The following is a 72,089-nucleotide window of genomic DNA, read 5'->3' on the forward strand; positions in this document are numbered from 1 at the left end:
ACCACTAAGGGAGACGTATGCTGCGTGCGTGGGTGTTAGCGGTACTGGCGCTAATCTGACGCTGCCTGGGGCGACGCATATCACCGCCGGGCGATCAGGGGGCTAAATCTTTATTCGGTAATAAACGGCGGGTGCCCTGACACTATAAAAAATAAACAAACTAACCAGCGTCACCCGTAACGGTTATACAGTGATCAGTGGTGAAAGGGTTAACTAGGGGGCAATCAAGGGGTTAAAACATTTATTAGGTAGTATATGGGGGTCCCTGTCGCTATAAAACGCTGACGGCGAACCTAAATATTTACGTCCCTAACTAGCGTCACCAGCGACACTAATACAGCGATCAGAAAAATGATCGCTTAGCGACACTGGTGACAGGGGGTGATCAAGGGGTTAAAACTTTATTGGGGGGGTTAGGGGGGTACCCTAGACCTACAGGGGGCCTAACACTCACTGCCCTGACACTGTAACTGTCACAAACTGACACCAATACAGTAATCAGAAAAAAAAAAAAAAAAAAAAAAACCTGCTTGGTGTCAGTTTGTGACAGGGGGGGGTGATTGGGGGGGGATCGGGGGGCGATCGGGGGGGGGATCGGGGTGTTTAGTGTGCCTGGCATGTTCTACTGTGTGTAGTGTGTTGGTGCACTTACATTGCAGTCTTCTCTCCTCGGCCCGGAACGGAAAATACCGAGCCGAGGAGAGATGACATCATTTCCTCTGCCTCTGTGTACAATACAGAGGCAGGGAAATGATCCCATTGGCTGAGAGCGATCGCGAGGGGGGGGCCACGAATGGATGGCCTCCCCCTCACCTCCGATCGCCGGGGGAGATTTGCCGACCGCCGCAGGCACCGGGGGGGGTCCGATCGGACCCCCCACCCGCGGGCAGGCAAGGACGTACATATACGTCCTTTTGCCTGCCAATGCCATTCTGCCGACGTATATAGTCGTGCGGCGGTCGGCAAGTGGTTAAAGTGAAATCATAAAATTGAAAAATAACAATAGAAATGAAAAATTCCTTTCAATTTAGTGCCTGGGGATCCCCTAAGCCTGTCTGCAAAGTGGTGCATCTGTACCGTGTATAGAACCTGCTGCAGCAATAATGACATTTATAAAGCCAACAAAATGACATTTTCCCTGCAAGCTTTCATTATTTTATAAACAATGGCTTGGGGAGCCAGTCTGTATGTTGAGGCCACAATTCAGTGCATTAGGAATTTTTTTTTAGATTTTTTGGTTGAATTCTGGTGTCTGTTTCAAAGTAACAGGTGCGGAGAAATGGACTATGGGTATTGGTGGTGCCTTCACACCATAACCCTATAGAGCAGGGGTCTCAAACTGTTGGCCCTCCAGCTGTTGTGAAACTACAAGTCCCACGAGACATTGCAAGGCTGACAGTTACAAGCATGAATCCCACAGGGAGAGGCATGATGGGACTTGTTGTTTCACAACAGCTGGAGGGCAACCAGTTTAAGACCCCTGCTATAGAGGTACTGTTGATGAATCAAGTAATGGCTGTGCATCATCAAGGCGCAAGTGGCTGATACTGTGTTCAAATAACTCAGCTGACACCTCCATGCCTGATGCTGGGACTATGGCAGTAGTAGCTGTGAACAAGGAGACAGATTAAGCCACTCTGGCAGCTGCCCTCATCTCTGCTTGAGTGACAGAGCATGAGGAGGATGATGATGGCTTAGTAAGCCAGTTCACCACCTCCTCTGCATGCTGTGGCTGAATCACCAAACAGAGGAAATTATGTCCTGCCTGAGAACTGACCATGTCCACCTTTGCCTATGGACATATACGCTGGTGGCCCACTCACAGTGCCATAGGAACGTCTGCCTTTCCTTATTGGCCTCCCAGACATGAAGGAGGGGCTTATTAACAAAATGTAACAAAGTCGGGGAAATGTGTACGTGGATGCACTTTAATTAATGGAAAGTGGTGTTTGGTGCACTTTAAGTTCTGTACTCACTACGCAGACACACTCCACTGACACACTACAATATACTGCAGTAAAACAGCACTGATGCAATGGAATATACTGCATTAAATGTTTAGTAATGCACAGTAATATACTGCACTGAAATATAATGCGTTAAACATGCACTAACGCACTGAAATACACTACATTAAACGTTCACTAATGAACTACAATATACTGCAGTATAGGTGCACCAACACACTGCAATATACTGCAGTAAATGTGCACCAACGCACTGAAGTATAATGTGTTAACCACTTACCCACTGGGCACTTAAACCCCCTTCCTAACTAGACCAATTTTCAGCTTTCGGTGCTCTCACATTTTGAATGACAATTACTCAGTCATGCAACGCTGTACATATATGAAATTTTTGTCATTTTTTTCACATAAATAGAGCTTTCTTTTGGTGGTATTTAATCACCGCTGAGTTTTATATTTTTTGCGCTATAAAAGAAAAAAGACCGAAAATTCTGTAAAAAAATGCCCTTTTCTTCGTTTCTGTTATAAACATTTGCAAATTAGTCATTTTTCTTCATATATTTTGGCCAAAATTTATACTGCTACATATCTTTGGTAAAAATAACCCAAATTTGTGTATATTATTTGGTCTTTGTGAAAGTTATAGAGTCCACAAGGTATGGTGCCAATCTCTGAAAATTGATCACACCTGATGCACTGATGGCCTCTCATTTCTTAAGACCCTAACAAGCCAGGGAAGTACAAATACCCCCCAAATGACCCCTTTTTGCAAAGTAGACACTCCAAAGTATTTAATTAGCGGCATGGTGAGTTTTTTGAAGTTGTAATTTTTTTCGATCAATTCTTTGCAAAATCAAGATTTTTTTCTTTTTTTTCCCACAAAATTGTTATATTAGCATATGCATAGCAAAAATACACCTCAAAACACATTCTACTATTCCTCCTGAGTATGGCGATACCACATGTGTGAGACTTTTACACAGCGTGGCCACATACAGAGGCCCAACATGCAGGGAGCACCGTAAGGCGTTCTTGGAGCATAAATTACACATATAATTTCTTGACTACCTCTTGCACTTTTGAAGGCCCTGGAGAACCAGGACAATGGAAACGCCCCAAAAATGACCCAATTTTGGAAAGAAAACACCCCAATGTATAATCTATGAGGCATTTTGAACATGTCATTTTTTTCTACAAGTTTTTGGAAAAAGTGGAAAGAAAATGAAAACATTTCTTACACAATGTTACACAATGTTGTCCATTTACACAATGTTTCTAATACATAGCATGTACATACCAAAAATTACACCCAAAAATAGATTCTCCTACTCCTCCTGTGTACGAAAATACTACATGTGGGAGACTTTTCCACAGCGTGGCCACATAGAAAGGCCCAACATGCAGGGAGCACCGTCAGGTGTTCTAGGGGCATAAGTTTCAAATCTAATTTGACTACCTATTACACTTTTGTGAGGCACTGTAGTGGCATGAATGTGGCATGGATGAGAACTGATGTGGCATGAATGAGCATGAATGGGGATGGATGAGCCGTGGATGGGGATGGCTGAGTATGGATGGGATGACTGAGCATGAATGAGTATGGCTGAGTATGGCTGGGTATGGCTGAGTATGGATGGGTACAGCTAAGTATGGCTGGGTATAGTAGATGGGATGGCTGGGTATGGCTGAGTATGACTGGGTATGACTGAGTATGGCAGGGTATGGCTGAGTACAGCTGAGTAAGGCTGGGTACAGCTGGGTACAGCTGGATATGGCTGAGCATGGCTGAGTATGGATGAGTATGGCTGGGTACGGCTGGGTATGGCTGAGTATGACTGGGTATGGCTGAGTATGACTGAGTATGACTGAGTATGGCAGGGTATGGCTGAGTACAGCTGAGTAAGGCTGGGTACAGCTGGGTACAGCTGGATATGGCTGAGCATGGCTGAGTATGGATGAGTATGGCTGGGTATGGCTGGGTATGCCTGAGTATGGCTTGGGTATGGCTGAGTACGGCTGGGTACGGCTGGGTAAGGCTGAGTATGGCTGGGTACGGCTGGGTATGGCTGAGTACGGCTGGGTATGGCTGGGTATGGCTGAATATGGCTGAGTATGGCTGGGTACGCTGAGTATGGCTCGGTACGCCTGGGTATGGCTGAGTACGGCTGGGTATGGCTGGGTAAGGCTGAGTATTGCTGGGTATTGCTGGGTATGGCTGCGTACGGCTGGGTATGGCTAAGTATGGATAGGTATGGCTAATTATGGATGGGGTGGATGGGATGACTGAGCATGGATGGATGAGTATTTCTGAGGATGGATGGATGATTGAGCATGGATGGATGGATGAGTATGCTGAGTATGGATGGCTGAGTATGCTGAGTATGCATGGCTGAGCATGGATGGATGGATGAGTATGTTAAGTATGGATGAGTATGGATGGGTGAGCATGGATGGATGCAAGTATGCTGAGTATGGATGAGTATGGATGGGTGAGCATGGATGGATGGATGAGTATGCTGAGTATGGATGGGTATGCATGGATGGCTGATTATGGATGAATGGATGGATGGCTGGAATGGGCACATATCAGCGCTGTGGGCACTACACATTCAGCTCACAGCGCTGCTGCCACCGATCTCTCCCCTCTCTGCTCACACTGTACAGATTGGTACAGAGAAGGGAGAGAGGAACCGAATGTGACATCAGTTTGTTTACAAGTGATCGCTCCCTCATTTGATGGAGCGATCATTTGGTAAATGGCCGCTATCAGTGGCCGTTTAAGTGATCCATGATGCACTGGGTCCTCTGGACCCGGCAGTCATGGATATTCCCGGGTGCGTGCCCTAGGGATTCTGGGAGGACGTCAATATACGCCCTCCCAGAGTTATCGAGCCGCGGTGTAGCCGTCATTTGGCTATAGCATGGTCGGCAAGTGGTTAAATATGCACTAATGCACTGAGATATACTGCATTGAAATATACTGTGGTAAATGTGCACCAACGCAATGAAATATACTGCGTTAAACATGCACTAACGCATTAAAATATACTGCGGTAACTGTGTACCAACACACTGAAATATATTGCAATAACACACTGCAATATACTGCAGTATACATGCCCTGACAAAATAAAATGAGACTAAAGTAAAAATGAATGGTCGCACTACACTCACATTGCACTATCACTATATTCACACTAAACTCTGATACTAAAGTAAAAATGAATGGTCACCCTACACGTATTCTGCACTATCATTAGATTCTCACTATACTATACTTTGCACTCACAATAGAACCACAATAGTCCACTTTAGCACACTAACTCTCTAGGGAAGAATATTTTTATAGTGTGGGGCAGGACTAAGAGCAATGAGCCATGATTGGATAAAGTCATCGTGACAGTGTCCAATCATGAATCCGACGTGCTCTGTGCCCTGATTGGTAAAATCTTTCATTGCTTCAGCCAATCAGGGCTTGCAATGCACTGTGTGGCGGCACAGTGCATTGTGGTCATTCGGTGGGCCGAACAAATGGTCGAACGCCCTGACAATTCAGATGTTTGTCGAATGGGCGAATGTTCGCCCCAAACTCATGCTCAGCCTGAACCGTTCACCTAATGCCGCATACACACGAGCAAATTTCTCGTCGGAAAAAGATATGATGGCTTTTACAACGGGATTTCGCTTTGGCTTGCATACACACGGTCCCGCAAAAGTTGAAATTACGACCGTCAAGAATGCGTTGACGTACAACACTATGATGAACCAAGAAAATTAAGTTCAATGCTTCCGAGCATGTGTCGAATTGTTTCCGAGCATGCGTAGGGATGTTGCACGTCGGAATTGCCACAGACGAATGTATTTTCGTTTCCCTACCGAAAAATTGAGAGCATGTTCTCAATCTTTTGCTGGCTGGAATTTCGCCAGCAAAAGACCAATAGAGCATACACACGGTCGCATTTTCCACCAAAAAACTCTCATCGTTTTTTTGTGGGCCAAAATTCCGATCGTATGTACACAGCATAACACTATCCAGCACCCAAGCCCAGCCAAAAGTCAGCCCCCTGGCCCAGACTAGGGGGCACCCTCAAGGGCTACGACAGCCTCCTGTCTCCGTCTTCCACCCCACTGCCCCTGCTGGCATGACTCATACCTATTTATGAGGTGGCCTGCTCCCTGTCAGCCCTTTACTGGGGATTGGCTGAGGTCCTCATAAATATTCCAAGCAGCTCCTCCTAGCCTCCACCCACTATGTCTATAACATTCTCCAATATTTCAGAAAACAGGGTGAGGCACCAGAGAAGCTGCTAGGATGATTTTACACTGGTAAAACAGATCTCCTAAATTGGGTACAAATGGATCAAAATGTTGGCAAGTTCAGCAGGAACCAGCTGAATTTCGCTCTGTGTGTAGCCCTTTCTGTTCAACAGAAGCAGATCATTAGATCAGCTTCTGTCCAATGGTCCTGCTGGAAAAAAACAGCATTCAATCAGCTGCTGCAGCCAATGGATCTGCAGTGCTGATCAGTGTATTTTGACAGGGGAGGAGTCCCCAGACTGTCAGAATACAATAGCATATAGGGGAGTATGCAGGAATCTGTACGTTTTTTTTTTGTTTTTTTTCGTTCAGCCCACTGCTTGAATGAAAAAAAAAAGCACAGTTTATACCAGCTTTATCCCTTTGTTAAATGCTCCTAGAGCTTAGGTGCATTTAGACGCATTTATACGCATCAACCATTTTTTACTGCTCCTCTCCAATGCTCCTCTCCTGAACACGCTGGGCCTTGGTTTTTTTCTGCCTCTAAATGCTCCAAAAAAAAAAGTCAAAGGCCCCTAAAAAGGGGCATTTTTGATGCCTAGTGTGCATGAGGCCCTAAAGAAAAACATCTGGGAATTGACTGGTTAACACAGAGACACAAAAGGCTCCGAAACTTGGTTTCTCCATGCAACTCGACATCACACAGAATGGGGGGGGGGGGGAAATTACAGTTCATTCTGTCGCAAATGAAAAGAAGAAAGAAACTGGAAAACAATATTTTAATTGCAGATTATATTACATTGTACTCCCCCCCATCTTCCTCCAAATTACCACCATCTGTACAATTCTTTCCTTAACCCATTCTGTTCTCACCCCCGTACAATCCTCTATAGAGCAGAGCAATTTTTACATTTCTGCTGTTTGATCGGCAATATCCTTATCATTACAATAAAACAGGCAGTGCAGTGCCACACACATACATAGATGCACCTTAATAAAAAATTACAAATTATATCAAGTGCAATATCAAAAACTGAACATATGCATTCAATGTCCAAAAATAGGTAAGTAAAAAGTCCCAAAAACACTTCCAGTGCCAAAGTAAGCAGGTTAATTTTACATATAAAAGCTTAATTTTAACTACCGGTCAATCTGGGATAATGACACAAAGTCAAAATAGTGGCGCTAAATGTTTGTGCACAAGGAGTATTAAATCCCCTAAAGTGACATGTGACTCACAATTTACAAATGAGAATATAACTGACATGCGCTAAATAGGGATGAGCTTCGAGTTCGAGTCGAACTCATGTTCGACTCGAACATTGGCTGTTCGCAAGTTCGCCGAACAGCGAACAATTTGGGGTGTTCGCGGCAAATTCGAATGTCACGGAACACCCTTTAAAAGTCTATGGGAGAAATCAAAAGTGCTAATTTTAAAGGCTTATATGCAAGTTATTGTCATAAAAAGTGTTTGGGGACCTCGGTCCTGCCCCAGGGGACATGGATCAATGCAAAAAAAAGTTTTAAAAACGGCTGTTTTTTCAGGAGCAGTGATTTTAATAATGCTTAAAGTCAAACAATAAAAGTGTAATATCCCTTTAAATTTCATAGCTGGGGGGTGTCTATAGTATGCCTGTAAAGGGGCGCATGTTTCCTGTGTTTAGAACAGTCTGACAGCAAAATGACATTTCGAAGGAAAAAAGACATTTAAAACTACTCGCGGCTATTGCATTGCCGGTCCGACAATACACATAGAAGTTCATTGATAAAAACGGCATGGGAATTCCCCACAGCGGAACCCCAAACCAAAATTTAAAAAAAAAATGACGTGGGGGTCCCCCTAAATTCCATACCAGACCTGAAAGGTCTGGTATGGATTTTAAGGGGAACCCCGCACCAAAAAAAAAAAAAACGGCATGGGGTCCCCCCAAAAATCCATACCAGCGCCCCCCCTCCTGAACCGTACCAGGCCACATGCCCTCAACATTGGGAGGGTGCTTTGGGGTAGCCCCCCAAAACACCTTGTCCCCATGTTGATGAGGACAAGGTGTCCTCATCAACATGGGGACAAGGTGTTTTGGGGGCTACGCTACCCCAAAGCACCCTCCCAATGTTGAGAGCATGTGGCCTGGTATGGTTCAGGAGGGGGGGCGCTCTCTCGTCCCCCCCTCTTTTCCTGCGGTCTGCCAGGTTGCATACTCGGATAAGGGTCTGGTATGGATTTTTGGGGGGACCCCACGCTGTTTTTTTTTTTTTGGCGCGGGGTTCCCCTTAAAATCCGTACCTGACCTGAAGGGTCTGGTATGGAATTTAGGGGTACCCCCCACATAATTTTTTTTTTTAATTTTGCCCGTGGTTCCCCTTAATATCCATACCAGACCTGAAGGGCCTGGTATGGAATTTAGGGGGACCCCCACTTCATTTTTTTTTTTAATTTTGGTTCGGGGTTCCCCTGTGGGGAATTCCCATGCTGTTTTTATCAATGAACTTCTATGTGTATTGTCGGACCGGCAATGCAATAGCCGCAAGTAGTTTTAAATGTCTTTTTTCCTTCGAAATGTCATTTTGTTGTCAGACTGTTTTAAACACAGGAAACATGCACCCCTTTACAGGCATACTATAGACACCCCCTAGCTACAAAATTTAAAGGGATATTACACTTTTATTGTTTGACTTTAAGCATTATTAAAATCACTGCTCCTGAAAAAACGGCCGTTTTTAAAACTTTTTTTGCATTGATCCATGTCCCCTGGGGCAGGACCCAGGTCCCCAAACACTTTTTATGACAATAACTTGCATATAAGCCTTTAAAATGAGCACTTTTGATTATTCATGTTCGTGTCCCATAGACTTTAACGGTGTTCGTGTGTTCGAATGAACTTTTTTCCTGTTCTCATGTTCTGGTGCGAACCGAACAGGGGGGTGTTCGGCTCATCCCTAGTGCTAAAATATAATAAATGCTAAAGCACTAAATTGACAAATAGCACTAAACACCCTGTGACAAGTGAAGTGATATGATGTAGCTAGTGAAGCTACAAAAGAACAAAAAAAAATGTATCCAAAATATAAAAAATAAAGTCCATAAAATTTTGAAGAGGATCTATAGTCGATGTGAAGATCTCTTAATCTATTCACCACACCAATGTGTCTGTGATTCCACTCCCCTAAAGAAACGCACTCACCGAATTCCAATGCCTACATTCTCATGTTAAGCTAAAGCGCATTTAAACTACGTGGATAGTTTTTGAGCAAGCATCTGAACTCCAGCCGTGCGTCTCATATAATCTCCACATGTGAATGTGGCCGTTTTATCCGCTGCTCTGGAGGCTTTGAAAGGCTTACCTTAGTCACTTTTGCTGTCTTTTAACTTGTACCATGTGAGTTTAAATCTTGGAGGCTGTTTAGTGTTTTCATTAAAGCTTTGTTTACGGTATTACACTATTGGTACACTTTTTTATTCACATGTGGAGGAGGAGGTGGAGACTCAGCTCCTTGCACAGATGGAAAGGGCTGCAAGGGCTGGGACAGTGATAATAATGGGAGATTTTAACTACCCAGAAATTGACTGGAGTAATGGCACTGCTAGGACAGTTAAAGGGCAAAAATTTATAAACCTAGTACAGGACAATTTTATGGTCCAGTTTATTGAGGCCCCAACTAGGAATGAAGCTCTGTTGGACCTGGTAATCTCAAACCATGCAGAGCTTATTACTAATGTGCAGATAAAGGAACACCTGGATAGCAGTGACCATAACATGATTTCATTTGATGTTAGCTGTAAACAAGAAATACATAAGGGAAAGATAAAAACACTTAACTTCAAGAGAGCAAATTTTCCAAGGATGAGGGCTGCTCTCGAGGACTTAGACTGGGAGGGAATATTGGCAGCGATAAACACAGAACAGAAATGGGAATTCTTCAAAAAGACTGTTTGGGACCTCACTGCAAAGTATATTCCCATGGGCAATAAGTTTAAAAGGCTAAAAAGAAAACCTATGTGGCTCACGGTCAAAGTTAGAAAAGCTATAAACAATAAGAAAAGACCTTTTAAAAAATATAAAAATGAAGGAACACTAGTGTCATTTAAATGCTACAAAGAATTTAACAGAATATGTAAAAAGGAAATCAAGGGTGCAAAAATTCAAAATGAACGACAGATCGCAAAAAATAGTAGGACAAACCCCAAAAAATTCTTCAAATATATTAATAGTAAAAAGGTCAGGTCTGAGCATGTAGGCCCTTTACAAAATAATCTAGAGTGGGTGACTGGGGACAAGGAGAAGGCTAATTTATTAAATACTTTCTTCAGCTCTGTGTATACAAAAGAGCATGGGGAAGTTCATGTCCATAATGGGGGTGGTATTGACACAGCCCCCAATGATCCACAATGGCTCAAAAGGGATATGGTCCAGAAATATTTAGACAGAATAAAGGTGGATAAAGCACCTGGACCTGATGGCATCCACCCACGGATCCTAAAAGAATTGAGCTCTGTAATTTCAAAGCCATTGTATCTAATTTTTAGGGACTCATTAATGACAGGAATGGTACCACTGGATTGGCGCAGGGCGAACGTGGTGCCTATATTTAAAAAGGGATCAAAGTCTTTACCAAGTAACTATAGACCTGTTAGTTTAACTTCTATAGTCGGGAAGATACTGGAGCGTTTAATAAAAGACCACATAGACGAGTTCTTGCTGGAAAAAAACATTTTAAGCAACAGACAGCATGGGTTCATGAAAGACAGAAGTTGTCAGACAAACCTGATTTCTTTTTATGAAGAGGTAAGTAAGACCTTGGACAGAGGGGTGGCTGTGGACGTGGTTTATTTGGATTTTGCAAAAGCGTTTGATACAGTTCCCCACACACGGCTCATGTGTAAGTTAAAGTCTACAGGCTTGGAAATATCAGTTTGTAAATGGATAGAAAACTGGCTAAAAGACAGAATTCAGAGAGTAGTGGTTAATGATTCTTACTCTGAATGGTCTAAGGTTATCAGTGGTGTACCCCAAGGTTCAGTGCTGGGACCCTTACTCTTTAATATCTTTATAAACGATATTGGGTCTGGGATCAAAAGTAACATTTCTGTCTTTGCAGATGACACCAAGCTATGCAGTGGAATAACGTCCTTACAGGATGTCTCCAATTTACAAGCCGACCTCAATGCACTGTCTAATTGGGCGACTATGTGGCAGATGAGGTTTAATGTTGAGAAATGTAAAGTTATGCACTTGGGGGCTAAGAATATGCATGCATCATACATGCTAGGGGGAGTACAACTGGGGGAATCTGTAGTGGAGAAGGATCTGGGGGTTTTGGTAGATCATAAGCTCAATAATAGCATGCAATGCCAAGCTGCGGTTTCCAAAGCGAGCAAAGTTCTTTCTTGTATTAAGAGAGGTATGGACTCCAGAGAGAGAGATATCATTTTGCCCCTGTTCAAATCATTAGTAAGACCTCATCTGGAATATGCAGTTCAGTTTTGGACACCAGTTCTCAAAAAGGATATCGGGGAACTGGAGAAAGTGCAGAGAAGGGCAACCAAACTGATAAGAGGCATGGGGGAGCTCAGCTATGAGGAAAGATTAGAGGAACTGAATTTGTTCACTCTTGAGAAGAGGAGAATAAGGGGGGATATGATCAACATGTTTAAATATATAAGGGGTCCATATAGTGAACTTGGTGTTAAGTTATTCACTTTACGGTCAACACAGAGGACAAGGGGACACTCTTTACGACTGGAGGAAAAGAGATTTCATCTCCAAATACGGAAAGGTTTCTTCACAGTAAGAGTTGTGAAAATGTGGAATAGACTCCCTCCAGAGGTGGTTCTGGCCAGCTCAGTAGATTGCTTTAAGAAAGGCCTGGATACTTTCCTAAATGTACATAATATAACTGGGTACTGACAATTATAGGTAAAGTTGATCCAGGGAAAATCCGATTGCCTCTCTGGAATCAGGAAGGAGTTTTTTCCCCTGCTGTAGCAAATTGGAGCATGCTCTGCTGGGGTTTTTTGCCTTCCTCTGGATCAACTGTGGGTATAGTATTGGGTATATTGGATTGTACGTTTTTTTTTTTTTTTTTTTTTTATGGTTGAACTGGATGGACTTGTGTCTTTTTTCAACCTGACTAACTATGTAACTATGTATATTCTCATTTGTAAATTGTGAGGCACATGTCACTTTAAGGGATTTAATAGTCCTTGTGCACAAACATTTAGCGCTGCTATTTTGACTTTGTGTCATTATCCCAGATTGACCAGTAGTTAAAATTCAGCTTTTATATTTGATCCTTTTAAGTGGCAGCTTCCACATACTCTGTATCTATCCAGAGGCGCAGTGGCGGTATTTTGAGTAGTGGCGCCCTTTTTTTTTCAATTATACCCAGAGGATTACACAGGTTAATTTTACACCAACTTATTAAATTGCTCCAATTTCACTTGTGTATCAGAGAAAACACCAACCACCACCTTCTTGTGACGCAAAGACTGGCTAGATATTTTTTCTACAACAAATACAGTATCAATCGCATGTGTTAAAATATGGATCCTTCCAGGTATGTTCACCAGCCTCAAGCCTCTTCCGCTCAATGGCACGCATGTTCAGTCCTAGGACCCCCTGTGAATCTCCGATTGGATGAAACACATAGGAACAGAGGCTGATGTCACACCACTGCACAATCCTGGGTCGGCAGCAACTGTCCGTATGAGTTGGATTGCTTTTAAAGTTGTATTTTACTGGTTTGTGATAGTGCTTTGCTTTTGCTGTGAATTCTGCTGTGCGAGATGGGAACTAGTTGTTTCTCTGGAAGCCCAGATCCTGGATCTAGTAAATCAGGTGGCAACTAGGGATAAGCTTCGAGTTCGAGTCGAACTCATGTTCGACTCGAACATCGGCTGTTTGCAAGTTCGCCGAACAGCGAACAATTTGGGGTGTTCGCGGCAAATTCGAATGCCGCAGAACACCCTTTAAAAGTCTATGGGAGAAATCAAAAGTGCTAATTTTAAAGGCTTATATGCATGGTATTGTCATAAAAAGTGTTTGGGGACCTGGGTCCTGCCCCCTGGACATGGATCAATGCAAAAAAAAGTTTTAAAAACGTCCATTTTTTCGGGAGCAGTGATTTTAATAATGCTTAAAGTGAAACAATAAAAGTGTAATATCCCTTTAAATTTCATACCTGGGGGGTGTCTATAGTATGCCTGTAAAGGGGAGCATGTTTCCCGTGTTTAGAACAGTCTGACAGCAAAATTACATTTCAAAGGAAAAAAAGTCATTTAAACTACTCGCGGCTATTAATGAATTGCCGGTCCAACAATACACATAAAAGTTCATTGATAAAAATGGCATAGGAATTCCCCACGGGGAACCCCGAACCAAAATTAAAAAAAAAAATGACGTGGGGATCCCCCTAAATTCCATACCAGGCCCTTCAGGTCTGGTATGGATATTAAGGGGAACCCCAGCCAAAATTTAAAAAAAATGACTTGGGGTCCCTCTCAAAATCTATACCAGACCCTTCAGGTCTGGTATGGATTTTAAGGGGAACCCCGTGCCAAAATAAAAAAAAAATGGCATGGGTCCCCCAAAAATCCATACCAGACCCTTATCCGAGCACGCAACCTGGCAGGCCGCAGGAAAAGAGGGGGGACGAGAGAGCGCCCCCCCTCCTGAACCGTACCAGGCCACATGCCCTCAACATTGGGAGGGTGCTTTAGGGTAGCCCCCAAAACACCTTGTCCCCATGTTGTTGGGGACAAGGGCCTCATCCCCACAACCCTTGTCCAGTGGTTGTGGGGGTCTGCGGGCGGGGGGCTTATCGGAATCTGGAAGCCCCCTTTAACAAGGGGACCCCCAGATCCCGGCCCTCCCCCCTGTGTGAAATGGTAAGGGGTTCCATTTCACTAAAAAAGTGTCAAAAATGTTAAAAATGACAAGAGACAGTTTTTGACAATTCCTTTATTTAAATGCTTCTTCTTTCTTCTTTCTTCTATCTTCCTTTGGTTTCTTCCTCCATCTTCTTCTTCTTCTGGTTCTTCTGGCTCTTCCTCCGGTGTTCTCATCCAGCATCTTCCTCTGCGGCATTGGCGTCTTCTTCCCTTCTTCTCCGCATCCATGATGGCATGGAGGGAGGCTCCCGCTGTGTGACTCTTCTCTCTTCATCTTCTTCTCTTCATCTTCTTCTCTTCATCATCTTCTCTTCATCTTCTCTTCATCTTCTTTTCGGCTGCTCCGCATCCATGATGGCATGGAGGGAGGCTCCCGCTGTGTGACGTTTCTCCTATTCTGACGGTTCTTAAATAATGGGGGGTAGAGCCACCCGGTGACCCCGCCTCCCTCTGACGCACGGGGACTTGACAGGGACTTCCCTGTGGCATTCCCATGACGTATATATATATATATATATATATATCCATACAACAGTACTGTACATGATATTTAGTCAAACATCCGATATATATATATATCCATACAACAGTACTGTACATGATATTTAGTCAAACATCCGGTATGCACATTTCCAAAGCGTTTCGACATGCGTCTTCTTTAGGGGATTACTTGCTGTCAAAAAATATATGCAATATATGCATTGTTTGATAACACACAAAATATATTTATGCATAAAATTCCTTTTATTCACAAGTAGAATTAGAATTTATGAGATATGGTTACCAATGAATGGTGAAAATGGACAATCTCCTGAACAGAGTTATTCTAAAAAGTCTGTCAGATGATCCCGTGCCTTGGCATCCCATAAACTCCTAGAGAGAGTACTCCACCCTTATTTGACTTACAAGGAGTCATGCTGAAAAAGCAGCCAGTGAGAGAGGGAAAGGGAGAGCACCGTCAGCTGCAGCACCAATGAATATCAAATGAGTTTACGTTCACTTTTAATCTAAACCGCAATTAGGCTATTAATTAAGTTTACTTGAAATTATTCTATATTACATATCCGAGGTGTGACTAGAGGACCCCATGTTAAAAAAACTAGTGACAAGTACCAAAATAATAAAATATAATATGAATATGAATTTAAGCGTGCCATAGTGTGCATATGAGAAGTGCAGAAAATAATCACATTAATAAATGAAAAATGTGAATATGACTGTGAACAATAAAAATTGCTAAAAAAGAAGAAAAAATGAATTAAGAAAAAATTATGTAGGGTAGAAAAGGTGATCTTTTAGAAGACACGGACTGGTCTAACATATGGCTCACATCTAAGTCATCTTCACCCAACATCTTAGCACTGGAGACAAATTATAAAGTCCTAACTCGCTGGTACCTTGTACCCGCTAGAGTGGCAAAATATTCACCTAATACCTCAGCTCTTTGTTTTCGAGGATGCCCAGAAATAGGCACATATTTACACATATGGTGGACGTGCCCAGTAATCCAAACCTTCTGGAAGGAAGTCTTCGTGATTGCATCTAAAATATTTAAAAAAATAATACAACCAGATCCATATTTAACTTTACTTAATCTAAAACTGGAATGGTTAACACTCTCTCAATTCAAACTTATGATCCAACTAATAACGGCTGCAAAACAAACAGTGGCCAAGGCATGGAAATCTCCTACATTGGTACTAGCAGAAACAATTCACAGAATGAATAATACAATGTCCCACGCTAAGATGGTAGCCATCGATCAAAATCAAATTCCAAAATTTGAAAGACTTTGGCATCCTTGGATAAAACAACAGTTCCTGTCAAACTTCAATGACTCTGTCCTGTTGCCATGGTAACAGATTAAATGACTTACAGAGACACCCATTCTAAGGCTTCAAAGAGAACTAAAAAGAATAATAAACTGACGAGCGGGACAACCTTGTGGACCATACCTCTACCTTTCAACCTTTTTTCTTCTTTCTCTTTCCTTTTCTCCACCTTACGATTAAAGCTCATTATCAGAATTTATTTGACCTATATACACTCTACTTGTAAACAATATGTATAGTAGGTATAAATCATTTAAATACCTACAAAAGTAACTAAGGAAATTATATATATCTTTAATTTAGGTTTACGTGAACCCAATGTTTAATATTTGAAATTTCATGATATTTACCTATATAAACCCTACTGTAAAACAATGAGCTTACTTTATAGATCCTTGTAAACTTACTTTATGTATCTTTATAACATTGTATACTCAATAAACTTCTTATGACAAGGAAAAGGTGATCTATATTGCAAAGTGATAGTCAGTATTAGGGATGAGCTTTCTGTTCAGGTCGAACATGAGTTTGACTTGAACATTGGCTGTTCGCTCGTTCGTCTTAAACTGAACATTATGGGTAGGGATGAGCCGAACACCCCCCTGTTCGGTTCGCACCAGAACATGCGAACAGGAAAAAAGTTCGTTCGAACATGCGAACACCGTTAAAGTCTATGGGACACGAACATGAATAATCAAAAGTGCTAATTTTCAAGGCTTATATGCAAGTTATTGTCATAAAAAGTGTTTGGGGACCTGGGTCCTGCCCCAGGGGACATGGATCAATGCAAAAAAAAGTTTTAAAAACGGCCGTTTTTTCAGGAGCAGTGATTTTAATAATGCTTAAAGTCAAACAATAAAAGTGTAATATCCCTTTAAATTTCGTACCTGGGGGGTGTCTATAGTGTGCCTGTAAAGGGGCGCATGTTTCCTGTGTTTAGAACAGTCTGACAGCAAAATGACATTTTGAAGGAAAAAACTCATTTAAAACTACCCGCGGCTATTGCATTGCCGACAATACACATAGAAGTTCATTGATAAAAACGGCATGGGAATTCCCCAAAGGGGAACCCCGAACCAAAATTAAAAAAAAAAAAATGACGTGGGGGTCCCCCTAAATTCCATACCAGGCCCTTCAGGTCTGGTATGGATATTAAGGGGAACCCCGGCCAAAATTTAAAAAAAAAATGACGTGGGGTTCCCCCTAAATTCCATACCAGACCCTTCAGGTCTGGTATGGATTTTAAGGGGAACCCCGCGCCAAAAAAAAAAAAAAAAACGGCGTGGGGTCCCCCCAAAAATCCATACCAGACCCTTATCCGAGCACGCAACCTGGCAGGCCGCAGGAAAAGAGGGGGGGACGAGAGTGCGGCCCCCCCTCCCTCCTGAACCGTACCAGGCCACATGCCCTCAACATTGGGAGGGTGCTTTGGGGTAGCCCCCCAAAACACCTTGTCCCCATGTTGATGAGGACAAGGGCCTCATCCCCACAACCCTGGCCGGTGGTTGTGGGGGTCTGCGGGCGGGGGGCTTATCGGAATCTGGAAGCCCCCTTTAACAAGGTGACCCCCAGATCCCGGCCCCCCCCCTGTGTGAAATGGTAAGGGGGTACATAAGTACCCCTACCATTTCACGAAAAAAGTGTCAAAAATGTTAAAAATGACAAGAGACAGTTTTTGACAATTCCTTTATTTAAATGCTTCTTCTTTCTTCTATCTTGCTTCATCTTCTGGTTCTTCTGGCTCTTCTGGTTCTTCTGGTTCTTCCTCCGGCGTTCTCGTCCAGCATCTCCTCCGCGGTGTCTTCTGTCTTCTTCTCCTCGGGCCGCTCCGCACCCATGGCATGGGGGGGAGGCTCCCGCTCTTCTCTTCTTCTCTTCTTCTTTTCTTCTTTTCTTCTCTTCTTCTCTTCTTCTCTTCTTCTCTTCTTCTCTTCTTCTTCATTTTCTTCTCCGGGCCGCTCCGCAATCCATGCTGGCATGGAGGGAGGCTCCCGCTGTGTGACGGCGCTCCTCGTCTGACAGTTCTTAAATAACGGAGGGGGGCGGGGCCACCCGGTGACCCCGCCCCCCTCTGACGCACGGTGACTTGACGGGACTTCCCTGTGACGTCACGGGGAATGCCACAGGGAAGTCCCGTCAAGTCACCGTGCGTCAGAGGGGGGCGGGGTCACCGGGTGGCCCCGCCCCCCTCCGTTATTTAAGAACTGTCAGACGAGGAGCGCCGTCACACAGCGGGAGCCTCCCTCCATGCCAGCATGGATTGCGGAGCGGCCCGGAGAAGAAAATGAAGAACAAGAGAAGAAGAGAAGAAAAGAAGAAAAGAAGAAAAGAAGAAGAGAAGAGCGGGAGCCTCCCCCCCATGCCATGGGTGCGGAGCGGCCCGAGGAGAAGAAGACAGAAGACGCCGCGGAGGAGATGCTGGACGAGAACGCCGGAGGAAGAACCAGAAGAACCAGAAGAGCCAGAAGAACCAGAAGATGAAGCAAGATAGAAGAAAGAAGAAGCATTTAAATAAAGGAATTGTCAAAAACTGTCTCTTGTCATTTTTAACATTTTTGACACTTTTTTCGTGAAATGGTAGGGGTACTTATGTACCCCCTTACCATTTCACACAGGGGGGGGGCCGGGATCTGGGGGTCACCTTGTTAAAGGGGGCTTCCAGATTCCGATAAGCCCCCCGCCCGCAAACCCTCACAACCACCGGCCAGGGTTGTGAGGATGAGGCCCTTGTCCTCATCAACATGGGGACAAGGTGTTTTGGGGGGCTACCCCAAAGCACCCTCCCAATGTTGAGGGCATGTGGCCTGGTACGGTTCAGGAGGGAGGGGGGGCCGCACTCTTGTCCCCCCCTCTTTTCCTGCGGCCTGCCAGGTTGCGTGCTCGGATAAGGGTCTGGTATGGATTTTTGGGGGGACCCCACGCCGTTTTTTTTTTTTTTTTTTGGCGCGGGGTTCCCCTTAAAATCCATACCAGACCTGAAGGGTCTGGTATGGAATTTAGGGGGAACCCCACGTCATTTTTTTTTTAAAATTTTGGCCGGGGTTCCCCTTAATATCCATCCCAGACCTGAAGGGCCTGGTATGGAATTTAGGGGGACCCCCACGTCATTTTTTTTTTTTAATTTTGGTTCGGGGTTCCCCTTTGGGGAATTCCCATGCCGTTTTTATCAATGAACTTCTATGTGTATTGTCGGCAATGCAATAGCCGCGGGTAGTTTTAAATGAGTTTTTTCCTTCAAAATGTCATTTTGCTGTCAGACTGTTCTAAACACAGGAAACATGCGCCCCTTTACAGGCACACTATAGACACCCCCCAGGTACGAAATTTAAAGGGATATTACACTTTTATTGATTGACTTTAAGTATTATTAAAATCACTGCTCCTGAAAAAACGGCCGTTTTTAAAACTTTTTTTTGCATTGATCCATGTCCCCTGGGGCAGGACCCAGGTCCCCAAACACTTTTTATGACAATAACTTGCATATTAGCCTTTAAAATTAGCACTTTTGATTTCTCCCATAGACTTTTAAAGGGTGTTCCGCGGCATTCGAATTTGCCGCGAACACCCCAAATTGTTCGCTGTTCGGTGAACTTGCGAACAGCCAATGTTCGAGTCGAACATGAGTTCGACTCGAACTCGAAGCTCATCCCTAATTATGGGCCATTCACGGCAAAATTCGAGCAGCGCGTAACGGCCCATAATGCACTGCATGCACTGCATGCTTTGGCCAATCACAGCACCCTCAGCTAAGAGAGCCATAATTGGCCAAAGGCAGGGTGCCTTTGGCCAATCATGGCTCAGGGGGAACAAGTCCATGTCCCACACTATATAAGGCCACCTGCACGTTGGCCTCGTGTAGTGTGTTGTTGCCGGCATGGATGGAGAGAGAGAGTGTCATTTAGATTGAGCAGGCAGGCAGATTATTCAATTAGCTGCAGTGTATTTTATAATATGTATATATATATATATATATATATATATATATATATATATATATATATATATATATATATCCACTGTATCCAGTTTAGCTATATCTGACTGCAGGCCATTATTGGTGTACTGTTTCTAATATACTTCAGGCGGTTACACAGTATACAGTGCTGTGCACCAATAGTGCAGTTGCTCATACTTTTCTGGTGGTCAATACAGTACACCCATAATTAAAATAAAACATATGCGGTGCTCCTTACGCCCACCAGGTATGAATCAAATAAACAATAAGTAGAAAGTGAAAAAAATGCAAAAATATTGATAATACAATCCAAAAAACTTATATAAAGTGTAATGCGACTCCACAAAAACGCATAAAAGTGACCGTGACTCACATAAAAAAGTGATGATAGTGACTCACACACAAAATAATAAATGTATACAGGTAACATTCAATTGTGCATAAATATCGAACATAATACAATAAATAAATAAAATACTCAATCAAAATAAATACATAAATAGTGAAGTGCAATTCATTAAAATACATACGTGTGCAAAAAGTTCATATAAATCCGTGAATCACAAATCAGTGTATTAAATGTCCAAATAATTAATAGGTGAAAAAATGTGATCCCGACTTCATGCAATGTAACTCCTAATAGCAGCAAAGACAAATCTTCTGATCATACAGGAAAGTGTAAGTGCAGTAAACAATTGTTATGGCAAGAAGTGACCAAAGTGGATGTGCGCTTCCAAACGGGCTCCGGTGTGCGACACCTGTTTCCCCCAGCCTCTCACCTGTAGCAGCGGCCCCAGTGGGCCAAGTCGAGCGTAAGCCGACAAACGGTACAGATCTCCAAAGGCACAGCAGCTTCCAGTGGTAGTCACAGCTTTTGGGGACATATAGTATCCAACCAGCAATCACACCCCCCGTTCAGTAGATGTAGGCAGATAGGTAGTAAAAGAGAAGAGAAGGCTCCATAGTGTAGTAGTTAAGGTTTATTAAATAAAAACAAGTAGTCACTTACATAAAGAATCAGTGATAGCAGCTGTAGAAACGAAAGCTGCCGGGTTCGTCCGTACCCGGCAGCAGCGGCACCTGGCTCCTCTCTGATGCGTTGCATCACAACACACGTGACTTTCTCAAAGGGTCAAGCTGTTCTGTTGGTGTACACAGTACCGTGCACCCCTAGTGCAGTTGCTACTACTTTCCTAGTGGTGTACACAATACATACAGTGCACCCATAGTTGTTATTACACTTCTGTTGATGTACACAGGACCATACACTCCTAGTGCAGTTGCTACTACTTTCTTGGTGGTGTACACAATACACACAGTGTAACCATAGTTGTTATTACACTTCTTTTGGTGTACACAGTACCATGCACCACTAGTGCAGTTGCTGCTACTTTCCTGGTGGTGTACACAGTACACAATACAGTGTAGTGTTTCTTTGCTAAACAAAATATACATAATGTCCGGAAGGCCACCAAGGAGAGGCAGACGCTCACAAGCAACTAAAAGATTGCAAGCAGGCTCTGTGTCTACAGTCAACAGTGATGGTCGTGGACATGGTGCATCCTCAGCATGTGGAGCACGCTTGTCCTTTTTTTCTGCAGCTGGCGGTGTTATTGATCCACAACATGCAGAAGAGTTGGTGGAATGGATAACAAAGCTGTCCTCATCCTCCTCATCCTCTGTCACCCAAGCTCTGAGTAGTTTGCCTGCCAATGCAGCTGCCAAAGCGGCCTATTCCATTGGCTCCATGTCAACAGTCACTCCTTCCCTAGCCCCACCATCATGCACGGAGGAGTCGAACCGTTTGCCGAACTATTTGACCACAGTGTCGGGTACATGCTGCAGAAGGATGCGTAGCAATTTGAAGGCTCCGATGATGGTTCCCAGGTTGAGGAGAGGAATAACGTCATCCTAGAGAGATGAGGTGCCCAAGAAGGTCAAGAAACTGGCAGTCATGTTCCCCCAGCTGCATCATACTGCCAAGTTTTTTCTCCAGTGACAAGGAGGGAGGGGATGATGAGGTCACTGACTCAACTTGGGTGCCTGATAGAAGAGAGTAGGAGGAGGATGAGGCATATCTCCAATGAGATAGGATGCCCTCCAGGGGGCAGCTTAAGGGCAGCCACCCTATTGCATCACACCGCAGAGCTAAGCAGGTGCAGGGCGCTTCTGACTCCCCACATATTTTGAAAAGTTCTTTGGTGTGGGCCTTTTTTGACATGTTTGCAGCAGATCGCACTGTTGCTGTTTGCAACATAGGTCTGAAGCGTATCAAGCATGGCCAAAACAGCAGCTGCTTGGGCACCACATGCTTGACCAGACATATGACGACCTCCCATGCAGTCCGTTGGCAACAGCACTTAAAAGACCCACATCAAAGAACAAGGCGGATCTCTCCTTGCTCCTCATCAGCTGCGTTCTCCAACCCCACTATACCACCAGTCCTCTCATAAACCTGCACTGAGAAGAATGAAGGTATAGCAATAGGTGTCCGAAGTACTTGCAGGCAATCTGCTATCAGTAAACCTCCATCTGATTTTAGCAGGCAAATTTCCCTACCCCAGTTGCTAAACCATCAAAATAAATTCAGTCCCAGCCATCCACATGCTCAGTCACTGAATGCTAGCTTGGCTAAATTGCTAGCACTGCAACTGCTGCCTTTTCAGCTGGTAGACTCTGCCCCCTTTTCGTGAATTTGTGTAATGCGTGGTACCTCAGTGGCAGGTTCCCAAACATCATTTCTTTTCATGGAAGGCCATTCTGCCTGTCTACCAGCATGTGGAAGGCAATGTCTTGGCCTTGTTGGACAGGGCGGTCAGCAGTAAGGTGCATATTACTACTGACTCATGGTCCTGCAGGCATGGACAGGCACGTTACCTTTCTTTCACGGCACACTGGGTAACTCTGCTGGCAGCTGGGAAGGATGCAGGACAGGGTTCAGTATTGTTGGAGCTTGTTCCTCCACCACGCCTCCAAAATGCTAGTGGTGATTCTGCCACAGCTCTCTCCTCTACCCCCTCCTCTTCTTCTTCCTCTATGGCCTCTTCTGCTGCAGATTTCCCCTCTGAACCAGTGGTGCTCCATAGGCATTCAAGGGGCTATGCAAGCACTCAGGCAAAAAGATGCCATGCGATGCTTGAGTTGGTCTGCTTAGGAGACAGGGGCCACACTGGGGCAGAGATTCTGTCAGCTCTTCAGGGACAGGCTCAGAGGTGGTTGACACCCCACCAGCTTCAGCCAGGAATGGTTGTATGCGACAATGGCACCAACCTCCTCTCCGCCCTCCGACAGGGACACTTGACCCATGTTCCCATTTTGGCTCCTGAATTTGGTGGTGCAGCAGTTCTTGAGCAGGTACCCGGGCTTACAGGATCACCTGAGGCAGGCCAGAAAATCTGTGGTCATTTCCGCCGGTCATATAATGCCAGAGCTTGACTGGCTGACATTCAAAGAGAATGCAACCTGCCCAAGAACCGCCTCATTTGTGACATGGCCACCAGGTGGAACTCAATGTTGGCAATGCTGCAGCAGCTGCACACGCAGCAGAGGGCCATCAATGAGTACCTGTGTGAGTATGGCACCAGGACAGGGTCAGGGGAGCTTGGCTTTTTTTCGCCACGCCAGTGGTTACTGATCAAGGATGCATGCACTGTCCTGTCACCATTTGAGGAGGCCATGAGGATGGTGAGCAGTGACAGTGCATGCATCAGTGATACTGTCCCTCTTGTCCTCCTGTTGGAGCACACGCTTTGTGGAATAATGGACAGGGCACTTGAGGCAAAACAGTGGAAGGAAGAGGAGGACTTCCTTACCTCTCAAGGCCCCCTTTATACAGATACTAGTATTCCTGCAGACCCGCCGATCACACAGGAAGAAAAAGAGGAGGAGGAGGATTGTGTCAGCATGGAGGTGGAGGATAACACTCACTCAGCATCAGCAGCAGTCTTCAAGGAATCGTTTTCAGTCCCCAGAAACCCATGGAGTTCTACGTGGCTGGGAGGAGGTGGTTGAGGATCATGTGATCCTTAGTGACACAGAGGACTCAGTATTGAATGCCTCAGCAAACATACGCTGCATGCCCTCCCTGATCCTGCAAAGTCTGCAAACAGACCCTAGGATTCATGGTATCAAGGAGAGGGATAATTACTGGCTGGCAACCCTTCTTGATCCACGTTACAAGGGTAAGGTTGCAGAACTTATCCAGCCTTCGCAGAGGGAGCAGAGGATGAAACATCTTCGGGAGGCCTTACAGAAAGGTTTGTGCAATGCGTTTCCAGAGCCTGGGAGGTTACAATTTCCTGGTGCTGGACAACATGTTGCTGAGGCTTCGTTCAGTCACAGAAAGAGCGGTGGAGAAGGTGGCCGGCTGACCGATGCCTTCAGGCAATTCTTCAGTCCTCAGCACCCAGGTCTGATCGTTTCCAGCAACCATCGCCAGCGTCTGAATTACATGGTGCAGGAATATCTAGGGCAAGATCAGACTCAGAGACCTTTCCACCAGAACATCCACTGGGTTGCTGGGTCTTGAGGACGGACCACTGGCCAGAGCATGCTCAATAAGCAATTGACCTACTGGCCTGTTCTGCATCCAGCGTTCTTTCTGAACGCACATTCAGTGCTGCTGGAGGCTTTGTAACCAATCACAGAGTGCACCTGTCCACAGACTCTGTTTATTGGCTCACATTTATAAAAATTAATCAGTCTTTGATCACCAGCTACCAAGCACCTGATGCCGATGTAACCAAATGATTTTTCTATGGATGTGGGATCCCTTGAAGACTGCATATGCTGAGTGTCTATCCTATAATGCTGAGTAGGGATGAGCTTCGAGTTCGAGTCGAACTCATGTTCGACTCGAACATTGGCTGTTCGCAAGTTCGCCGAACAGCGAACAATTTGGGGTGTTCGCGGCAAATTCGAATGCCGCGGAACACCCTTTAAAAGTCTATGGGAGAAATCAAAAGTGCTAATTTTAAAGGCTAATATGCAAGTTATTGTCATAAAAAGTGTTTGGGGACCCTGGTCCTGCCCCAGGGGACATGGATCAATGCAAAAAAAAGTTTTATAAACGGCCGTTTTTTCAGGAGCAGTGATTTTAATAATGCTTAAAGTCAATCAATAAAAGTGTAATATCCCTTTAAATTTCGTACCTGGGGGGTGTCTATAGTATGCCTGTAAAGGGGCGCATGTTTCCTGTGTTTAGAACAGTCTGACAGCAAAATGACATTTTGAAGGAAAAAACTCATTTAAAACTACCCGCGGCTATTGCATTGCCGACAATACACTTAGAAGTTCATCGATAAAAACGGCATGGGAATTCCCCAAAGGGGAACCCCGAACCAAAATTAAAAAAAAAAAATGACGTAGGAGTCCCCCTAAATTCTATACCAGGCCCTTCAGGTCTGATATGGATATTAAGGGGAACCCCGGCCAAAATTTAAAAAAAAAATGACGTGGGGTTCCCCCTAAATTCCATACCAGACCCTTCAGGTCTGGTATGGATTTTAAGGGGAACCCCGCGCCAAAAAAAAAAAAAAAAACGGCGTGGGGTCCCCCCAAAAATCCATACCAGACCCTTATCCGAGCACGCAACCTGGCATGCCGCAGGAAAAGAGGGGGGGACGAGAGTGCGGCCCCCCTCCCTCCTGAACCGTACCAGGCCACATGCCCTCAACATTGGGAGGGTGCTTTGGGGTAGCCCCCCAAAACACCTTGTCCCCATGTTGATGAGGACAAGGGCCTCATCCCCACAACCCTGGCCGGTGGTTGTGGGGGTCTGCGGGCGGGGGGCTTATCGGAATCTGGAAGCCCCCTTTAACAAGGTGACCCCCAGATCCCGGCCCCCCCCCCCTGTGTGAAATGGTAAGGGGGTACATAAGTACCCCTACCATTTCACGAAAAAAGTGTCAAAAATGTTAAAAATGACAAGAGACAGTTTTTGACAATTCCTTTATTTAAATGCTTCTTCTTTCTTCTATCTTCCTTCATCTTCTGGTTCTTCTGGTTCTTCTGGCTCTTCTGGTTCTTCCTCCGGCGTTCTCGTCCAGCATCTCCTCCGCGGCGTCTTCTATCTTCTTCTCCTCGGGCCGCTCCACACCCATGGCATGGGGGGGAGGCTCCCGCTCTTCTCTTCATCTTCTTCATCTTCTTCTCTTCTTCTTTTCTTCTCTTCTTCTAATCTTCATTTTCTTCTCCGGGCCGCTCCGCAATCCATGCTGGCATGGAGGGAGGCTCCCACTGTGTGACGGCGCTCCTCGTCTGACAGTTCTTAAATAACAGGGGGCGGGGCCACTCGGTGACCCCGCCCCCCTCTGACGCACGGGACATGACGGGACTTCCCTGTGGCATTCCCCGTGACGTCACAGGGAAGTCCCGTCAAGTCACCGTGCGTCAGAGTGGGGGGGGTCACCGGGTGGCCCCGCCCCCCGTTATTTAAGAACTGTCAGACGAGGAGCGCCGTCACACAGCGGGAGCCTCCCTCCATGCCAGCATGGATTGCGGAGCGGCCCGGAGAAGAAAATGAAGATTAGAAGAAGAGAAGAAAAGAAGAAGAGAAGAGCGGGAGCCTCCCCCCCATGCCATGGGTGCGGAGCGGCCCGAGGAGAAGAAGATAGAAGACGCCGCGGAGGAGATGCTGGACGAGAACGCCGGAGGAAGAACCAGAAGAGCCAGAAGAACCAGAAGATGCAGGAAGATAGAAGAAAGAAGAAGCATTTAAATAAAGGAATTGTCAAAAACTGTCTCTTGTCATTTTTAACATTTTTGACACTTTTTTCGTGAAATGGTAGGGGTACTTATGTACCCCCTTACCATTTCACACAGGGGGGGGCGGGATCTGGGGGTCACCTTGTTAAAGGGGGCTTCCAGATTCCGATAAGCCCCCCGCCCGCAGACCCCCACAACCACCGGCCAGGGTTGTGGGGATGAGGCCCTTGTCCTCATCAACATGGGGACAAGGTGTTTTGGGGGGCTACCCCAAAGCACCCTCCCAATGTTGAGGGCATGTGGCCTGGTACGGTTCAGGAGGGAGGGGGGCCACACTCTCGTCCCCCCTCTTTTCCTGCGGCCTGCCAGGTTGCGTGCTCGGATAAGGGTCTGGTATGGATTTTTGGGGGGACCCCACGCCGTTTTTTTTTTTTTTTTTGGCGCGGGGTTCCCCTTAAAATCCATACCAGACCTGAAGGGTCTGGTATGGAATTTAGGGGGAACCCCACGTCATTTTTTTTTTAAATTTTGGCCGGGGTTCCCCTTAATATCCATACCAGACCTGAAGGGCCTGGTATGGAATTTAGGAGGACTCCCACGTCATTTTTTTTTTTTAATTTTGGTTCGGGGTTCCCCTTTGGGGAATTCCCATGCCGTTTTTATCAATGAACTTCTATGTGTATTGTCGGCAATGCAATAGCCGCGGGTAGTTTTAAATGAGTTTTTTCCTTCAAAATGTCATTTTGCTGTCAGACTGTTCTAAACACAGGAAACATGCGCCCCTTTACAGGCATACTATAGACGCCCCCCAGGTACGAAATTTAAAGGGATATTACACTTTTATTGTTTGACTTTAAGCATTATTAAAATCACTGCTCCTGAAAAAACGGCCGTTTTTAAAACTTTTTTTTGCATTGATCCATGTCCCCTGGGGCAGGACCCAGGTCCCCAAACACTTTTTATGACAATAACTTGCATATAAGCCTTTAAAATTAGCACTTTTGTTTATTCATGTTCGTGTCCCATAGACTTTAACGGTGTTCGCGTGTTCGAACGAACTTTTTTCCTGTTCGCATGTTCTGGTGCGAACCGAACAGGGGGGTGTTCGGCTCATCCCTAATGCTGAGTGACTATCCTATTCCTCCTCATGATGATAGTGTCTAAGAATATTTTTGGTTCAGGGCACCACCACCACTACCTAAGGCCCAATTTTTCTGCCCCTGTTTAACAGGGGCGGGTAATTACAATTTTTGATCAAATATTTAACAGCAGGGCTGCGCTCAACAAGGGTATCTGTGAGGGGTTGCAGTGTTGTGGCACCACCACCACTGCCTAAGGCCCAATTTTTCTGTCCCTGTTTAACAGGGGCACGTAATTACAATTTTTGATCTAATATTTCACAGCAGGGTCTGTTTTTGTGCTCAACAAAAGTATCTGTGAGGCTTTACAGTGTTGTGCCACCACCACCGCCTAAGGCCCTATATTTCTGACCCTGTTCAACAGGGGCATGTAATTCCAATTCTTGATATAATATTTCACAGCAGGGCCCGTTCCAGCGCCCACCAAGAGTAACTGTGAGGGCTTACAGTGTTCTGGTACCACCAACACCTAAGGCCCAATTTTCCACAGTGTGTATAGGGCAGGCCGTATAGTATATACAGTCGGTCCCCTATTTTCAAACATCTGACTTACAAATGACTCCTACTTACAAACGGAGGGAGACAACAGGAAGTGAGAGGAAATCTACCCTAGGAAGGGAAATTCTCTCCTGTAAGAGTTAATATGGGAAAAAGGTGTCTCCCCACTGATGCTTTATCACCAATCCTTGTTTCCCTAATAACCCAAAATTTTCAAAATCCAATTGTCATTGGGACAGAAAGTGAGGTGAAATCTTCTGAACAGGGGCACAGACAGCAAAACAAATGTTACAGGGGTTTATGATAACCCTTTCCTACGTTGTCCAAAAAGCTTAAAAATGGATTTTTTGACTGGAGCTACACTTAGAAAATATACATGTTCCAAATTACAAACACATTCAACTTAAGAACAAACCTACAGTCCCTATCTTGTTTGTAACCTGGGGACCGCCTGTATACTGCTGCTGTTCAGAGTAAATAGGGTCTGGGGGCCCCACGCCTTATTTTTTTTTAATTTGGGTGCGGGATTCACCTTAATATCCATACCAGACCGAAAGGGCTTGGTAATGGGCTGGGGGGGCACATTACAATACAGCCGCAAGCAGTTTTAAATTACTTTTTTTCCTTTAGAAATGTCATTTTGTGCAGGGACTGTTCTAAACACGGGAAAAATGCGCCACTTTACAGGCATACTATAGACACCCCCCAGGCACGATACTTAAAGGAATATTACACTTTTAGTGTTTCACATTAAGCATTATTAAAATCACTGCTCCCGAAAAAACGTCCTTTTTTTAACTTTTTTTTGCATTGATACAGGGTCCCTGGGTCCCCAAACACTTTTTATGACAATAACTTGCATATTAGCTTTTAAAATTAGTTTGATTTTTCATGTTCGATTCCTATAGACTTTAATGGGGTTCATGTGTTTGCACAAATTTGTGGTCTGTTCGCATGTTCTGCAGCGAACCAAACCGGGGGGGTGTCCCTACTAGTCAATATGTACAATTATCCCAAAGGAAATTCAAGTGAATAAGTGATGTAAGGGGTCATAATATAAGGGCCATATGATGAAAAAAAAAGGGCCAACATAAGTAGATTTTGAATAACAGTGTGTTGAATGAGTGTGAGGGTGAAAAAGTTTTCTAAAAAAACTGAAGGATTAAAAGTGTATCAATTATATCCTAAAACTATACTCATTGTATTAAACATTTCTCTATAAAGCTGTATTCCAATAGTTGTTAAAGATATAGTATACCTTATAGCGGGAATCGCAATAGCCAAACTGCAAAGCATTATAATTGATGTCAGATTGAAATTGGCATAGCCCCTATGTAACCACATGGGGGCCCGGTACATGTGAAAAATGTCTGTTAAAGAAGATTTAAAAATCAGAAAAGTGATAAATTAAATGGAAACCACTGTCTGTTTATAGAAGACAGGAAAGAAGCAATGCATATGTGCGCCAATGCAGCTGGTCGACACATGCATTGTATAAAAACACTAAACTGTATTAAAGTATTAAATGCATGCAGTTTGTATATGGACCATCTCCTCCAAGCGCTGGGGATTAATAATAGATCCTCAGACTTTTGGGATTTATATGAGTGTGCCAGATTAGGCACAATTGGCGGCAGGTGCAAGGTGATACCTCCCACCCATCACTGGATGCACAAACCACGTTCTGGAAGGCGAAGCCCCGACCGCCGAGGCCACTTCCGCCACAAAAACGAGACATAATGACGTCACGCGTGCGCGAGACAGACATCCGGAAAAGTGATCTAGTATGCCGCCGGCAGGGGGGTGGCTCCACCCCGTGGGCGGAAAGGAAAATTCCACCCACCTAAGGGAGCATATGCTCCCCCCTGCTGGCTAGGCACTAGAGCTGAAATCACCACAAGGAGAGACAGGACAGCCAGAGGGCACAGGGATCTGAAAAACAAAATAGAGAACACAAACAAATGTAATCAAACTTTTCTGTGCCAAGTAATATTGGGGCTGATTTACGAAGCATTTGCGCCATGAGTTGTGGCGCACGCCGATGCGCAAAGGACATTTTTGTATTTAGAAAACATTTGCGCCAGTAACACAGCGCAATTCCCCATTTACTATTCTCTTCCCGGCGCACAGGAGGAGGCGATCAGTATGCCACTATAGACATGGCGCGCGGCATCTTTAACTTAAAATTTAAACAAGCTGGAAGTGCCAATATTATGGGAGTGATTTGGGGTGATGTGAGGAAGTATAGTAATAACTGCCCAAGTAACAAATATGGCCAAAATAGAATGAGAAAGTAACTTTCTGAACAAGCCTGCAGCGCCGGCAGGTACATTTAGAACTGCGGGAGGTCAATTTATGCACCGTGCATGCTCAAATGGCATTTGCGCTTGTTCAAATGCTTTGTTTCACTGCGCCGGCAAAATCTTAGTAAATGTCAAGCAACGTAAATGCATTTGCATTGGTTGAATGGGCACACCTCTAAACTTTATTTTTTTTTTAACGCTGGTTCACTTCGCGGCTATAATGAAATGTCACTCCGGCAATACACATAAAAGTTCATTGATAAAAACAGCATTAAGAAAAAAAAACAAAATTAAGAAAGAAAAATGGCATGGGGGTCCCCCTCAAAATCCACACCAGGCCCTTCAGGTCTGGTATGGATTTTAAGGGGAACCCTGTGCCAAAATTTAAAAAAAATGGCGTGTGGGTCCCCCAAAAAATCCGTACCAGACCCTTATCCAAAAACGCAACCTGGCAGGCCGCAGGAAAAGAGGGGGGATGAGGGAGCGCCCCCCCTCCTGAACCATACCAGGCCACAGGCCCTCAACATTGGGAGGGTGCTTTGGGGATCCCCCAAAGCACTTGTCCCCATGTTGATGAGGACAAGGGCCTCATCCCCACAACCCTTGCCTGGTGTTTGTGGGGGTCTGCGGGCGGGTGGCTTATCAGAATCTGGAAGCCCCGTTTAACAATGGGACCCCCAAATCCTGCCCCCCTGTGTGAAATGGTAATGGGGTACAAAAGTACCCCTACCATTTCACAAAAAAAGTGTCAAAAATGTTAAAAATGACAAAAGACCGTTTTTGACAATTCCTTTATTTAAAGCCTTCTTCTTTCCATTTTCATCAGGTCTTCTTCCTTCTTCCTTCAGTTTCTTCCTCCATCTTCTTCTTCCTCTGGTTCTTCCTCCGATCCTCTACTTCTTGCTCTGGTGTTCTCGTCCGGCATCTTCCTCCGCTGCGTCTTCTTCCCCACTTCGTTCTTGGGCCGCTCCGCATCCATGGGAGTCTCTGGCTGTGTGACGATTCTCTTCTTCTGACACTTCTTAAATAACAGAGGGCGGGGCCACCCGGTGACCCGCCCCCTCTGAAGCATGGTTCTGTTATATAAGTGTCAGAAGAAGAGAAGTGTCACACAGCGGGAGCCTCCCATGGATGCGGAGCGGCCCAAGAATGAAGAAGATGAAGAAGAACGGGAAGAAGACGCTGGAGAGGAAGATGCCGGATGAGAACACCGGAGCAAGAAGCAGAGGATCGGAGGAAGGTGTAGGAGCGCAAGGTCTCCAACATCCACCAGCTCCGTGATGTCATCATGGAGGAGTGGAAGAGGACTCCAGTGGCAAGCTGTGAAGCTCTGGTAAACTCCATGCCCAAGAGGGTTAAGGCAGTGTTGGAAAATAATGATGGACAAACAAAATATTGACACTTTGGGCCCATTTGGACATTTTCACTTAGGGGTGTACTCATTTCTGCTGCCAGCGGTTTAGACATTAATAGCTGTGTGTTGAGTTATTTTGAGGGGACAGCAAATTTACACTGTTATACAAGCTGTACACTCACTACTTTACATGGTAGAAAAGTGTAAATTCTTCAGTGTTGTCACATGAAAAAATATAATAAAATATTTACAAAAATGTGAGGGGTGTACGCAATTTTGTGACATACTGTATATGAATAATACACATAAGGCAGCAATTAGGCCAATCTTAATTTTATTAATTCTCTTCATCTCTAGCAGAGTGCCATCAGAGGATGTATTTTGTGGCGATTAGCGATCATTTTGATCTGATCAGACTGGGTTCATCCACCCAGAGGATTCTGGGGGAACTGCAAGAAAGAGAAAAAAATCATTACAGTGACATACCCAGTGTTACGTACAGTTACATATACTGTAAGTAATCAGTTATAGGTAAATTGATAAAAAGACATCTGTTCATCATGTTCAAACTAAAGAAAAAAAGAAATAAATTAAAAACCCACATTGTCAGATCCTTAAAGGGGTTGTAAAATCAGAAGGTTTTTTATCTTAATGCATTCTATTCATTAGGATATAAGCCTCCCCAATATCCCCTAATACTTACCTGAGGTCCCTCTCTGTCCAGCGATGTGCACGAGTGTCTCAGCTGTGCGAGATTGTCCCTCCTTATTGGCTGAGACACAGCAGTGGTGCAATTGGCTGCTGCTGCTGTCAATCAAAGTGAACTAGCCAATCAGGAGATAGAGGGGACGGGGCCAGGTCAGGGCTCCATGTCTGAATGGACACAGGGAGCTGTGACTCAGCTCGGGTGCCCCCATAGCCAGCTGCTTGCTGTTGGGGGAACTGAACAGGATGGAGGGGCCAGGAGCACAGAAAAGGGACCCGAGAAGAGGAGGATTTGGGCTGCTCTGTGCAAATCCACTGTAATAGAGTGGGCAAGTATAACATGTTTGTTATTTTTATAGGTAAAAAATGGGCCTTTACAATCACTTTAAGGGCCCATATTATCTTCCAAGTCACAGTAACATACATTGCGACAGTGGCGCGGGTTTTTTTGGCTGGGTGGTGGGGTTGCGTGGCGGGGGGGTAAGCTCACTTGCTGGTTGATGCCTGGCTTACTGGTGGCCATCAATGCTGACCACTAAACTCACCTGCCTGCCACACTGACCTACCTGCCTGACACACACTGACCTAACTACTTGACACGCACTGACCTACCTACCTGACATGCAATGACCTACCTACCTGACACACACTGACCTACCTACCTGACGCACACTGACCTACCTGCCTGACACACACTGACCTACCTACCTGACATGCAATGACCTACCTACCTGACACACACTGACCTACCTGACATGCACTGGCCTACCTACCTGACACGCACTCACCCACCTGACACGCACTGATCTACCTGACATACATAAACTGTTATACATACACTGACCTATCTACCTGACACGCACTGACCTACATGACATACATACACTGACCTACCTACCTGACATGCACTGGCCCACCTGACATACATACACTGACCTACCTACCTGACACACACTGACCTACCTGACACACACTGACCTACCTACCTGACATACACTGACATACACTGACCTACCTACCTGACATACATACACTGACCTACCTAACATACACTGACCTACCTACCTGACATACACTGACCTACCTACCTGACACACACTGACCTAACCGACCAGGAGACTTCATGTGTCCTGCAGCAGCAGCTCAGCCGTGGTGTGCAGTGCGCAATTTGAGTAAAATTTTGTAGCAAATTTCTATATAAAATATTTCTCTGTATATTTATGTGTTCATCCACCTGAAAAGCCCAAACCCCCCCATTTGCCTCTAGTTCTTTATAAAGGAATGTTGGTGCCTTTGATTTTGTGTAAACTGCTCTTGTCCATGCAATGTCCATAGTCTTATTCCAGAGGAAAGCAAAGCATTCCCTTATTTATAGGGAAAAATTCCTTTGTGGTCATCCCCTCCCACTGCTTGGAATAGCAATCAAGCGGCTAGTCAGCTGCTGTTCCGATTGCTACTACAAGAGAGCCGACCTCCAGCTCCAAAAAAAAACGATACAACCTCTTGAAGAGCAATGACTTAACAGATGACTGGTCGGCAAGTGGATATGGATCATTTACCTGTTTATATTTATACATGGTAATCATATCCCTCCAATCACCTCTTCTAAAGGAAGAATACATTCAGTTCAGCTAATCTTTCCCAATATCTGAGGTCCTCCATGCCCATTATTCTTTTAGTTACTCTTCTCTGCACTCTCTCCAGCTCCCCAAAATCCTTTTTGTGAACTGGGGTCCTAAACTGGTCTGCATAGTCTAGATGAGATCTTACTACTAGGGATGAGCCAAACACCCCCCTGTTTGGTTTGCACCAGAACATGCGAACAGGAAAAAATGTGTTTGAACACGCAAACACCGTTAAAGTCTATGGGACACGAACATGAATACTCAAAAGTGCTAATTATAAAGGCTTATATGCAAGTTATTGTCATAAAAAGTGTTTGGGGACCCGGGTCCTGCCCCAGACATGGATCAATGCTAAAAAAAGTTTTAAAAACGGCCGTTTTTTCGGGAGCAGTGATTTTAATAATGCTTAAAGTGAAACAATAAAAGTGTAATATTCCTTTAAATTTCGTACCTGGGGGGTGTCTATAGTATGCCTGTAAATGGGCGAATGTTTCCCGTGTTTAGAACAGTCTGACAGCAAAATGACATTTCAAAGGAAAAAAGGCCATTAAAAACTACTCACGGCTATTAATGAATTGCCGGTCCGACAATACACATAAAGGTTCACTGATAAAAACGGCACCGGAATTATTAAAATCAGAGCTCTCAAAAAAATGGATGTTTTTAAAACTTTTTTTTGCATTGATCCATGTCCCCTGGGGCAGGACCCAGGTCCCCAAACACTTTTTATGACAATAACTTGCATATAAGCCTTTAACCACCTCAATACAGGGCACGTACACCCCCTTCCTGCCCAAGCCATTTTTCAGTTTTCAGCGCTGTCGCACTTTGAATGACAATTGCGCGGTCGTGTTACACTGCACCTTAATTAAATTTTTATCATTTTTTTCCCACAAATAGAGCTTTCTTTTGGTGGTATTTGATCACCTCTGCGGTTTTTATTTCTTGCGCTATAAACAAAAGAAGAGGGACAATTTTGAAAAAACACAATATTTTTTACTTTTTGCTATAATAAATATCCAATTTTTTTTTTAACAAATTTTTTCCTCAGTTTAGGCCGATACGTATTCTTCTACATATTTTTGGTAAAAAAAAATTGCGATAAGCGTATATTGATTGGTTTGCGCAAAAGTTATAGCGTCTACAAAATACGGGATAGATTTATAGCATTTTTATTATTTATTTATTTTTTACTAGTAATGGCGGCGATCTGCAATTTTTATTGTGACTGCGATATTGCGGCGGACACATCGGACACTTTTGACACATTTTTGGGACCATTCACATTTATACAGCGATCAATGCTATAAAATTGCATTGATTACTGTGTAAATGTGACTGGCAGGGAAGGGGTTAACACTAGGGGGCGCTCGAGGGGTTAATGTATGACCTAAGGAGGTGATTCTAACTGTGGGGGGAGGGGACTGACTGGGGGAGGTGACCGATCGCTGTCCCTATGTACAAGGGACACGCCATCGGTCTCCTCTCCTCTCTGACAGGACGTGGATCTGTGTTTACATGTACAGATCCACGCTCCTGCTGTGTTACCCGGCAATCGCGGGTCCCCAGGCGGACATCGCGGCCGCCGGGCACGCGCACCGGCTCGGGAAGGCGAGGACGTCATATGACGTCCTCCCAGAATAACAGAAGCCTCGTCCAGCCGTCATATGACGGTGGGCGGTGGCTTAGTGGTTAAAATTAGCACTTTTGATTTCTCCCATAGACTTTTAAAGGGTGTTCCGCGGCTTTCGAATTTGCCGCGAACATCCCAAATTGTTCACTGTTCAGCGAACTGGCGAATAGCCGATGTTCGAGTCGAACATGAGTTAGACGCAAACTCGAAGCTCATCCCTACTTACTACTACTTTGTAAAGTAGCAGATTATTTTTCTCTCCATCTTGAGTCATATTTCTAACTTCTCAGGGAGCAAAAAAAAAAAAATAGAAAACGACTAATGGGGCGGATCCAGCAGCGAGAGCTGATGGATGTGTGAGAGCTGAGCTCTGACATAACGGGTGTATCATAGCGGCTCACAGATTACTACACCAGCTTTAAAGCACAACGATCGATACCTAAGGATGAGGGGCACTCAGCGGCAGTGATGGCTAAAAGGAAGGAGAGAGAAGGGCTGAGAAAACTTATCAATTTCTTCCCCTTCACCACAGGCCGAGAAATCCAAGATGGCACCGGCACCGGGAGCTGTTCGTCAGCCTCCACAGCACACGCTGACAGTCATCCAGAGCCATCCATGGGTGAGTCCTGCTGCAATGACCATCCGTTGCCATCCTCCCCCTTTAGCAGTCCTGTGAAACAAAGGAGGAGGATTGGGGATGAAGGGGAGCCCCGGGATGGCGCAGGGATAGAGGGAGAGGAAATGGAGGAATCCTCCTCATATACCCAGCAGCTGGATGCATTCCCCACATCAGGACAGCCCATCTTACATACCACCATGAAAAAGATGCTACAAACCCTAAGGGGGGCCCTCCAATGTGACATGGCAGTGTTTATGCAGACTACCAAGCGAGAAGTGGCAGCAGTAACTAGCAGAGTGGAATATGTGGAGAAAAAAATGGAGGAATTCACATTAGCACATAATGAGCTAGTAGATGCTCATTTTGATGTCGAGGAAGAGATCAAAACCATGCGACTTAAAATGGCGGACAACGAAGACAGGGCCCACAGGAACAACATCAAGTTCAGAGGCGTCCCTGAGTCAGTTAAGCCAGCAGAACTGACGGCATTCCTTCAGAAGCTCATGGTAATGGCCCTTCCATCACTAGGGTCTGCGGATGTAATAATAGACAGGGCCCACAGGCTACCGAAACCATCCTTCCTCCCTGCCCAGATCCCCAGGGATGTTATAGCAAGAATCCACTTTTATCACATCAAAGACCAACTGATGCGATATGCCAGACAACATCCTGCCCTTCCTGACCCCTTTGCTGGGTTTGCGTTGTATGCTGATCTGTCGCAAGCCACTCTGACAGCGAGACACAATTTGGTCCTGATCACCAAGATCCTGCGTAACCATAAAATCATCTACAAATGGGGATTCCCAGCCAAACTAATCGTGGATATGCACAACGAATCGCATGCAATCACATTAATTGATAAAGGCATGGAGCTTCTTTGAAATGGAAGTTGTTGCCTTAGAATGGAAAACCAGTGGATCCCGACCCCCTCCGTGGGAGGCACAACAACCATCACCAGCATAAAAGAAACAAGTAGTTATCATACCCGGGACTGTACTACACAACATCAATCTCCTATTAGTGTAACCTATGTACCAGTTACATGACACACCTAGTGCCTTCAATCTGCACAACGAGTGTAAAATTTTCTGATCAACCCACCCGTTGTTCGGAGGATTTTTGACTGACTGTTCTTTTTACCCCCACGTAAGTTGCAAGATGTTTTCCGTAACAAATTCTCCGTGAAGGATGCGGCTTATATGTTTTCTTCTATCACAAGTTCTAGTTTATTTGATTTCTGATTCTACAAGTTTACTTGATCAGTACAAGGACCCCTGCACACTGGACACACCACCCACTTCACTTACAACACCCGATACCACCACCAGAGGGCACAACTGCACTTACTACCACCGGAATGAATCTTAAGCTGATCTCATTTAATGTGAGAGGCCTGAACAGTCCCTACAAAAGGAGAGCCCTTTGGAAAAGAGCCATGGATGTGAATTGCGATATAATATGTGCACAGGAGACTCACTTTTCTAGCAGGAACCCCCGAAATGCACACATGCCAAATTCCCACAGGTGTTTACAGCCAACGAATGGAGTACTAATTGCTGTCAGAGATAGGAAAACTTTTTCTTTATTACAGGTACATGCTGACCCCCGAGGTCGCTTTATCATTTTAGTTGCTGAAATGGACCACGTCAAAGGCATATCCCTGTTTTACACATTCGCTACCCCTACTTATTTACAATCTAAGCTACCCAATATGACAAGGTGGGAACGGGACTTACAAAGAGAATACCCCTTGCACCAATGGCACGTAGCCATAAAATACAATAGTAAATCCTCATCTTGCATAGACCATTGGGATAATGCACAAAAGCTTTTACATAGATGGTATCTTACACCCTCTCGCCTGAATAAGATGAAACCTACCATCTCAGCACTATGCTGGAGGGAATGTATGTCCACAGGAAATCTTCTCCATATCTTTTGGAGCTGTAAGGTCATACAACCTTTCTGGAAAGATGTTCAATCCCTTATCTTAAATATTGCTAATGTACACCTAGCCCTTAATCCTGCACTTACGCTATTGAGCCTGGGTATTGAATCCTTTCCTCCTCTAATGAGGAAAGTGGTCATCCATATCCTGTACGCAGCCCGCAAGGAAATGGCGGTCTCGGGCACCCCCTAGGATAGAAGAGGTTATCTCCAGAGTAAATGCTCAATATACACAAAAAGAGGATCTCCGACTTTCCACAAACATTGGGAGATTTGGAGATCCTCAAAATATGCCTCTACACATTTATGAGATTTGAATAAAAAAAAATATTGATACTTTGAAGCACATTGATGCCTTTTGGTGGAGCGGAATAGTAACAGGAGCGGTCAACCTGCAAATTTTGGATACTTTCCAATGAGTCTCATATCGTGGCGTGTTGGGTGTGTGGGAATAATTCTGTACCTATGACTAAATTACATCTATGTTCTTAAAGTATAACATGTCATTGACAGTACTTGCTACTTCTGCTTTTCTCTCCCTATGGATCCTCCATAAGGTCCAAGGCGAGCTACTCTGTGACAACCCAGCAAAAAGTCTGTTCACAGTGTAAACCCAAAAGGGGTGACAGGCTGTACCTCCCGATGAGGTCAAAATTTACAACCATATAGATAGCTCGAGTATCCAAGTTATAACTACTGTTATTAGTGTAGTAAGCACTGCATTTATTATTCACCTTGTACAACTTCAACAATGTAAATAATGCTTGTCCTGTAATGTACATTGTGAAAACCAATAAAAAAATATTGTTTAAAAAAAAAATAGAAAACATTTTCCATACCTCCAAATTCCCAAGAAAACACATGACATGATGGGGCAGATTTACTAAAACTAGTAGACACAGAATCTGGTACAGTGGTGCATAGTACCCAAACAGCCTTTAGCCTTCACATTGGTGGGATTTGGCTATTGCCGGCAATGGCATCATCCGAATCGGTGCAACGCTGACTTTGCGGCGCCGCACCGATTCCCAAAAGTTTTTTCTGTACTACTTTTGGCAATTTTGGTTGCGATTTCAATAGACATCTGTGCAGGAACCCGCACAAATGTCTCTGAAATTGCCCCTGAAGTCAGTCTAATGTGAGGATATGAAAGCGTGCGAGTTCAGGTGAACTCTCACGATTTCAATCCCGCTGTCAGTGTGAACCTGGGCTTAGAGTTTGTTGTCAAAGCTTTATTGAACAAGTTCAAGTTTAATGCTTATTGGATGATTGGCACAGTTGCACCAGATTCTATGAGCACTAGTTTTGGTCAATCTCCGCCTATGGCTACCCAATAACCTTCATTTTAGGAAATGGTTGTACCACCTCTGTGGACATCACATTGCCAACTGATCTTTGGGGAAAATTTATAATTTGGAATGGATTTCCCTAAACATTATTTGCTCAGGACATACACATTCATGTGTGGCTAAAACAATCGTTCAGGCTCATGAAAAGATGCTTCATTAGATAGATATTTGGTAACTGACTCATCAGTCCCCCATCTCAAGTGAATGGCTTGTTCAAGCTTGATAATCTCTTCTGCCCATTAATTTTGCTACTGACTTGGGGTTCCCTGAAAGTTATGCAAGACCCCTATAGGGATCAAAAGTGGTTGGAAGTCTTCCCTACATTCAAAGATGGTGTGCTTTGTGGGCTGTAGGGTCCGCTAACATCCTGTCAGTGATAGCACCAGTGACCTGATAGGTACATTATCTGCACTGATGCTGGAGGAGGCAAGCTAAAAAAATGAATTGAATAAAGGACACCATGGTTATGTAAGGTCCACCATAAGAGAAAACTCATTGCTGCTCAGGAATTGTCCAATGCCAGTGATGATGAACCTTGGCACCTCAGAAGTTTTGGAACTACATTTCCCATGATACTCATGCACTCTGCAGTGTAGTAGAGCATCATGGGAAATGTAGTTCCAAAACATCTGGGTTGCCAAGGTTCGCCATCACTGTCCTTTCTCCCAGTGCTAGCCTACCAGTCAGGTCCAAGCCTACTGAACACAATATATACTCCACAAGCCTAAGGATTAGGGATGAGCCGAACACCCCCCTGTTCGGTTTGCACCACAACATGCGAACAGGAAAAAAGTTTGTTCGAACACACGAACACCGTTAAAGTCTATGGGACACGAACATGAATAATCAAAAGTGCTAATTTTAAAGGCTTATATGCAAGTTATTGTCATAAAAAGTGTTTGGGGACCTGGGTCCTGCCCCAGGGGACATGGATCAATGCAAAAAAAAGTTTTAAAAACGGCCGTTTTTTCAGGAGCAGTGATTTTAATAATGCTTAAAGTCAAACAATAAAAGTGTAATATCTCTTTAAATTTCGTAGCTGGGGGGTGTCTATAGTATGCCTGTAAAGGGGCGCATGTTTCCCGTGTTTAGAACAGTCTGACAGCAAAATTACATTTCGAAGGAAAAAACCCATTTAAAACTACTCGCGTCTATTGCATTGCCGACAATACACATAGAAGTTCATTGATAAAAACGGCATGGGAATTCCCCACAGGGGAACCCTGAACCAAAATTTAAAAAAAAAATGACGTGGGAGTCCCCCTAAATTCCATACCAGGCCCTTCAGGTCTGGTATGGATATTAAGGGGAACCCCGGCCAAAATTAAATAAAAAAATGACGTGGGGTTCCCCCTAAATTCCATACCAGACTCTTCAGGTCTGGTATGGATTTTAAGGGGAACCCCGCGCCAAAAAAAAAAAAAAAAATGGCGTGGGGTCCCCCCAAAAATCCATACCAGACCCTTATCTGAGCACGCAACCTGGCAGGCCGCAGGAAAAGAGGGGGGACAAGAGTGCGGCCCCCCTCCTGAACCGTACCAGGCCACATGCCCTCAACATTGGGAGGGTGCTTTGGGGTAGCCCCCCAAAACACCTTGTCCCCATGTTGATGAGGACAAGGGCCTCATCCCCACAACCCTGGCCAGTGGTTGTGGGGGTCTGCGGGCGGGGGGCTTATCGGAATCTTAAAGGGGACCCCCAGATCCTGGCCCCCCCCCATGTGAAATGGTAAGGAGGTACTTACCCCTACCATTTCACTAAAAAACTGTCAAAAATGTTAAAAATGACAAGAGACAGTTTTTGACAATTCCTTTATTTAAATGCTTCTTCTTTCTTCTATCTTCCTTCATCTTCTTCTTCTAGTTCTTCTGGCTCTTCTGGTTCTTCCTCCGGCGTTCTTGTCCAGCATCTCCTCCGCGGCATCTTCTATCTTCTTCTCCTCGGGCCGCTCCGCACCCATGGCATGGGGGGAGGCTCCCGCTCTTCTCTTCTTCTCTTCTTCTCTTCTTCATTTTCTTCTCCGGGCCGCTCCGCACCCATGCTGGCATGGAGGGAGGCTCCCGCTGTGTGACGGCGTCTCCTCGTCTGACGGTTCTTAAATAATGGGGGGCGGGGCCACCCGGTGACCCCGCCCCCCTCTGATGCACGGTGACTTGACAGGACTTCCCTGTGACGTCACGGGGAATGCCACAGGGAAGTCCCGTCATGTCCCGTGCGTCAGAGGAAGAAGAAGAAGATGAAGGAAGATAGAAGAAAGAAGAAGAATTTAAATAAAGGAATTGTCAAAAACTGTCTCTTGTCATTTTGAACATTTTTGACAGTTTTTTAGTGAAATGGTAGGGGTAAGTACCCCCTTACTATTTCACACGGGGGGGCGGGATCTGGGGGTCCCCTTGTTAAAGGGGGCTTCCAGATTCCGATAAGCCCCCCGCCCACAGACCCCCACAACCACCGGCCAGGGTTGCTGGGATGAGGTCCTTGTCCTCATCAACATGGGGACAAGGTGTTTTTGGGGGGCTACCCCAAAGCACCCTCCCAATGTTGAGGGTATGTAGCCTGGTACGGTTCAGGAGGGGGGGCCGCACTCTCATCCCCCCCTCTTTTCCTGCGGCCTGCCAGGTTGCGTGCTCGGATAAGGGTCTGGTATGGATTTTTGGGGGGACCCCACGCCATTTTTTATTTTTTTTGGCGTGGGGTTCCCCTTAAAATCCATACCAGACCTGAAGGGTCTGGTATGAAATTTAGGGGGAACCCCACGTCATTTTTTTAAAAAATTCTGTCCGGGGTTGCCCTTAATATCCATACCAGACCTGAAGGGCCTGGTATGGAATTTAGGGGGACTCCCACGTCATTTTTTTTTTTTTATTTTGGTTCGGGGTTCCCCTGTGGGGAATTCCCATGCCGTTTTTATCAATGAACTTCTATGTGTATTGTCGGCAATGCAATAGCCGCGAGTAGTTTTAAATGGGTTTTTCCTTCGAAATGTAATTTTGCTGTCAGACTGTTCTAAACACGGGAAACATGCGCCCCTTTACAGGCATACTATAGACACCCCCCAGCTACGAAATTTAAAGGGATATTACACTTTTATTGTTTGACTTTAAGCATTATTAAAATCACTGCTCCTGAAAAAACGGCCGTTTTTAAAACTTTTTTTTGCATTGATCCATGTCCCCTGGGGCAGGACCCAGGTCCCCAAACACTTTTTATGACAATAACTTGCATATAAGCCTTTAAAATTAGCACTTTTGATTTCTCCCATAGACTTTTAAAGGGTGTTCCGCGGCATTCGAATTTGCCGCGAATGTTCGACTCGAATTTGCCTGTTCGGCGAACTTGCGAACAGCCAATGTTCGAGTCGAACATGAGCTCGACTCGAACTCGAAGCTCATCCCTACTAAGGATCCACCTATGACCATCTCTCCATCAGACAACCATCTTCATCTTTGTTTGGCACATGGCAGACCTACCTAAGTTTAGTTCAGCTCATCCATAGAGTCCCGGCATTTGTTGACACAGTACTTGCTGCAGCACTTCTGGGAACCTTCAGAGTCCACATCATTGACACAGGCGTTTGTGTTGACAGATGGACATTTGAACATCATTATAGCACCAGGCAGCCCAAAGAGAGGACACTGCCCACTTTTTTCAGCTGGAACAAACAGAAACTTTTTTTGGCATGGATTTGTTGATTGAGTCACTTAACTTTAGCTCTAGGCTTTAGAAAAATATTTAAAACCCCCAAGTGTCTTCTTGATAAATCATCACATACTGTCTGGTGGTCAGTCTGTGACCATATTTCCATCCTAAGACCATCTTATCTCTGTATGGTACATGGCGGGCCTACCTAAAGTTGGCTCACCCACAGGGACGCGGCACTTGTTGACACAAAACTCGCTGCGGCACGTCTGGTGACATTCGCAATCCACATATGTCACACAGGCAGTGTTGACAGATGGACATTTATACAGCATGACAGTACCCAGCAGCCCCACATAAGGACGCTGTCTACTTTTTTCAACTTGAATGAACAAAAAATATTTTTGCCATGAATTCATTCATAGGATCGTGTGGTGATGGCTAGTTAAGGAATTAAAAAAATGTTTTAAATACAAAAATGTCCCTAATATAGAGTCATATATGGCTGTCACTCTATGACCATCTCCCCATCAGACAACCATCTTATCTCTGTATGGCACATGGCAGACCTACCTAACGTTGGCTCATCCACGAGGTCTTGGCATTTGTTGACACATAACTCACTGTAGCACTTTTGGTGACTTTCACAGTCCACATTATTCACACAGTCTATGCCCACCTCCCCACTAGATAACCATCTTATCTCTGTATGGCACATGGTGGCAGACCTACCCATGGCTCAGATGTATAAAGAGAGAAGTTAATTGTCTGGAGTGGATGTCCCTAGCAGAATCTACTTTTTTCCCAGATAGAGGCTGGCCCTAGTGACATGTATATGGTATTACCTCATCTTCCTCCAGGGGCATTCTTTCCATGCAATTGCGCCTATTTGTAGAATTATCTTTCACAATAATGCAGATGCTTCATACATGCTGGGCTACAGCAATATGAAGAAGGAGATACTGATGTTATGCTGCACCATGCTCCTCAGCAGCCAGCTGAGCTAAAGACAACCAAGCCCATAGACTTCTATGCAGAGCACTGAGAATCCTGGGAGTTGTGGTTTGAGACGGCAGCCATATTATGTTACACTACAGATCCCTCTAGGCACTGTGCAATAGAAGGAGTGGAGAGATGATTTTTATTAAACTGCCCAGGAAAGTTTTTCCTTTTGGCACTGAAGGAGTTCTGTCTGAATATGCACCTGCTAGCTGGAGACCATACCAGTGGAAATCCTTGCCTGAGACTGGGAATAGGGACAGAGCAGCATTGTCCATATCATAGCAGCTGCATCACTGGCACAGGAAGACTGGAGCGTCCACTCACCCTCTGTTTCCACCTGTTGATTACCTTAGGCTTTTAGCTTCCTGGGGACTGGTGAGAGGGCTATTCTCCAACTGCTAGCAGAGACTGAGCCACTGAGATTGGGACACCAAGTGTAACCAATTCATACCCCACACATACTGCAGTTTATACCGCACTTATTCCAAACCTAGTTTGCACATATACAAACCCTATGCCACATTATACCAAACCTTTACCTTGTCATTAGGTGCACCAATGCTCTTAAAGGATCCCAATGATATTCGGCAAATGAACATCTCAAAGGGCTGCCCTCCCATAATAATTATTCTGCAATCCCTCTTTGTTTCAGTGCCCCCTCTAATACCATCCTCCTTTTCTTTTGGACAATGCATACCCAGTCAGTCTAGGACTAGCATTGCCTCCATAAATGCACTCTGGCAGTATAGTTCTACCACTCGGTAGACTTTACTACCTGCCACTGCTGCACTTGAAGTGGCCTTGCTATTGTTTATGCTGATCTGGATGCCAAATCTCATTGCATGCCTAGTCCTTACTGTTAATGACTTTGTATACTAAATTGTGTTATTACCATTGTTGTTCAATTTAATGCTTGCCTAGTTACCAACCATATTGGGTGACAATATATAATAAAGTGATACTAAAGTGTCACTTTTTTTTGTTAAAAATAACAAACATGTTATACTTACCTGCTCTGCGTAATTGTTTTGCACAAAGCAGCCCAGATCCTCCTCTTCTCAGGTTGGTGCACCTGGCCCCTCCCTCCTGTTGAGTGCCCCCACAGCAAGTAGCTTGCTACGGGGGTACCCAAGCTGAGCCGCAACTCCATGTGTTTATTAACCACTTAAGGACCGCCTCACGCCGATGCATGTCGGCAAGGCGGCACGGGCAGGCAAAATCACGTACATATACGTGATTTGCCTCCCGCGGGTGGGGGGTCCGATTGGACCCCCCCCGGTGCCCGAGGTGGTCCTGTTTTGTCCCCCGGCGATCGGAGGTGAGGGGGAGGCCATCTGTTCGTGGCCCCCCCCTCGCGATCGCCTCCGGCCAATCAGGTCATTTCCTTTGCTGCTGTATGCTAAACAGCAGCAAAGGAAATGATGTTATCTCTCCTCGGCTCGGTATTTTCCGTTCCGGCGCTGAGGAGAGAAGACTGTAATGTGAGTGAAAACACTACACACACAGTAGAACATGCCAGGCACACAAAACACCCCGATCCCCCCCCCGATCGCCCCCCGACCCCCCCAATCACCCCCCCCGTCACAAACTGACACCAGCAGTTTTTTTTTTCCTGATTACTACATTGGTGTCAGTTTGTGACAGTTACAGTGTTAGGACAGTTAGGGTTAGCCCCCTGTAGGTCTAGGGTACCCCCCTAACCCCCCCAATAAAGTTTTAACCCCTTGATCACCCCCTGTCACCAGTGTCGCTAAGCGATCATTTTTCTGATCGCTGTATTAGTGTCGCTGGTGACGCTAGCTAGGGATGTAAATATTTAGGTTCGCCGTCAGCGTTTTATAGCGACAGGGACCCCCATATACTACCTAATAAATGTTTTAACCCCTTGATTGCCCCCTAGTTAACCCTTTCACCACTGATCACCGTATAAGTGTTACGGGTGATGCTGGTTAGTTTGTTTATTTTTTATAGTGTCAGGGCACCCGCCGTTTATTACCTAATAAAGGTTTAGCCCCCTGATCGCCCGGCGGTGATATGCGTCACCCCAGGCAGCGTCAGATTAGTGCCAGTACCGCTAACACCCACGCACGCAGCATACGCCTCCCTTAGTGGTATAGTATCTGAACGCATCAATATCTGATCCGATCAGATCTATACTAGCGTCCCCAGCAGTTTAGGGTTCCCAAAAACGCAGTGTTAGCGGGATCAGCCCAGATACCTACTAGCACCTGCGTTTTGCCCCGCCGCCCAGCCCACCCAAGTGCAGTATCGATCGATCACTGTCACTTACAAAACACTAAACGCATAACTGCAGCGTTCGCAGAGTCAGGCCTGATCCCTGCGATCGCTAACAGTTTTTTGGTAGCATTTTGGTGAACTGGCAAGCACCAGCCCCAAGCAGCGTCAGGTTAGCGCCAGTACCGCTAACACCCACGCACGCACCGTACACCTCCCTTAGTGGTATAGTATCTGAACGGATCAATATCTGATCCGATCAGATCTATACTAGCGTCCCCAGCAGTTTAGGGTTCCCAAAAAGGCAGTGTTAGCGGGATCAGCCCAGATACCTGCTAGCACCTGCGTTTTGCCCCTCGGCCCAGCCCTGCCCACCCAAGTGCAGTATCGATCGATCACTGTCACTTACAAAACACTAAACGCATAACTGCAGCGTTCGCAGAGTCAGGCCTGATCCCTGTGATCGCTAACAGTTTTTTTGGTAGCATTTTGGTGAACTGGCAAGCACCAGCCCCAGGCAGTGTCAGGTTAGCGCCAGTACCACTAACACCCACGCACGCAGCATACGCCTCCCTTAGTGGTATAGTATCTGAACGGATCAATATCTGATCCAATCAGATCTATACTAGCGTCCCCAGCAGTTTAGGGTTCCCAAAAACGCAGTGTTAGCGGGATCAGCCCAGATACCTGCTAGCACCTGCGTTTTGCCCCTCCGCCCAGCCCAGCCCACCCAAGTGCAGTATCGATCGATCACTGTCATTTACAAAACACTAAACGCATAACTGCAGTGTTCGCAGAGTCAGGCCTGATCCCTGCGAACGCTAATAGTTTTTTGGTAGCGTTTTGGTGCACTGGCAAGCACCAGCGGCCTAGTACACCCCGGTCATAGTCAAATCAGCACTGCAGTAACACTTGGTGACGTGGTGAGTCCCATAAGTGCAGTTCAAGCTGGTGAGGTGGCAAGCACAAGTAGTGTCCCGCTGCCACCAAAAAGACAAACACAGGCCCGTCGTGCCCATAGTGCCCTTCCTGCTGTATTCGCCAATCCTAATTGGGAACCCACCGCTTCTGCAGCGCCCGTACTTCCCCCATTCACATTCCCAACCAAATGCAGTCGGCTGCATGAGAGGCATTTTCTTTATGTCCTCCCGAGTACCCCTACCCAACGAACCCCCCCAAAAAAGATGTTGTGTCTGCAGCAAGCACGGATATAGGTGTGACACCCGCTATTATTGTCCCTCCTGTCCTGACAATCCTGGTCTTTGCATTGGTGAATGTTTTGAACGCTACCATTCACTAGTTGAGTATTAGCGTAGGGTACAGCATTGCACAGACTAGGCACACTTTCACAGGGTCTCCCAAGATGCCATCTCATTTTGAGAGACCTAAACCTGGAACCGGTTACAGTTATAAAAGTTAGTTACAAAAAAAGTGTAAAAAAAAAAAAATATATATAGATATAAAATTAAAAAAAATAGTTGTCGTTTTATTGTTCCCTCTCTCTCTATTCTCTCTCTATTGTTCTGCTCTTTTTTACTGTATTCTATTCTTCAATGTTTTATTGTTATTATGTTTTATCATGTTTGTTTTTCAGGTATGCAATTTTTTATACTTTACCGTCTACTGTGCTTTATTGTTAACCATTTTTTTGTCTTCAGGTACGCCATTCACGACTTTGAGTGGTTATACCAGAATGATGCCTGCAGGTTTAGGTATCATCTTGGTATCATTCTTTTCAGCCAGCAGTCGGCTTTCATGTAAAAGCAATCCTAGCGGCTAATTAGCCTCTAGACTGCCTTTACAAGCCGTGGGAGGGAATGCCCCCCCCCACCGTCTTCCGTGTTTTTCTCTGGCTCTCCTGTCTCAACAGGGAACCTGAGAATGCAGCCGGTGATTCAGCCAGCTGACCATAGAGCTGATCAGAGACCAGAGTGGCTCCAAACATCTCTATGGCCTAAGAAACCGGAAGCTACGAGCATTTTATGACTTAGATTTCGCCAGATGTAAATAGCGCCATTGGTAAATTGGGGAGGCATTTTATCACACCGATCTTGGTGTGGTCAGATGCTTTGAGGGCAGAGGAGAGATCTAGGGTCTAATAGACCCCAATTTTTTCAAAAAAGAGTACCTGTCACTACCTATTGCTATCATAGGGGATATTTACATTCCCCGAGATACCAATAAAAATGATTAAAAAAAAAAAAAAAATGAAAGGAACAGTTTAAAAATAAGATAAAAAAGAAAAAAAATAATAAAGAAAAAAAAAAAAAGCACCCCTGTCGCCCCCTGCTCTTGCGCTAAGGCGAACACAAGCGGCGGTCTGTCGTCAAAAGTAAACAGCAATTGCACCATGCATGTGAGGTATCTCCACGAAGGTCAGATCGAGGGCAGTAATTTTTGCAGTAGACCTCCTCTGTAAATCTAAAGTGGTAACCTGTAAAGGCTTTTAAACGCTTTTAAAAAAGTATTTATTTTGTTGCCACTGCACGTTTGTGCGCAATTGTAAAGCATGTCATGTTTGGTATCCATGTACTCGGCCTAAGATCATCTTTTTTATTTCATCAAACATTTGGGCAATATAGTGCGTTTTAGTGCATTAAAATTTAAAAAAGTGTGTTTTTCCCCCAAAAAATGCGTTTGAAAAATCGCTGCGCAAATACTGTGTGAAAAAAAAAAAATGAAACACCCACCATTTTAATCTGTAGGGCATTTACTTTAAAAAAATATATAATGTTTTGGGGTTCAAAGTAATTTTCTTGCAAAAAAAAATAACTTTTTCATGTAAACAAAAAGTGTCAGAAAGGGCTTTGTCTTCAAGTGGTTAGAAGAGTGGGTGATGTGTGACATAAGCTTCTAAATGTTGTGCATAAAATGCCAGGACAGTTCAAAACCCCCCCAAATGACCCCATTTTGGAAAGTAGACACCCCAAGCTATTTGCTGAGAGGCATGTCGAGTCCATGGAATATTTTATATTGCGACACAAGTTGCGGGAAAGAGACAAAATTTTTTTTTTTGCACAAAGTTGTCACTAAATGATATATTGATAGACTTTTTGGGAGCCTAGCCGCGCACGGGACCCCAAAAACCAAGCACCGCCTTCAGGCTTTCTAAGGGCGTGAATTTTTGATTTCACTCTTCACTGCCTATCACAGTTTCGGAGGCCATGGAATGCCCAGGTGGCACAAACCCCCCCCCCCCAAATGACCCCATTATGGAAAGTAGACACCCAAAGCTATTTGCTGAGAGGTATAGTGAGTATTTTGCAGACCTCACTTTTTGTCACAAAGTTTTGAAAATTGAAAAAAGAAAAAAAAAAGTTTTTTCTTGTCTTTCTTCATTTTCAAAAACAAATGAGAGCTGCAAAATACTCACCATGCCTCTCAGCAAATAGCTTGGGGTGTCTACTTTCCAAAATGGGGTCATTTGGGGGGGGGGGTTGTTCCACCTGGGCATTCCATGGCCTCCGAAACTGTGATAGGCAGTGAAGAGTGAAATCAAAAATTCACGCCCTTAGAAAGCCTGAAGGCAGTGATTGGTTTTCGGGGCCCCGTACGCGGCTAGGCTCCCAAAAAGTCCCACACATGTGGTATCCCCATACTCAGGAGAAGCAGCTAAATGTATTTTGGGGTGCAATTCCACATATGCCCATGGCCTGTGTGAGCAATATATCATTTAGTGACAACTTTGTGCAAAAAAAAAAAAAATGTGTCACTTTCCCGCAACTTGTGTCAAAATATAAAATATTCCATGGACTCAATATGCCTCTCAGCAAATAGCTTGGGGTGTCTACTTTCCAAAATGGGGTCATTTGGGGGGGTTTTGTGCCACCTGGGCATTCCATGGCCTCCGAAACTGTGATAGACAGTGAAGAGTGAAATCAAAAATTTACACCCTTAGAAATCCTGAAGGCGGTGATTGGTTGTCGGGGCCTCGTACGCGGCTAGGCTCCCAAAAAGTCCCACACATGTGGTATCCCCATACTCAGGAGAATCAGCTGAATGTATTTTGGGGTGCAATTCCACATAGGCCCATGGCCTGTGTGAGCAATATATCATTTAGTGACAACTTTTTGTAAATATTTTTTTTTTTTTTGTCATTATTCAATCACTTGGGACAAAAAAAATAAATATTCAATGGGTTCAACATGCCTCTCAGCAATTTCCTTGGGGTGTCTACTTTCCAAAATGGGGTCATTTGGGGGGGGGGTTGTACTTCCCTGCCATTTTAGCACCTCAAGAAATGACATAGGCAGTCATAAACTAAAAGCTGTGTAAATTCCAGAAAATGTACCCTAGTTTGTAGACGCTATAACTTTTGCGCAAACCAATAAATATACGCTTATTGACATTTTTTTTACCAAAGACATGTGGCCGAATACATTTTGGCCTAAATGTATGACTAAAATTGAGTTTATTGGATTTTTTTTATAACAAAAAGTAGAAAATATCATTTTTTTTTCAAAATTTCCGTTTATAGCGCAAAAAATAAAAACCGCAGAGGTAATCAAATACCATCAAAAGAAAGCTCTATTTGTGGGAAGAAACGGAGGCAAATTTCGTTTGGGTACAGCATTGCATGACCGCGCAATTAGCAGTTAAAGCGACGCAGTTCCAAATTGGAAAAAGACCTCTGGTCCTTAGGCAGCATAATGATCCGGGGCTCAAGTGGTTAAGACACAGAGCCGTGACCCAGTACTGCATGTTCTTAGGATCTCCTAACCCTTCTAGGGCAGCATCACTGGTATGCTAAAGACTGTTTATTTGTATACCTAGTAGACATTTGTTAAGTTCATGTAGTTCTTATATATGTTCATTGTCTGTTTATTCCTAGTTTCACCGTGTGTACCGCGTGTGTACATCCTATCTTATATGACCACCACCTGTTCATCATAATAAAGATCCAAAGTTACAGACAGTCTGGTTATTGTAGGATTCAAGGTTTAACCACTAGCTGCCCGCCCACTGTCATATGACGGTGGGAAGAGGCAGCTCTCGTTCTGGGTGGAAGTCATATAACATGATCGCCTTCCTGAGCCACTGAGGACCTGATGCGCGCTGGGCACCCGCGATTGCCCAGCAACTGAGCAGGACCGTGGATCTTTGTATGTAAACACACAGATCCATGTCCTGTCGGAGAGGAGACCGATATGTGTCCCTTGTACATAGGGACACCGATCGGTCACCTCCCCAATCAGTCCCCTCCCCCCACAGTTAGAATCACCTCCCTAGGACACACATTGACCCCTCGATCACCCCCTAGTGTCAACCCCTTGCCTGCCAGTCACATTTACACAGTAATCAATGCATTTTTATAGCACGGATCGCTGTATAAATGTGAATGGTCCCAAAAATGTGTCAAAAGTGTCCGATATGTCCACCTCAATATTGCAGTCACAATAAAAATTGCATATCACTGCCATGACTAGTAAAAAAAAATAATAATAAAAATGCTATAAATCTATCCCCTATTTTGTAGACAGTATACCTTTTGTGCAAACCAATCAATATACGCTTATTGCGATTTTTTTTTACCAAAAATATGTAGACGTATCGGCTTAAACTGAGGAAAAAATTTGTTTAAAAAAAAAAAATTGGATATTTATTATTTTAAATTATTTAAAATATTAAATATTGTGTTTTTTCAAACTTGTCCCTCTTCTTTTGTTTATAGCGCAATAAATAAAAACCGTAGAGGTGATCAAATACCACCAAAAGAAAGCTCTATTTGTGGGAAAAAAATGATAAAAATTTCATTAGGGTGCAGTGTAACATGACCGCGCAATAGTCATTCAAAATGCGACAGCGCTGAAAGCTGAAAAATGGCTTGGGCAGGAAGGAGGTGAAAGTGCCCTGTATTAGGTGGTTAAACTGTATGTTGAGCTACATACACACCAGGGGAAAATGTGTAGTGAGAACAGAACAGTGAAACAGCGGCTATCCAGCAAGTGGGATTTAGGACAGTGACTACACAGAGGCCTGCTACCCTGTCAGTGCAGTCACCTGCATATGGCAATACAGCAGTCTCTACACAGTCAAGCATTCCGGCAAGCAACATGTTACATAGCCAGGCATCCTCAGCAAGACAAGGTCCCAAGTTTTCGGCTCCTCTAGATCTTCCTCCACAAGCAATGCACTCGCTATTGCACGTGCAAAAGCTGAAGTCACCAAGACTCGAGCAGGGTTTGCTGAGCAAGAAATGCAGATTAAAAAGGAGAAAGTGAGGCTGAAGACAGTGAAAGCGCAGCAACAGTTAGAGGCCGAGGAAGTAACCCTAGAGCAAGAAAAGCAGAAAGTGAGGCTAAAGACACAAGAGGCACAGTTAGAGGCCGAGGAAGCCCTCCTAGAAGTCACCCTAGAGAAACTCACTGTAGAGATGGAAGCAGCAGCTGCCATAGCCGAAGCAGAGGCCTTAGAATTAGCTGTATACCTAAGAAGTGAATGCAGAAGACGCAGCAATATTCTCGACCCAGAAGCTGAAACTCAAGATTCTCTACATCAACCAACATTTTAAGCCAAGCAGTGACAAAGATGATGTCAAAGAGACAAGCCAAAGACATTACACGGTAAGTCAGCGACAAGCCTCAAGCCTGCAAACAGGAGAAATCTAAAGTGGTGCCTCCTATGAAAGACTCCCTAAACGTGAGATAACAGAGCCTTCTAATCGTCCTCCAGAACCAACGTTCAAGTCAGAACGGTACGACAGAGGTCGGCTCGACACCCTCAAAAGGTATGACTACACACAGCCATCTCACCATGGCAACACACAGCAGGGTAACCAAGCCACCATAGACTTTGCAAGGTTCTTTGCATGATGTGAGTTAGTCACCAAAGGACTTGAAAAGTTTAATAACTGCCCTGAAAGCTACAGAGCCTGGCGGTCTTCCTTTCAAAATGCCATCAGAGACTTAGATCTGTCTTGCAGTGAAGAGATAGACCTCCTGATCAAATGGCTTGGAAACGAGTCTGCCGAGCATGCCAGGCAAATTAGGATAATAAATATAAACTACCCAGACACTGGTCTTAAAATGATTTGGGATAGACTTGATGAGTGTTATGGTTCAGCAGAAGCTGTAGAAAGTGCACTATTCAAAAGACTTGGTAACTTTCCCAGATTACCTAACAAAGCCTACCAGAAACTTAGGGGGCTAAGTGACTTGTTAATGGAACTTCAAATAGCTAAATCCAAGGGGGACTTACAAGGACTTGCATTCCTTGACACAGCCAGAGGTGTCCACCCCATTGTACAAAAGCTACCCTATAACTTGCAGGAGCAGTGGATTACACATGGATCCCGATTTAAAAGACAGCATGATGTTTTATTCCCTCCTTTTTCTGTTTTTGTGGACTTTTTGTGTCAGCAAGCTAAAACAAGAAATGATCCAAGTTTTGATTTTAGATTGTCATGTGCTGCTCTTTCAGGTCTTAACCCTCGCAAACCTCCAGTAGCAGTACACAAAATTAACGTGACTCCTTCAGATTCTTTTCACAGGTCTGCCAGCTTCTCTAACTCAGAGACAAAGGTCAAAGATCCTGGTAATCAGTGTCCCTTGCATTGGAAGCCGCATCCTCTTCTAAAATGCAGAGCCTTCAGAGAGAAAACCTTGCAGGACTGCAAGGCCTTCCGCAAGGAGAACCACATCTGCTACAGGTGCTGCTCTTCCACATCTCACCTCGCCAAGGACTGTAAGGTCAGTTTAAAATGCACAGAATGTGACAGCTCAGATCACAACACAGGTTTACATCCTGGATCAGCTCCATGGACTTTACAACACACTTGCAGCACTAGTGAGCATGGCGGGGAGGAAGAGCACACCATTACAACTACACCAGAGATCACTTCACAATGTACAGAGGTATGCAAAGGAGTCATAGGTGGCAGGTCCTGCTCCAAAATCTGCCTAGTCAGAGTCTACCTAGCATGCCAAAAAGACAAAGCTATTAAGCTTTATGCAATTCTGGATGACCAAAGTAACAAGTCATTAGCCAGCTCAACCTTCTTTGACATCTTTGGCATTAAAGGCCCCAGCATCCCCTACTCCCTAAAAACTTGTGAAGGAATAGTGGAGACGGCGGGGAGGAGAGCATCCGGCTACCAAGTCGAGTCCATTGATGGAAATCATGCTTGTCTTTGCCAACTCTTATCGAATGCAACCAGATCCCCGACTATAGATCTGAAATTCCTACACCAGATGTGGCTGCTCATCACCCACACTTGAAATGCATAGTGCATCTGATACCAGAACTTGATCCTCAGGCTCAGATTATCCTACTCCTTGGGAGAGATATCTTACGAGTTCACAAATCAAGAGCTCAAATTAATGGTCCCAGCAAAGCTCCTTATGCTCAGAGGTTAGACCTTGGATGAGTCATCATAGATGTCTGTCTAGGAAGCGTGCACAAACCTGACTCCATTAGCAGCATGCTCACAAATACCCTAGAGAATGGGCGTCCCTCTCTTTTCCAGCCATGCCACAACCACTTCCTTGTTAAGGAATCGCCATACACCACCCACTTGTCTTGTCCCTTCACAAGCCCCACTAGTGACAACTTTGCCTGTGACAGTGACCGAGACCATTTAGGGTGCACAGTCTCTCAAAGAACTAAAGATGACAATCGTGTGGCAATGTCAATTGTGGACAAACTCTTCTTAGAAGCAATGGAGCAAGGACTAATCAAAAAAAGCACAAACAGCTGGGTTGCACCTCTTCCCTTCAGACCACAGAGACAACGCTTACCCAATAACAGAGAACAAGTGCTACAACGTTTCACTTCCCTTAGACGTAATTTACAAAGAAAGCCAGAGATGAGAGAACATTTCTTTTCTTTCATGGGGAAGATCTTTGAGAACGGTCACACTGAGATAGTTCCCACCCTTAAAGACTCTGAAGAGTGTTGGTACTTCCCTATATTCGGAGTGTACCATCCCAAAAAGCCAGGTCAAATCAGAGTAGTGTTTGACTCTAGTGCCAAATTCAAGGGTGTCTCCTTGAATGATGTCCCCTTGACAGGTCCAGACCTCAACAACAAACTCCTGGGAGTGCTCGTATGCTTCCGCAAAGATTCTATTGCCTTCATAGCTGACATTCAACAGAAGCTCCATTGTTTCCTAGTCAGAAAGGAAGACAGAAACTTCCTAAGGTCCCTTTGGTTCAGAGACAATGACCCTTCCAAAGACATCTCAGAGTATCGCATGAGGGTACACATCTTTGGAAATAGCCCTTCACCTGCAGTTGCTATCTACGGACTCAGACATTCCACCCAAGAAAATGAACTTGAATATGGCTCAGATGTAAAGCAATTTGTAGAGAAAGACTTATGTAGATGACTGCTTGAAATCCTTACCTTCCAGTGAGTCTGCAATCTGTCTCCTTAAGCACAGGAAATGCTCGCTTGTTCAAATCTCAGGCTTCACAAGATTGCTTCCAACAGCAAAGAGGTAATGGAAGCTTTCCCTGCTCAAGACCTTCTAATGATCTAAGAGACTTAGATCTAGGTACAGACTCTTTACCTGTACAGCGCAGTCTAGGTCTACTTTGGGACTTGAAATCTGATTCCTTTACCTTCCAAATAAATGGAGAAGAAAAGCCCTTCACTCGCAGAGGTGTCTTGTCCACAATCGACAGCCTATACGACCCATTAGGATTTGCGGCACCTGTTACAATTCAAGGTAAATCCCTACTTAGAGACTTGATTTGTGAAACATCCGACTGGGATGCCCCACTACCCCCTGATAAGAGGAACTCTTGGGTAGAGTGGAAGAACTCTCTATCAGTCTTATCTGATCTCCATATTTCGTGCCCATATGCTCCCATACCTTCTACACAGACACAGAGCCAAAACCTTTACATATTCTGTGATGCTGCTATCAAGGCAATAGCTGCTGTGGCCTACTTAAGAACTGTTGACACTATAGCACAATGCCACGTACGATTCGTCATGGGCAAGGCAAAGCTAGCTCCACACCCTGAGTACACTGTACTTAGGCTAGAACTTTGTGCTGCAGTACTAGCTGTTGAACTAGCAGAACTAATAACCTCAGAGATGGACATTGACCTCAAGGATATCCAGCTCTACACTGACAGCAAGGTAGTGCGGGGCTACATCTACAATGAGACCAGACATTTCTTTGTCTGTCAACAACAGAGTGTGGAGGATTAGGTCATCCATTCGTCCAACACAATGGCGCTATGTACCTACTGACCATAATCCTGTAGACCATGCTACAAGAGCTGTTGCTACATGTAACCTTAAAGACACAACGTGGTTTACAGAACCTGCATTCTTGTACAATGCAGAACAGACTGTTCCTAAGAGTAACACTATTGAACTAGTAGAGCCAGACTCAGATGCTGACATCCGTCCTGAGATCTCGACATTTCAGACTGTGACTTCAGACTGCCAGCTTAAATCTAACAGATTTATCAGATTCTTAAAATGGAAGATGCTTGTTCGAGCTATTTCTTGTCTTATCCATATAGCTAATCTTGTTGTTGTCATCTAAGGAATAAATAGTGGTATCTGATGATACCAGGCGGGGAGTGTCATGCCTTCGGCCTATAAAAGGAACAATAACATCTTCTGGACTTGCAGTATCAACATTGCCCACTAGATACCACTCTCAACAAAGGACTATTGATGGGTAGTGTTCTATGGTTAATAGACATTTCCTGTCATAATACTAAGAACTAGCCCACTTCCTATGCAACTCTTTCATCTTTACCATGAGGACAGACTGCAATGGAGCCAGCTAAGCCTGTACTTCATGTTCTTAGGATTTCCTAACCCTTCTAGGGCAGCATCGCTGGTATGCTAAAGACTGTTTATTTGTATACCTAGTAGACATTTGTTATGTTCATGTAGTTCTTACATATGTTCATTGTCTGTTTATTCCTAGTTTCACCGCGTGTACCGCGTGTGTACCGCGTGTGTACATCCTATCTTATATGGCCACCACCTGTTCATCGTAATAAAGATTCAAACTTACAGGCAGTCTGGTTATTGTAGGATTCAAGGTTTAAACTGTATGTTGAGCTACATACACCCCAGGGGCAAACGTGTAGCAAGAACAGAACAGGAACACTGACACCAGCACTGAGATAAGGGAACACTGACAACAGCACTGAGATAAGGGAGCACTGACACCAACACTTTAAAGCTCTTAATATATGTGAGTGTGGTAATCTGTTGTTCAATGGCATTAGTTCATTTTTTTTGGGGGGGGGGCATACAACATTTTGCTATGGGGCCCTGTGATTTCTAGTTACGCCCCTGGTGACATTGTATGTTGTACACTCAACCTGGTGTGTCAGAGGGGCTGAGGTTCTTGAGAAGGTCAAGGTAAAGAACAGAGGACCCATCCTGACCAATAGCTCCTATGGGGGTAATGCTACAACAGTTTACTATGCGTCAGTAATGAATGAACACAAGAGAAATTGGTACTGATCACGCACTGCATTCATTCAGGAAGGGGATGAGGGGAAGCTGGCCAGCAGTTTTGGGGAAAGGGGAGGGCACATGGCCAGGTATTGGTGTTGCTTGGGGGGTTCTAGCACAGGAAGGGAGGTCAGAACAGTGGTAGGGGCTTTTATTTACTAAATTTAATCCTCCTGTGGCCACCCCCCTGCAGCAGCTCAAGCTGGTGGGAGGGGAGAAGAGAAGAAGCTTGCAGCAGTGGAGCCACAGGTGGATTGGTACTGTGGGGGGGTCAGAATCAGAGCTGGGGGGCAAAGAAGAGCAACGGGTGGGGGATGCTGACGAGGCTGCAAGGAGAGGCAGAATGGTGGGGGATGATGCAGTGTCCGGAAGAGAAAACATGCAGGGCACTGCTATCCCTTCCCTCTGATTTACAGGACACAGCCATGGCAGAACAGATTACTGAAAAGCATGACTATCCCAGCAAAATTGTGGCAGTTGGTGAGTATGAAAACTCAGTTTAATATAAGTCAAGCAAACCTAGCCTACATGGCTGCCCCCAACAATGCCAAGTTTACTGGCCTGCTGTCTCACAGGAATGAAGTCAGAGGGATGTGCTGATGAGTTAGTTCAGACCACAGGCAGAGTGCTCTGTAACTAGTGTGGCGGTGATCAGGGACAATATAACTGGTATGGAGGTGATCAGGGACAATATAACTGGTATGGAGGTGATCAGGGGCTCTGCAACTGGTGTGGAGGAGATCAGGGACAGTATAACTGGTGTGGCGGTGATCAGGGGCTCTGTAACTGGTGTGGAGGCAATCAGGGACAATATAACTGGTATGGAGGTGATCAGGGGCTCTGTAACTGGTGTGGAGGTGATCAGGGACAGTATAACTGGTGTGGCGGTGATCAGGGACAATAAAACTGGTGTGGAGGTGATCAGGGGCTCTGCAACTGGTGTGGAGGTGATCAGGGACAGTATAACTGGTGTGGCGGTGATCAGGGGCTCTGTAACTGGTGTGGAGGCAATCAGGGACAATATAACTGGTGTGGAGGTGATCAGGTGCTCTGTAACTGGTGTGGCAGTGATCAGGAACACTGGGACTAGTGTAGCCATAATCAGGCACACTGTGACTAGTGTTGCAGTGGTCAGGGACATTATAACTGGTGTGGAGGTGATCAGGGACTCTGAAACTGGGGGCTCCCTACTGGTGCCCACAACAGGAGGATGTATGGGTATGCCCTCACGGAACAAAAAGGTGGTTAAAGCAAAACTGTTGTGTGTATTGTATGGTGTATGATCTGATGTCACCATACATGGAAAGAACACACAAATGCAAACTGAATCTCCCTATGAGTTGTCACACGTGATGGAACTCTTGAGAGTGGAGGTTTGGTGCATAGGAACATGATTTTAGAAGCTTTGGTTGGATATTTCAAGGGCAATATTTTATCAGTTACCCCAAATCCTCATAGTTTAAATGACATATTGTTAAAAGCTGATCAATTACGAAGGAAATCAAATAAAGAGACTGAGAGTTGATGCAGTGATATTTTTTAGGAGAGATCAGCAAGTAAAAACTTGTGCAAGCAGCCAGGGATAGGGTGGCCACATGTCCCGGATTGCCCAGGATTGTCCCTCAATTCATGTTTGTGTCCCGTGTCAAGGGCACCTTCATTCCGGGACAATACAGTGTCCCGGAATGAAATAAGGGGACACAGACAACCTAATAAACAATTGCCAAACTGGTTGCTAGGGCTGCCCCGCCTCGCATCTAGCAACCAGTGACGTCATATTCCCAGAGTCATTCAGAGGCTGAGCGAGGCCTTACCCAGAGCTGCCTTGTAGTGCTCCGCGTCCACCCACCTCCTCCCCTTCTCCACCTCTGGCCGCGGCAGCAGCACCAGAGAGAGAGCAGCCAGAGAGCGTCTATATCTCCTCCTGACTCCTCCAGTCCAGCCCAGCGGCATTCGGCAGATCCACGGCAGCCTGTGCCCAGTGCCAGTCCTAGGGCCAACTCCCGCTGCCTGCAGCCCGACTTCTCTCCTCCTTCCGCCCGTGAGCCGAGCCGCCCGACTGAGTGCCACTGCCTGAGGGGGGCCCCCCAGCCAAACTTCCAGGTTTGTATTGTATATGATCTAACAAGTCTGACTCTGTACATGAACTGTACATAAAGAAAGAATTAAATGTAATTTCTGCTTGTATGTCTATTGTTCTGTATAGTAGTGACCCATTTGCTTTGTAGAAGAAGTTGCAATGATCTGTATGTGTAAATTGAAATATCCACAGGTTTATACATACCCCTTGCCTGCAACATGCTTCTTTCAAATTCTGCTGCCATGGTAAATATTCTCAAGAAGCTTTTGGCATTATTGACATTGTGCTTTTAAGGAATTTTGTATATCAGTTAATTCCCAGAAGGATTTACCCCCTCAATGACCAGGCCATTTTTTGCGATTCGGCACTGCATCGCTTTAGACGACAATTGCGCAGTCGTGCGACGTTGTACCCAAACTAAATTGACGTCCTTTTTTCGCACAAATAGAGCTTTCTTTTGGTGGTATTTGATCATCTCTGCTGTTTTTATATTTTGCGTATAAACAAAAAAAGAGCGACAATTTTGAAAAAAACACAATATTTTTTACTTTTTTTACTTTTTATAATAAATATCCTCATTTTTTTTTAAAGCACAAGGGGATAGATTTATGGCATTTTTATTATTATTATTTTTTTATTACTAATGGCGGCGATCTGCGATTTTTATCGGGACTGCGACATTATGGCGGACACATCGGACACTTTTGACACTATTTTGGGACCATTGTCATTTATACAGCTATCAGTGTTATAAAAACGCACTGATTACTGTAAAAATGTCACTGGCAGGGAAGGGGTTAACACTAGGGGGCGATCAAGGGGTTAATTGTGTTCCCTCACTGTGTGTTCTAACTGTAGGGGGAGGGGATTGACCTACAAGAAATGACAGATCGTGGTTCCTAGCCATTAGGAACACACGATCTGTCACTCCTCACAGAACAGGGATTTGTGTGTTTACGTCCCTGTTCTGCCTCTCGTGCCCGCGATGGCTCGTGGCCAGCGGTCATTGTGACCATCGGCCACAAGCATCAGCACCCCCGCAGTACAGCAGGTGCATGCCTGCGCCTGCTATCTCGTTCCCATGGGCCGACGTATAGCTACAACAGTTCGCACCCACCTGCCACAGTATAATGATGGCGGCTGGTTGGTAAGCGGTTAAGAGAATTGAATTGTCATGTTTGCTTTTGTTTTTCCAAAAATTGGCAAAAAATGTATCAAAAACCATCTTTCTTGGGGTGGGGTGGGTGGGGGGGGTTGTCCCTGAATGGCAGTTTGGAAATGTGGTCACCCTAGACAGGGAAGATTTACCAAAAACAAACAATCCTAACGTGAAAAGTTAAACAAAATAATATTGATCCAGAATCCAAGACCCACATATAATTTTCTGTGAAAAAAAGAAAATCACCATGTAAAAAGCTGAATATGATAAATTAAAATAGAGTGTGAAAACTTAATAGAAGAAAATGCAAATCTTCAAAACAGTTGCAGAGATTACAGGGGGCCATGTACTGTTTGCAGAGATAGAAAAAGATGTAGGGCCTTCAAAGATGCCATAGATGAAGAGATACTGTAGCAGGAGGTCCTTTAACCACTTGCTTACTGGGCACTTAAACCCCCTTCCTGTCCAGACCAATTTTCAACTTTCAGTACTGACACACTTTGAATGACAATTGCATGGTCATACAACACTGTACCCAAATTAGAGCTTTTGGTGGTATTTGTTCACCTCTGCAGTTTTTATTTTTTGTTAAAAAAAATGTAAAAAGACCGAATTAAAAAAAAAAAAAATTATATTTTGTTTTAAAAATTTTAAAACAGGTAATTTTTCTCCTTCATTGATGTACGCTGATGAGGTGGAACTGATGGACACTGATAGGTGGCAGTGATGGGCACTGATAGGTGGCAGTGATGGGCACTGATAGGTGGCAGTGATGGGCACTGATTGGCACCACTGGTGAGCATTGATAGGTGGCACTGGTGGGCACTGTCAGGTGGCAATGGCAGGTGGCACAGATGAAGCATAATTGCCTCTTCCTCTTCGGGACTGATGTCCCTTGCAGATGAGCCAGTGATCGGCTTTTTTTTTCTCCCCGCAATATCAGTGTGAGGAGGAAAAAAAAGATTACTGAGCTTTTGTTTACATCATGTGATCAGCTGTCATTGGCTGACAGCTGACCACATGGTAAGGCGCCGGGACTGGCCCCTTACTCGGATCGGTGATCACCCGAGTCTCAGTGACATGATGGCCTCCCGGAAATTCAAGTCCGTGCTGTGGCCGTCATTCAGCTATAGCGCGGACGTCAAGTGGTTAAGAAAGTCATACATTCAGAGATAGCAGAAGGTGGAGATCCTTCAAGAATGCCATAGATATAGAAGTAGTAAAAGGTGTCAGTCCTTCAAGAAAGTGATGTGTTAATTTGAGCCCTGAAAATAATAACTTTATTATTAATGTGACTTACAGTGAACTTTCGATGACTCTAGAGTTTCAAAATACTCCTTGGACATGCTTAGAAGCAACAGAGACACCATACCCAGCTGTGGAATTTTATCTGGAGTAGCTATCTGACAAAAGCCTCTTCCCTGGCCATTTTGTAGCATAATCTATGGACTAGTTGGAATGTCACTTCAAAGGAGGTGGGAGGTGGGAAGGGGACAGGAATTACTTGATTCTAAATGGCAGCTGGTGTGTTAAAAATTAGCTTTATTAAGATTCTGTCCTAGCTTAAGAAAGCCCCCCACCCCCCATTGGCTCAATGTAACTGTCAGGGCTGGGCTCAGCCCTTCCTTCTCTGAGCTGGCCGCTCAGCTGTTGGCTAATTGCCAGCTCCTATATCTCCACAGTGACTCACCTGTTGATGATATCCTGCTCATCAGTCCTGCCTGCTTAAGCCGTCCAGCCCAGATGATCTCTGCCTACGCCTTGGTCACATCTCTAGAGACGCTCTCCTGTGTTCTTGTTACAGACTTGCTTGGCTGATATTCCTTCTGGCTCCAGATCATGCTTGCTGTTCTACTATGCTCATCTCTGGCTCCCTGACATTTTGGCTTGTCTGACTATCCATTCCGGTTCCTGAACTCTATGTTTTGACTATGTTTACCTTTTTTTATTATTATTAAACAAGTGAGATTTAACTGTACTTCTGTCTCAGTCTGATTCATGGTGTCTGACAGTAACAGTCTTAGCATATGGAAGGGAGGTGAGGAGGGGTGGGTTTTTACAAGTGTGTATATATCAGAATACACATCCCTGGCTCAGTCTATTTGGTTTGTGGTCCAAGAAGCATGGCGATGTAAGATTTCTCTCAGTAATGCACCTCCTCTACTTTCTTTGTGTGTAACTTCTTCTTTCTGTAATTGTCTTTGTCCACTGTATTTGTAACATCACTGCTTTCAATGTTGTATAATGTACATTATTTGATGAAATCAGATCCTACTAAGGTTTCTTTTCAGTTTAAATAAATGTGATTGTTATTCTTTTTGCACAGTTATCATTCGTTATAATTCTATCAGTAATAGCTACAACTGCATTGGTATCGTTAAGCGTATAAGTGAGGTAGATAAACATTGCCATAACAGAAGCCATACATTCAGAGAATGTAGAAGGCAGGGGTCCATCAAGAATGCAATAGATACAGAGATAGCAGAAGGTAGAGATCCTTCAAGAATGCCATAGATACAGCGATAGCTGAAGGTTGGGGCCCTTCAAGGATGCCATAGATACAGAAATAGCATAAGGTGGAGGTCCAGATAAGATTGCCATAGATACAGAGGTAGTAAAAGGTGGAGGTCCTTCAAGAGAGACATAAATTGGGAGATAGTAGAAGGTGGTGGTCCTTCAGATTTGCATTTAACTACTTCTGATTCTAAGTAATTTTTTCATTTTTTGCACACATCAGCATTTTTGCCATAAAATGATTTAAAAACCAAAGAACATTATGAGTTTTCTGAAAGCAGAGACACTGTAGGATAAAAATATAGTATTCACATTTGTTTTATGCTGCAAAATATTTGCACAACTGTTTATCATAGGCATATTTTCAGGAAAAAAAAATATAATAAAATGAATTTCCTTGCACATAAACACCATATAATACCCAAGGTTGCGTCAAATAAATAGATATGAAAAACTATGGTTCCCAAAAATCTTCTCTTTAATAGCCCTTATTACTCATAAGGTTAATGTTTACTGTGACCTAAGGCACTAGAATTATTGCTATCAATCTGACATTCATGGTGATACCTCACATAGAGCAGAGAGCGTATGAGCAGGAACTATTGAGGATGCTCTTCACCATGCAGCACCAAGATACAGTAAATGTTCTGAACCTGGAAGCTCATCGCTCTTTAAGGCACCAGCTCAACAATATACCATCCAGCATATATATGGGCACAAAAGCAGAATGGTGAGGCATAAAGTAAAAAGCTATGTTGAGGCTTACAGTCCCCCTTTTGATTCGCCAAACAGATTCGGATTACTCAGTCATAGTTACATAGTAGGTGAAACTGAGAAAAGACACAAGTCTATCAAGTCCAAACTATGTGTGTGATTATAAGTCAGTCAGTATTACATTGTATATCCCTGTATGTTTTGGTCATTCAGGTGCTTATCTAAGTTTAATCTAGGTTTTTGAAACTATCGATGTCCCCCGCTGAGATCACCGCCTGTGGAAGGGAATTACACATCCTTGCCACTCTTACAGTAAAGAACGATCTACGTAGGTTATGGTTAAACTCTTTTCTTCTAACTTTAATGATTGGCCATGTGTTGTTAAACTCCCTTCCGCAAAAAAGTTTTATCCCTATTGTGGAGTTACCAGTAAGGATGAGCCGAACACCTCCCCCCGGTTTGGTTCGCACCAGAATTTGCGAACAGGCAAAAAATTCAGACGAACATGCAAACACCGTTAAAGTCTATGGGACACAAACATGAAAAATCAAAAGTGCTCATTTTAAAGGCTTATATGCAAGTTATTGTCATAAAAAGTGTCATAAAAAGTGTTTGGGTTCCTGGGTCCTGCCCCAGGGGACATGTATCGAAGCAAAAGAAAAGTTTTAAAAACTGCAGTTTTTTCAGAAGCAGTGATTTTAATAATGCTTAAAGTGAAAGAATAAAAAAGACTGGGGGGTGTCTGTATGCCTGTAAAGTGGTGCAGTTTTCCCGTGTTTAGAACAATACCACAGCAAAATGACATTTCTAAAGGAAAAAAAGTAATTTAAAACTGATTGTGGCTGTAATAAATTGTCGGGTCTCAGCAATATAGATAAAACTCATTGAAAATAATGGCATGGGTTTGCACCCCCCCACAGTTCTTTACCAGGCCCTTTGGGTCTGGTGTGAATTTTAAGGGGAACCCCGAACCAATTTTTTTTTTAATTGTGTGGGGTCCCCCAAAAAATCCATACCAGACCCTTCAGGTCTGGTATGGGTTTTAAGGGGAACCCTGCGCCAAAATAAAAAAATGGCGTACGGATCCCCCAAAAATCCATACCAGACCCTTATCTGAGCACGCAACCTGACAAGCCGCAGGAAAAGAGGGGGGGAATGAGAGAGCACCCCTCCTGAACCGTACCAGGCCATATGCCCTCAACATGGGCAGGGTCCTTTGGAGTATCCCCCAAAGCATCTTGTCCCCACGTTAATGGGGACAAGGGCCTCATTCCTCACAACCCTTGCCCGGTGGTTGTGGGGGTCTGCGGGTGGGGGGCTTATTGTTATCTGGGAAGCCCCCTTAAATAAGGGCCTCCCCATATGTGAATTGCTAACGGGTACATTGTACCCATACCATTTCACATAACAAAGTGTCAAAAATAGTAAAAAGACAGGAGATACTTTGGGACAAGTCTTTTATTAAAAAATAAAAACATGAGGGGGAGATGGGCGGAGTCTAGTGGAGCAGACATGCATTGTTAGAGCTCCGCACCGCTGAGGAGAGAAGAGAAGGACAAAGAGGAGCCTGCAGGCTCAAAAGGTATCCATTTGAACCTTGTTGCCCCAGGGAACAAACTGTGAAAGTTTGGGCAGGAAATATGGTACTGGGAGGAAGCCGTGGCAGAAATAAAAATCACCTCACAAAGAGCTCACAGGCACTCACTGCAACTAAAGCAGCTCCAGTCACCTCACAATATACAGCATCAGGGCGCTCTCACAGACAGAAAATGTCACAGCAAGACTCTCCATTTGAGTAAGATACAGAACAAATCCTCTCACAAACTTCTCCACAAGCCTCCTCAGCATCCCCAGTAATATTATTACAATTTGAAAAGATGCTTCATAAGGCTTTAAAACAAACCTCAGACCAAATAACAAAAAGCCTAACCAAAGAAATAAGAGAGCTGGGAAACCGCACCGCAGCCTTAGAAATAAAAATGGATGAAATTGAAATTACAACCCAAGAAAATATAACAGAATTGGAACAATTAAAAGAAGAGAATTTAATACTTCAAACTAAGCTCGAAGATTACGAAAATAGAGCCAGACGTTCAAACTTGCGCTTAAGGGGAATACCTGAAACTGTGACAGACCTGCAATCTACTATTACTGCTCTATTACAAGAACTAAAGCCAGATATCCCTATTGAACGTTTAGAACTGGACAGAGTACACAGAGCCCTCACAGCCAAAAAGAAAGATGGACCCCCACGTGATATAATCACAAAATTTCATTATTACAGAACGAAAGAACAAATACTAATTGCTGCAAGAGAAAAAAAGGAACTTCATTTTCAAGGACACAATTATCAAATTTTTGCTGACCTATCCCAACTTACTATTACTAAAAGACGATCCATGAAACCCCAACTAATGGAACTGCAACGCCACAACATTATGTATCAATGGGGCTTCCCCTTTTCAGTCAGATTTAACTACCAAGGTACAATTTACAGAAGCAGATCAGCAGATGAACTACAACAAACCCTTTTAAAATTAAATCTGACAGAACCCACAAGCAGCAACTCTCCCACACGCAGAAGAATGGCATCATCTTCACCTTCTGGCAGCACCCAGAAAATTTCAGAACAAAATGGGAATCATCATTCTCACAAAAGAGGCCGTTATGCCACATCATCCATGGACCAAGAAGATTCAATGGACTGACATCCTAATTCCTGATATCTCTTCATTTATTATACTAAGAGATGGTTCTCTATAAAAAACCTGTATTTATAACTGAATGTGACTGCATTCTGATAGTCACACACTGTGTGGGATCATGTTACATTCCAGTTATATTTCTTATTACTTCTGATTCATATAGCCTTAGAATATATAAGTGAAATAAGGAAATTCTTGTTCAGTTATATATTTTCAGGTAATAACAATAGATTTATTATTTTTTAGGACAAATATGTTCAATAATCCAGAAGTAATGGAAGCTTTTTCTTTCTTTTCTTAAAACAAATATATTATTACCTAACTAGTTCCTAGAACTATGTTTTTGTTTATTCTAATCTGAAGCAATACAACCTCAATTTTATGAGTTAACATATCTAAACAGTTACATATGAATAAAATATGTAATTGTTTACTCTAAAAGGGTTAAAATCCCAAAATAATTCAAACTATCTTCATCAATACCAAAGTTATTAACAGTACTTTTCTAACTGAATTATTTAGCCTAGGGCAAGACTAACCATATACAACCACCCTGGAATAAATAATTTCAACAAAAACTATATTCTGCACTCCAATTAATGAATCATCATTTTGATGTCTTTTGACATAGCACTTCTCTCCTGTAAGCGGAAGATCCGTGTACCCCCATTAGCCCTCCTCATTCTCCCAACCATATTATGTGGGAGTGTGGCGAAGGCACTTATTCCCCTGAGAGAGATATTTATTCTCTTTCACGGGTAAATTGTGATTACTTGCAAAAAATAATTTATACAATGTATCATCTAATCTCATATGTTTTTTGTTTACTCTTTACTCCAGAATTCACTGGTTTCTTTTCTATCTATTCATCTCTTCAGTCCACACAGGTTGATCTGCGCAGTCAGCTCTGCATAACAAAAAGTAAGTCAAAACTATTTGATCTGTTGCTATGGCACCACTGAATATACTTTCCCTGAATGTTCAGGGAATAAATGTCCCTCAAAAAAGGACCAAAGCCTTCCGTACTTTCCATAACAAGAAGGCTCACATAGTATGCCTCCAAGAAACACACTTCACCAAAGATTCTACTCCAAAATATATTTCTCCTTTTTATCAACAAATTTACACGGCTTCTGCCTGTACCAAACAAAGGGGAACTCTAATTGCATTTCACCGATCCACACCATTCACCTTATCATCAGAAATTAAAGACCCAGAAGGTAGATACCTGATACTCATGGGTTATATAATGGATACAGCAATCACGGTGATTTCCTACTATGCTCCTAACAAACAACCTACACCATTCCTCTCACATATATTACAAGTGATTAATACACACAAAATAGGAACAGTGATAATGTGTGGGGATTCGAACCAGGTCCTCCTCCCATTTCTAGATAAATCACCTTTTACACCATCCAAAATAACCTCTAGATTACCTTTTTCTCAACTTCTTTCCAAATACAATCTGGTAGATTCGTGGAGAGAAAGTAACCCACTTATTTCTTGCACCCTCATCAAACCTTCACCAGAATAGATCATATTTTTCTAACAATAGGAATGATACCAGAAATTATTGCATCAGATATAATTCCGATTCCGTGGTCTGACCATAATGCAGTATACACTACTATAGCCTCAGCCATAACAAAAGCGCATGACCCAACGTGGTACTTACCGGACATAATGCTCAAACACCCACTACATAAGATGGCCATTGAACAAGCTTTAAAGGAATACATATCAATTAATAATACAACAGACATCTCCCCAATAACACTGTGGGAAGCTCATAAGCCTGTCTTGCGTGGTACAATACAAAGACAAATGGCACTATTTAAACGGGAACGCAAAAATCTACCAAAAAAACTAGAACTCAATTTTAATGCAGCCTACATATCATTCCAAGATAATCCATCTCAGAGTACAAAATCTCATCTGGAAAAATCTAGATTGGAATACGATCTATTTCTCACTGAGTCAGTTGATAAATCCCTCAAACGCTCCAAACACAATTTCTACATGAATACAAACAAACCAGGTACATATTTGGCTCGGGCATTAAATTCAACTAACAAATCTTTCAAACCAATACGTTTGAAATTATCAAAAAATGTTTATACTTGTAATCCAGTTAAAATAGTCCATAAATTTCACTCACATCTCGCAACTTTATACAAGACAAACAATGAATTTAATCCTACAGAGGCTGAATCCTTCTTCTCAAAAATAACCTTACCTGAGTTGTCTCAGAATCAAAAAAGCAGTTTGGATGAGAGTATAACTATAGATGAAGTTGCTAACGCCATAAAAGACCTAAAACTTAACAAAAGACCAGGCCCAGATGGCCACTCGGCTTTATACTATAAAACATTCTCAGAAATACTCTCTCCCATTCTCACTGAAACTTTTAACAAACTTCTAGAAGGACATTCTTTTCGGCAAGAAACACTAATGGCAATTGTTTGTATGATCCCAAAACCCCTTTCTGATGATACTTCCTGTGTGATTTATCGGCCTATCTCTCTGTTAAACCTTGATATTAAATTATTAGCAAAAATAATAGCAAAACGCCTTAATAGCATTATAGGAAAATTAATACATAGAGATCAAGTAGGCTTCATGCCAAATAGACAGGCAGGCGATAATATATGCAGGGCAGTGTTATTGGCACATATTGCTAAAAAATGGAAAATCCCTTTATGTTTTCTATCTCTCAATATTAAGAGGGCATTTGACACAGTATCCTGGCAATATATGCAATATTCATTACAAAAATGGGGTTTTGGACCCCACTTTTTAACATGGATCAAAGCATTATATAATAAACCCAAAGCCTATATAAAATATGCTGGATACAAATCTGATGCCTTTAGTATTGAAAGAGGTACCCGACAGGGTTGCCCATTATCTCCCTTATTATTTGCCCTTATACTCGAACCCATGGCCCAATACATCAGAACAAACCAAACTATAACTGGCATTGAAGTAGGAGGTATTACACACAAATTATGTATATTTGCAGACAATATATTACTTTTTCTATCATCACCACAGGTCTCTGGTCCTAACTTAATACCAGCTCTTGATGGATTTGCAGCCCTATCCGGCCTTATGATTAATCCTAAGAAATGCCTAGTGCTTAATATTTCACTCACAAACATGGAATTGATCCCGGCTAGGGCTGCACTCCCATTCACATGGGCAGAAAAATCAATCCCATATCTTGGAATTCATTTAACAGCATCTCATTCTGACTTATTCTCAACCAATTATCCTCCTGTACTAAGACAGATCACAAATCTAATAAAACAATGGTCGCAACTTCCTTTATCCTGGATAGGGAAGATTATTGCAATCAAAATGACTATTCTACCCAAATTGCTTTATCTATTCAGAGTCCTCCCTATTCCAATTCCTTCCTATTTTTTGAGAATAGTACAAAAAAGAGCAACTTCGTTTATATGGGGCTCTTCTAAACCACGTATACCTATACACACACACTACATCTTCCCAAAAATAAAGGAGGCCTGGGATACCCTAATTTTACTAACTACTACAGAGCAGCACAATTGGCCAGTCTGTCCAAATACCATGCAAAACAGGAAATCCCATTATGGGTATTTATAGAGGCTTCAGAAAATGACCCTCTATTAATATCAAACTTGTTATGGCTTGATCCTAAAGACCGCTTTAAAATTCATAATCCCATAACTAAACACTTCTTATCTCTCTGGGATAAACTAAAAACCAAATATCAGTTACAATCGCCACACAATCCTCTCCTTTCTTTTATCAGAAATCCAGCCTTTTATCCGGCATGGATCTACCCAAATTCTTTTAAAGCTTGGACAACATCAGGCATTCAGACACTAAATGACTTCATAGCATCTAAATCATTCCTTTCATTCCCATCGCTTAGAGAAAAATATGATCTACCAAACTCTGAGATATTTAGATATCTCCAAATCAAAAATTTCTATACACCATTCCTAAAGGGGGATACACCATTATCCCAATTATCCATTTTTGAATCAATCTGTACAAAAGATCCATTTGCTAAAGGTACAATTTCATCACTTTATAATCAATTATATGGAGTAGTAAATCTTAATAGACCCTCTTACGTTCAGAGGTGGGAGGAGGACCTGGGACGAACTTTAGAAGACACGGACTGGTCTAACATATGGCTCACATCTAAGTCATCTTCACCCAACATCTTAGCACTGGAGACAAATTATAAAGTCCTAACTCGCTGGTACCTTGTACCCCCTAGAGTGGCAAAATATTCACCTAATACCTCAGCTCTTTGTTTTCGAGGATGCCCAGAAATAGGCACACATTTACACATATGGTGGATGTGCCCAGTAATCCAAACCTTCTGGAAGGAAGTCTTCGTGATTGCATCTAAAATATTTAAAAAAATAATACAACCAGATCCATATATAACTTTACTTAATCTAAAACCGGAATGGTTAACACTCTCTCAATTCAAACTTATGATCCAACTAATAACGGCTGCAAAACAAACAGTGGCCAAGGCATGGAAATCTCCTACATTGGTACTAGCAGAAACAATTCACAGAATGAATAATACAATGTCCCATGCTAAGATGGTAGCCATCGATCAAAATCAAATTCCAAAATTTGAAAAACTTTGGCATCCTTGGATAAAACAACAGTTCCTGTCAAATTTCAATGACTCTGTCCTGTTGCCATGGTAACAGATTAAATGACTTACAGAGACACCCATTCTAAGGCTTCAAAGAGAACTAAAAAGAATAATAAACTGACGAGCGGGACAACCTTGTGGACCATACCTCTGCCTT

Source organism: Aquarana catesbeiana, linkage group LG04 (genome assembly GCF_042186555.1).
Source record: "Aquarana catesbeiana isolate 2022-GZ linkage group LG04, ASM4218655v1, whole genome shotgun sequence".
NCBI classification, from domain to species: domain Eukaryota; kingdom Metazoa; phylum Chordata; class Amphibia; order Anura; family Ranidae; genus Aquarana; species Aquarana catesbeiana.